The sequence below is a fragment of the Jatropha curcas genome, chromosome 5 (genome assembly GCF_041381405.1).
Source record: "Jatropha curcas cultivar XTBG-Jc1 chromosome 5, XTBG_Jcur_1.0, whole genome shotgun sequence".
NCBI classification, from domain to species: Eukaryota; Viridiplantae; Streptophyta; class Magnoliopsida; order Malpighiales; family Euphorbiaceae; genus Jatropha; species Jatropha curcas.
Window position 1 is genome coordinate 20,334,754 of NC_143155.1, and position 71,490 is coordinate 20,406,243.

Genomic DNA, 71,490 nt, shown 5'->3' on the forward strand with positions numbered 1-71,490 from the left:
TATAGATATAATTAATATTGAAAATGCAATCTATTTCCATTGATGGAATTCTCTATTAATAATTTTAGCTTGTGGTCGAGAATATTGATTTTCAAAAGCCAAAAATAATTATTATAAAAGGGTGAAAATTTAAAAATCATATGCAAAATAAAGAAAAACACGTTGCTGTCCTAATAAATGATATTAGCTAACAAAAGGACAGGTGTATTTAATACAGCAATGAAGTATTATTATAAGATCCAAACGATGCAAAGACAATCGAGTATGAACGCAAACACGCGCTACTTCCCAAGGATAAGAAGACGAGGTGAGCTATACTTGTCATGCCTTGGCACAATAATGTAATAACATGGAGTGCATTATTTAGTCTTTTTTTATTTAAATTTAAATTTATATATATTAATATAGTACTTAAATTTAATATAATTAGATTGTTTAGGGTATATTCGAAAATGTTAACTATTTTATTAGTTGTCAGCCATTAGCTATTAGCTGATAACAATTTATATAATGGTTTAAATTAGAAAAATTTGATAAAAATAACTATTTAATTAGTTATTTAAAATAATAAAACGGACATTAGTTGTTTAATTAGTTGAATTCGGAGAAAAAATAATTAATATAATTATTGAAAAAATTTAATTAATTTCTGTAAAGCACTAAATGTTAGAGTATTTAATGTTTCATAATCAGCTTCCTTAACCTCTAAAAACTAATTGTAAAAATTATATCGTCGAACGAAATAATTAATAGAGATAGAACTTTAATATGATCAAAAAGGCAATTAATTTAGAAGTTGTTACCCAATTTATGATTCACATTCAATTTGTATTATATCTCATGAATGATCAATAAAGTAATTTCTTTGTTCTATAATTTTGTCACATTTAAGAAAATAGTTTGTTCAAAAATACTTGTCACATTTGTAGTTTTAAGGAGTAACAAAAATTTTTTTTCATGTTTACCCTTTGTATATGACCAATATTTATTACTTTAACTTAAATATTTTCTTAGACAATTAGTATTAAATTAATGATAATATAATCAATTTATTCAATAATTTATTATAATTTAGATAAATTTAATGATTTTTTTAAGAGACATAAAATTTCAAATGTTGTAAATATTATAGAACAGAGATAATATATCTTATTAGGATTATTTATTGAAGAAAGACAAGACGTGATAGTGATCGAGTGAAACACCCTTAATTTTTATTTTCGAAACTTTTGAATTTTTATTAAAACAAAAATCTGAATTTTCGACTGTCTGGACTACAAATACTGTTTAATTCTAATTCGAGCCCAAGTTTACGGAGTTGGGCTCAAGCCCAAATCATATTATTAAATATTTGTCGAGTGGAGAACCTTTAGAAATTTTTAAGAGTAACTAAGGAGCATTAATTATTAATTTATTAAAATATATATGTATATGTGTGTAATTACTATATAAATTAATTAATATAAAAATCTATTAGTATTCTTATTATTATTTAGTAAATTGAGGAAATGTTCTAGAACCTAACTAAAAGAATCAAAATAAATCAAATCGGATTAGAAAACCAAGCAAATCGAGCCGAATTATTGAATTAGACCAAACCGGTTCGAATCGAACCGGAATGGTCTAGAAGCTCCACGATTTCTCTTTTTCTTTCTTTTCTTTTCTTTTTCTTTTTTTTTTTTTTCTTTTTCTTTTTCTCCTTTTTCTTCTTCTCCTTCCTGGCGCCAGTACGGGCGTGCGACCCCTCCTCCTCCTTCCCTCCCCATTCCAGCCACCGGAGCCGATCTAGTTAGCCTCCTCAACGCAGCGGATTCCGGCAACCCTTCTCTCCTTTCTTTCGTTTCTGGCGTACGCAGAAGGCGCAGGAGAGCCGCGACATCCTTCGATCGGAAAGTCGCGTTGAGCCTCCTGCTCCTTGATTTTCCGGCGACACCAGCCTCTCTCTTTCGACGACGAAGCTTGGGTCTCCCTTTTTGCTCCCTCCTTTCCCGTTCCGGCTGACACAGCAAGCTAGCGGAGCTGCGATCATGGTTTGCGATCTGGACAAGCGCTATCTGCTTTCCTTTTTGAATTTCCGGCAAGTAGAGTAAGTTATTTTCAACCCTTTCAATACATTTCATGAATTTTGATCCTGAATAGTAGAAGTGATATAAAAATAGAATTTCTTAGCTACTGTTATGATGATTAACTAAGAAATTTTGATAAATAAAAATATAAATGGAAGCTATAAATTGAATTTACATACAAAATAGTTAGATTATTGAATCTATTATGAGTTTTTGTAAGGAAATGATTATTCGTTATTGTAGGTATTATTGGTCGTTGGTTGAATTCTTGGTATGTTATGAAAGAAACCTTGATTGTACCATTTAAGTGGAACTATAAAATGAAATGGCGAAAGAATTGAGAAACCTGAAATTGCAGCATGCCATTTTAATTAATTAGCTTGAACAATTATTGCGGTATAATGCAAAAGGAGTTATATATTAAGTTCTTGGTGGGAAATGGGTTAAGTAGCATATGATGCATGAGAATGACAGCAGTAAGCTTCAATCCAAGCTATTATATATATATATTTTTTTTATATATATATAAATGAAGGACTTAGTTTATAGAACTTGAGGGGTTGAGTAAGAACCTAATTTTTTTATGATAGTCCATTATTAAATGTTCCTATAAATTTTTGTAATGATTTGATGAAAATAAAGTTGCACATTAATTCTATAATAAGGAATGAAGTAAGTAGTGTATAAATCATAAGTGTAAGTGGAAACTTGAAGAGTTCTCATGGTGGCAGCAGCTGTGAACTAATAGTTAGCTAACTTTTCTGTAATAAATAGTAGAATTCTAGAATCGTCTAAATGGTTGCCGAATTATTCAGCTCTCTAAATTGTAATATGCTTAGAGACTATTTAAGATTGTAAGTTGATGTTTAATTTGATGGGAACAAAGATATGATGTCTAGCTAAGGATTTTGATAATATATTAAATTATGAGCTTAAACTTTTCTTAGGTATAGATTTGGCAAATAATGAGTTTAAGTTTTTTTGAAAGTGAGTTGTTGAGCAAAGAGTAACAAATAATAATTGTTAATTATTGGTATTGCTATGTAAAGGAGGATGGGCATTTGATTGATTGATTGCCCGACGGATGGGCTGTGTGCATTGATTGATAATTATATATAATATTGTGATATTTGAGCAGGTAGATAGTCCAATTTTTAGGAGAGGTGCTGCCGAAATTTCGATAGAACTTAGACTAGTTTAAGTAATGACACAATTAATAAGTCTATTTAGACTAATTCTATAACTTAATAAATATTAAATAGAGTGCTCTAACTATTTAATTATTTTCATTATTATTCATCGAATTATTCAATTATTTATTTATTTATTTATTTATTTATTTATTTCATCATTGTTGTTCATTGTTAATTTTTATTTATTTATTAAGATATTTGCATTGAGAATGGATGTCTAATTGTGCATTTCATTTACGATGTTCAACTAATCAATATGTCTGCATTTGATTGCAATGTTTAATTAATTGTGTTGTGGAAATGCTATGCTTTGTTTGTGTGGAATTGGGATGAAGTGGACCACCATGGGTTTGTGAGGACGGTATGTGATATGGATCCTGAGTACGATATGATACTTGACCGTCGGCCGGGAAAATGGGAGATCGGCGCCCCCTTGTGCACCTGATGATATAGATTATATGGAAATTCACAGGATGGCTTCTTGTTGTTGCGCACCTGATAATCTAGATTTGATTGTAGCCCGCAGGGTGGCCTCCTGTTGTGAGCACTTGATGATCTAGATTGGATGGAGACCACCGGGTTGCCTCCTGTTGGTATGGAAAAGAAAAGAGAGAATGGAAAAATAATGAGAGGACTGGTCAGTGAGGATTAGACCAGTTGGCCGTATGGGGGATCGGCTCTCTGGTGCACATGTACGAGAGGGCGAGCCATGTGTGAGGACGGCTCGTTGGGGTTTCAGGTGGTGCCACTGACTAATTTCCACGTGATGTGATTATTTGAAGGTGATATTGTTTGTGAGTGCTGGTGACATGCCATTTGTGTGACTGGCTGCGTGAGCATATAACTAGTCGGATGACTAGATTGATATATATATTTATACATTTGTGTGAATGTGTGTGTTGTGCAATAATAGTTACTCCTTAGAAAGCTCACATATCTTGTTTAATTTTTCAGGAAATAAGTTTCTCTTTAATTCGGTTAAGCTATGTTCTTTCGTCGCAGAGCTAAAAAGAAAATTTTCCTAGACCAATAAATATTTTGCTATGTATCTAGATGTATAAAAATCTATGTATATCTATGAGTTAGTGAATCCGCAGTTGTAGAATTTACTTACATTTAGTCGTGTATTATCGTAGACGAAATGAATTTGTGAGCCCATATTAGAATTGTGGTGTATTGTAAATTGGCCCGAACTGTGGAATTTTGTAGAAGATAGATTTGGGCCGAGATGTAATAAAATCTTAAGGTTTATTTTTTTTGTAATATGGGCTGAATATTTAAAATTTATATTGAGATGGCTAATTTTAGTGTTTCAGGCTTACTACGGGCCTCGGGGGCCTTAAGCTTATCTGGGCCCTGGTGCCGGTCCGGCCCATGGAATCGGGTCGTGACATCGAGGCAATCTTATAGCTAAAGTGCAAGTGCAAATCAATAATAGAAAATTAAGTGCCGTTCCATATAAGGAACTGAAGTTTCTTTGCCTATGCATAAAAGAGAAGACCCCAATAATACCCACTCTCCTTTTGGTTGGGTCAACACATAATTATTATAAATTTGGTTCTTTGTGAGATAAGATAACAAATATATATTTGACTAGAGAGGAAGAGTTTAATGACATGTACTTTGGAAAATTTTGCTCTCACACAAGAAACTTGCTTGCCCAATTTGCAAGACATTATTATTTTGACGATCATTTTCTTGGATGTGCTATTTATTTTTTTTAATTCTTTTTAAGCAAACAACAAAAATTATCAACATAATTTATTTTATTTTATCGATGATCTGATAACAATTTTCCATTGTCAATCGACACCTGTTTTTCAGTTTAAATTCTTAAAAAAAAAAAAAAAAGATTATGATCGATGTACATGCTTTTTGGTGTTATACTATGGGTGTTTTAATCCATTGGACTGAATATAATTTATTAATATCGCATTAAGCCTTTAAGGTAAGGGCGGAGCTATATAGAGTGTAAAATAAAATTTATATTTTTATCATTCAAAATATAAAAAATTATACTTGACTTTCTAAATATTTTGAAAAAATTTCATTTGATTTTCTTAAAATAATCATTATAGCTCTGCCCCTGTTTTAAAGGAAAAGTATTCCTCATAAAAATTTTCTCTATCCATAAAGATTAAATACTCCAAGTCTTATTTAAAATGAATGCATGTACTTAGCTAATTAATTAGTGAAAATGACGTGCTAAATTAAATAATTCATTTAAATTTTTGTTTGAAAGTTTGCCTTTTTCCAACAGCATGCCACTGCATCAACATCAATATGGGCATAACATGAAAAAGGAAAATATACAAATATAAATAAATAAATGTGGAATTGATTATAGAAAATTTTCAAGACATTTAATTAAATTTCATATCAATTTAGGATTAACATTCTGATTTAGGATCAACAGAGCATTGTTCAATATAACTCTTTAAAATCTAAGGCATACCCATGCTAAAATCTTATGAAACAAATCATGATTATGATCATAAATTGGAACTTAAAACTTTAATTTAAGCAGTCCCTAATTAATATTTCCATATAATCATTTGAAATAATAATAATAATATTCAAATAAATTTTTAAATAATATTTAAAAATTGAAGTAAATTAAGGAAATGCGTTGGAGGATTAAAAAAACTAAGCCAAAAAAAATGTTAAAGCCTGTCAGACAACCATGCGTCCAACCCAATCAGCAAGACCATGTACGATCCTCAACAGCCATATTGAACCCGACGGTCCAATCAAGACCGTTAATCACGCTCTGACCGCACGGTTTCCACTCATCAAACGGGTTCGGGTTCCTGTCTCCTTTGTCCCAAGGGATACGGATGAACGATCCTATAGAATTGATCCTTCAAGTAAGGTCGCGACATCAGCTGCTCTTCGTTTCTCTTATAAAAGCACTTTACAATCTTATTTGTTTTTGATATGAGATTTCCTTGCAGGGGCATTTTTGTCTAAGTGGTTAGCTTCTTGTATGGATACGTATTTACCGTCAATTGAAAAGATAGTAATTTGGTTTAATTTTTCTTACGGTTTAATGTTTATATTTACTCTAAATTCATATTATAAAATTTATAATATATTCCTTTTAATAAAGTTTGAAAAATTATAAATTTTGGAATGTGAAAACATAAATTAATATTAATATACGCTATCCGCACCCATTAATCAAATACAAAATAAACACACACGAAGATATAATTTAGTGATAAATGCATATACTATCTGACAATTGATTCATGCTGAAATCCCCTTGCCCAATACTTAAAAAAAAGTACGAAATAAACAAAACAAAATTCTTATCCTTATTATATATATTTGCCAATTTGATAAGTTTGATTATCTTATTTTTATGTTGAAAGAATTTTATTTTGATTCTTTTTAAAAACAATTTAATATGAGTTAATAATAGAGTGATATAGATAATTTAATATTAATTTAAGGATATACTCATTTGTTCATTTTTATGTGCCCTTTTCTATAAGTTGTTTTTTTTTGTTGCTTTGAGAAGGCTAAGGAGCATTAATTTTTTTTTTTTCTTTCAAATTTATCCTTATCTCTATTAAAGAGTAATTATTGATGGGACTGCGCATACCATCCAACCTGAATTGGTATGATATTATCCGCTTTGGACCAAAGCCTCACGGTTTTATTTTTGGACACCTCCCAAAATGCCTCATACTAATGGGTTGGATTTGAACCATTATATTTTGATTTCTCTTCTCCTTTTTATTCGATGTGGGACTTGGGAGGATATTCCAACAATTATCTTTAAGGCTACGGAGCATTAAGTGAAATTATATTAGTATGATAGGATAAAATTTCTCAATTAGTATTTCTAATTTATAGTTGTTTTAATATATTTATAAATATTAAAAATAATATAATCAATTAAAATTAAATTACATTTATTTTCTCAATTAGATACATTTTTAGCAATCTCAATATTTACCTCATCATTTTTACTTTTTCGTAATATATTATAATTATATATATTATAGATTTACAGATATCTATCTTTATAGGCTTAACCAGTAGTTCAAAGGGAGGCTTTAGTTACGATTATTAGCATCTCCATAGTAATAGGAATTTTCTGCTTTCTCTCTCCCTTCTTGGTTAGAATTTTGTTTCCTGTTAATTTTAAACACAAAAACTAAGCATATAAATATAGGGAGGGACTGATTTTTGCATCTCATGACAACCTCTCCCTATTCTTTTTGATTTTGTAGCAATTTTTTTTTTATGTTTTTTGTTAAATAAATTACAGATTTATGTCTATTTGGCATATATCTAAGTTATTTATGTTTTTGCTGTTTTTTTTTTTTTTTTTTTTTTTTTTTTTTTTGTGGTTTATCTCCATCTTATGTGGAGTTTATGATCTCTCCATTTTATATAGAGTCTTTATTTTATTTTTTGCATTTGTTTTGTTTTATTTGGATAGATGTGTAATTTGTGAAGAATTTTTTACATACAGAATGATCTTTGTCTTTTGGAGTATGATAATGTGATATATTTTTTTGATTGGATTTAGTGATTCAAATTCTATATGTTCATCATAAACAACTAGTTAATGAATATTAGACTATGTACGGAAAATCCAAGGAGTTTGTCTGACCTGCCACTTTTAAAATTTGTTAATTTTTTAAAGTTCGCCTTCCAAATTTCATTAGAATTTTTGATTAGATCAGTGAAAAATAATTGTTTTAATGATAATAATTTATTCTAATCTTCGGGAAAGGGTCACGTGTCCTCTGTATATTATTTGTATAGATTTGAAATTTTTAATGAAACCTTAATATATTATATTAAAAAAAAAAGTAACGCTTTAGTTATTTGTTGGATCCTTCCCGACATCCCATTTGGGCCCAGAAAATTGCATTGGGCCACGGGATTCCGCAACAAGACCTCACCACAATGACAAACTCAACTTGGCCCATCAACATAATTTATGTTAAAGAAAAAGTGGTTTGATTTTGGTAGCATACATAATTTCACTTTTAAACTTTATCGCTTTAATTTTATGCATCATCTTCTTTTATTTTGACTCATTAAATATTTTAATATATAATTACAGTTATTAAACATTTTAATTTGAAAAATTTTTTATTAAAAGTTTCAAGTTGTAAAATTATATTAATTAAACACTTGTTAACAAGTTGAAAATGTGAAAATTATTGTTTCAAAAATTATTCTAGCCAGTAACTACACATAAATCAATATTTTACTTATAAAAGCTAAAAACCTTACAACTTATTATTTGTTAGTGTGAAAATATTACATTTTTATATAATGTATTTACATTTTTATAGTATTGAACTTATATTAGTTTGAATTATATAAAACATAATTATTTTCATATAAATACTAGATAGAGTTATTATTTGAATGCTAATTGAATTCCATTCTTTGAATCAATGATATCTCATACTAATCTTTCAATAAATATGTAAATATTTTAAATTTTAGTATAATTAAATAATTAACCATCTTCCAAAAAAATAATTAACTAAATTAAAAGGGTATATATTTCAAGAGAGATTATTGTTATTTGTTAATATCAGTTTTTTTTTTGACGAAACTACCCTCTTCTTTCGTCCAACGAAAAATTACACGCTCTTTGTTTTCAAGTAAAACAAATTTCCAGCAAAGAGCACTCAAGAGTCTGTGTCTCAGAATATATGAAAGAGTAAAACACCAAAAACCCATATCAAGAAGATTTTTTGAGTGATTAATGAGAAACGTGTGCGAGGAGTCCAAGAAAGAACACAAAGAGGTCCTAACGTAACATTTTTTATTATAGCTTAAAAGATACTATCATAGTTTCGTTTACACAGTATTTGAAATAACTCTTCATAAAATTTATGTGTAGAGGAATTTCATATTTCACTCTCTTGCTTGCTCACTTGTTGATTTTGGAGATAATAATGTGGTGTGGCTAGGAAAAAGGAATGACAAATTTACTCTTGCTTCAGCCTACAATAGTGTTAGAGAAAGCAAAGCTTCTTGCCTTTCAAGCAACACTATTTGGGACTCATCTTTCCTGCTAAAGCTTTCCATTTTTACATGGAAACTCCTCAAGGGAGCTTTACTTATCCCGCGACGTCTTCAATTATTCGGGATTTATGGTCCATCCCGGTGCCCATTTTGCTTCAAGTCGGAGACAACTGCTGACCACCTTTTTTATTTTTGTCCCATCATTGCTAAACTTTGGAATTATTTCGGCTCTTTTTTCCTAGATAATTTTGGGCCACAAAATTCTCTGCGGCAAGCGTTGATTTTTTGGTGGCTTTTGACAGACCAGATTCGGCTATGGGTAAGCTTAGGCGCTTGGTACCATAGGTAATTGTATGGTCTGTGTGGAGAATGTATTGTAAGTGTCACTGGGGTAATGAAGCTTGCTTTCCAGACCTACTTTTACAAGATATCAGTAGGTTGTTATTAAACTGGAGCCTTGCCAATTCTGGTAAGAGATTTGCAGCAACTTGGTCGGCAAAAGATGATTGCCACTTCATTTCGACTTCTTTTGGCCAACAAAAATTAAAACCAATGATTATTACTTGGATTCGGCACAGGCAAGATTGTTATAAACTGAATATTGATGTGTCTTTCAACAAATTTTCAGCAGCGGGGGGTGCTATCCTCCGAAACAGCCAGGGTAATTTTGTTGCTGCCGCTTGTTTTCCGATTGATGCCGGGACAGCTTATGATGCAGAACTTAAGGCTTTGATTTGGGGGCTTTATTGATAAAGGTTTTTACCCATTCAGGTGGAAATGGATTGTCTGGATCTAGTTACTCATATTAATCGGGCACAATGGATTAGAGCAGGTTCCTTGGTTTTGCTGCGTGTTGCTGACTTGTTACTTCATCACTCTTCTTCCATTCACCACATATATCGTGAAGGAAATCAAGCTGCACATCTTTTGGCCACTCATCATAGACTTCATCATACTTCTATTTCTTTTACCTCTTTTAATTTTTTGCCTCATTTGATTAAAGGAATTATATTATTGGAGGCTATGGGGACTAAATATTTGAGATATAAATAAAATAAATAAAAAAAATATTTTTTCATAAAAAAAAAAAAAAAAACTACTACTTAGAATCCCATGAAAAAAACATTCAAACTTTCCAATTGTATTCCAAACAGCAGAATACAATGAAGGTTAATGAAATTAACAGACAATAAACTACGACTTAGACAATTAGAAGGCTAATAGCATAGGATTATACGTGAAATCTTCCATGTTATACAAAGACTGAATTGATTTTTCAAAAATTGGACGAACTTTCAGCCTGACCATCCATCTGAAAATAAAGATGACATATACATTTAGTCTATAAATTAACTTTTTGCAGATTAATTAACATTACCTATTTACTCTGATAGGAATCCCATGATTTAATTGTTAGTTCTTCTTCTACTGGTTAATCTGTATGTGAAGATCATGCTCAAGAAAATTCTACAATTATGTGTCTGGAAAATTACAGCTGCAAAGCTTCCTACTAATTACCATTGATGTCAACAATCTTTGTGTATGTTGCTTCTAGGTGGCGCTAATAGTTCTGCTGAACCCAGACCAGGCTTCTGAATTTGTGATGCATTTCTAATGAATTTCTGACCAAAGTTATTCATTCTATTAAGGATGAAGCAAAAAAAAATTTCCAGCATCATCCTCCATTTTAGAACTAAACATAGGATTTAATCTGATGCATAAAAATAGACTGTAAATAGACTATATAGATTAGTATTTACAATGTCTGAGAAGATTCCAAATTGCTAGTAGATAGCAGACAACAAAAAATAACATAAACTAACTTTCAATTAAATAAAGATAAAGCAATATCTACACACCATTTTCCATTATTGTTTCAAAGCTACATTATCTAAAGTAATGAATAAAATAGCAAAAATAGAAAACTTAGTACAGAATAAGCAATGTCAAAAAAAAAAAAAAAAGGATCGATTCCTTACCCAATAAATCAGCATGTAATGTTTCTTTCTTTCTTTAGTACTTTTTTGTGACAGGTTTCTCGTTACCAGCTTTTGGATCCCCAATCTTCATACAAAGAAGTTTTTTTTTTTTTTTTTTTTTTTTTTCCTGAAATTGACTAAAAAACCCTGAACTTTGGTCTTTTTAATAATTTTGGCTAATTTTTTTAACAATTTTACCTTGTAAGTTTACATCAGTAATTTTGACATGTCATGTTGTGGGTTCCACCAACGGCCGCATCTAATATCATTAAGTTGTGGAAATTCATTAGGGGATTCTTCATGTTTTTTTATGCTGCATGCACATAATTCTTAATATGATACATAGTAGAATAAATGAGTACAATCTCGTGATTGAAAAAAAGACGATAGTCCCAAATTATTACGTCTGACAAAAAGATGGCATGATGAATCTGTACGAAGATGGTGCAGAAGCTGGTCCAAATTCTTTGCGGCTAGGAGAATTGGAGATGATGAATTACCTATTGAATTGAAAAAACTTGATAAATTCTCTTGAAGCTAAGAGGTAATAGCAACTTACATTTTGTTTTTGTTATTCAAAACGGAAGTGTTAATATAATTTATTTCCTTTTTTTCTTCATCTAGTATGAAATTGAGAAATGTAGAAAGGCATCCACTATTTTTGAGCCTTCATTACAAAGTTTTAGCAATATATAATCTTGCTTAAGATAAAACACCGATTGATTGCTAGATAATTAATTAAATTTATTTTGACTTGTGGAAAATAAATATATATATTTATAAAAATTGAATCTTAAGTCTCCATATGAAGCGGCGTACAACGTGAAATAAATATAATTGATTTAGCTTTGATTTTATATTTGATTTTGGGTTTGGTTTTATATTAAGTTGATTTTGGAGCAAATAGACTTTTTTTTTTTTTTTTTTTTTTTTTTGAAAATGCAGCAAATAGACTCTTAATTGTTTATCTTCTAATTTGTATAGATTTAATGTTAATGTGGCGTTGATAATTAATTTATAGTATTCTTTTTCAGTTTTCTGATATAATTTAAATTGCTAAACTCAACAAGCACTTATAATGAGCAAATTATGTTAATAATCTAGACCCTAGGATTAAATCAATCAAATTCAATTAATTATGTATTAACATTTGGATTTATAATGGGTTGAGCTTATTTTTAACACAAAAATTATAAAAATTATTAATATGAAAAAAATATAATTCTATTAATAATTATTTTTATCAGATTAATGATGTCCAAATATAATGTAAATGCTAATTGCATACTAACTAATATGAAAAAGCTCCAAAATATAGGTAATAGAATCATTAGCTAATTTCTTTTTTCTCTCTAGTCCTCTAACCCTAATTTTTCGTTTGGGATTGTCTCTGTTTACTGGCGATAGTCTCCTACTTTTTACTCTCTCTTTCGATTTATTTTGCTTAATAAACTCAAATCTGTTTTTTTCCTATAACAGATCTTTTTTTTTTTTTTTTTTTTTTTTGGGTATGTCTCAATTTTTGGAGTTTTTTTTGTTCATTCTTTGTGAGGGTAGTCCCTTCTTTGTGAGGGTTTATGATATTTGATTTTATTTGGTTGGAAACTTTAGATCTTGATTTTCATGTGTGGATCTCCAATCAATGTAGCCTAGTAGTGCGGCTTATTTCTTCATTGATGCTATTGATGTATAGTGGCGAAAACTCATCTGTGTTCGTCATATGTTACAAATTCTTTGAAAAACAATCCAGTTATAGAAGATCTAAAGGAGTTATTATTTTGACATCCAAATTAATTAACGGACTAGGTGCTGTTATGAAGATTTATATCTTTTGTTAAGATCAACTCTAAACAAAGATATCTAATATTATATTTTTTTTTAATTTTTGTTTCATTATTCAAAAGAATATGACTTCTTTTGATTTGTTAAAAGATGAGTAAACTCTATTAGCCACTAATAATAATAGAGTTCTATGTCTGGTCTATATGAATATTTATAATTCTTCATATTATTATTTATGAATTATATTTAAAAAAAGAAAGAATCATTAGCTAATTGAAACTTCTATCACTTATCAAGTGTTGGTAAAATCATTACCAAATATCTACAGTTTATCTGTTGGTTATGAAGATTAAGGGAATGCAAACAGATGATTCAATTTCGAACCTAACTAAAAACTGAAAATGAAATTAGTTTTTTTTTTTTTAACTGAACTGCACCAAAATAAATTAATTGAACTGAACCATTTATCCAAATTGGTTCACTTCGATTTGGTTGATGATTCTATTTTACCCACGAAATAATTATTTTTCAAGAATCGTTCTAAAGATTGGAAAAACAATTTATAGAAAATTAAAAATAGAAGCTGAACCTAAAATCAAATAACCCAACTAAAATTAACTCAGTTTGATTCGATCTTCAATATTTTTTAAAGTTTGCTGACTCCGAATGAAGGTAGGAATATAAATTAGTTGTACCAAACTTGCTCTCAATTCTATAAATGCTATATCAAATTTAGAAAGCAAGCACATCCAGTAAATCTTGATCACAAAAAACATAACATTCCAAATATTACCGATAAAACCTGCATATAGTTGGTGCATGAGACCACCTTGTACCAAGTCAATCAAATAATTATTAATATTTGGTAAAATTTTGATAATGCTTATGTAAAATGGATAATGACAATTAAAAGTATAATTATTTTTATATATCGTGATGTATAATATATATATTTTTATTTTTAGATGAATATATTATTTTTTATTTTAATATGTTATATAAATAGAAAATACTAACTAATTATCTTCAATAAACTATAAATAAAATGGTAAACATTATTAATATGAAAAAAAAATATAATTCTATTAATAATTATTTTTATCAAATTAATAATGTCCAAATAATGTAAATGCTAATTGCATACTAACTAATATAAAAAAGCTCCAAAATATAGGTGTAGAATCATTAGCTAATTTCTTTTTTCTCTCTAGTCTTCTAACCTTGGTTTTTCGTTTGGGACTGTCGCTGTTTACTGGCGGTAGCCCTTATCTCCTATTTTTTACTCTCTCTTTCGATTTGTTTTGCTTAATAAACTCAAATCTGTTTTTCCTATAACAGATCTATGTTTTTTTTTTTTTTTGTTGGTATGTCTCAATTTTTGGAGTTTTTTTGTCCTTTCTTTGTGAGGGTAGTCCCTTCTTTGTGAGAGTTTATTACTAAATAAGATTATGATATATGATTTTATTTGGTTGGAAACTTTAGGTCTTGATTTTCATGTGTGGATCTTCTATCAATAGAGCCTGATAGTGCAGCTTATTTCTCCATTGATGCTATTGATGCATAGTAGCGGAAACTCATCTGTGTTCGTCATATGTTGCAAATTCTTTGAAAAATGATCTAGTTATAGAAGATCTAAAAGAGTTATTATTTTGACATCTAAATCAATTAACGGACTAGGTGCTGCTACAGAGATTTATATCTTTCGGAAACTCATCTGTGTTCGTCATATGTTGCAAATTCTTTGAAAAATGATCTAGTTATATAAGATCTAAAGGAGTTATTATTTTGACATCTAAATCAATTAACGGACTAGGTGCTGCTATAGAGATTTATATCTTTTGTTAATATCAACTCCAAACAGAGATATCTAATATTATATTTTTTAATTTTAGTTTCATTATTCAAAATAATATGAATTCTTTTGGTTTGTTAAAAGATGAGCGAACTCTGTTAGCTACTAATAATAATAGAGTTCTATGTTCGGTCTATACGAGTATTTATAATTCTTCATATTATTATTAATAAATTATATTTCAAAAAAAAAAAAAAAAAAAGAATCGTTAGCTAATTGAAACTTCTATCACTTATCAAGTGTTGGTAAAATCATTACCAAATATCTACAATTTATCTGTTGGTTATGAAGATTAAGGGTATGCAAACAGATGATTAAATTTCGAACCTAACTAAAAACTGAAAATGAAACTAGGTATTTTTTTTTGAACCGAACTGCACCGAAATAAATTAATCGAACTGAACCATTTATCCAAATTGGTTCACTTCGATTTGGTTGATGATTCTATTTTACCCACGAAATAATTATTTTTCAAGAATCGTTCTAAAGATTGGAAAAACAATTTATAGAAAATTAAAAATAGAAGCTGAACCTAAAATCAAATAACCGAACTAAAATTAACTCAGTTTGATTCGATCTTCAATGTTTTTTAAAGTTTGCTGACTCCGAATGAAGATAGGAATGTAAATTAGTTGTACCAAACTTGCTCTCAATTCTATAAATGCTATATCAAATTTCGAAACCAAGCACATCCAATAAATCTTGATCACAAAAAAATAACATTCCAAATATTACGGATAAAACCTGCATATAGTTGGTGCATGAGACCACCTTGTACCAAGTCAATCAAATAATTATTATTTGTTTTATCCATATTTTTTAAATGAATGGTCATGAATGTCTTTGTTTGAGAAAATGATTATTTTTCATTAATTTGATATATGAATGAGACTCATATATTGAGTTTGAATAATTCATTTTTAGATATTATAATAAATGCTGCTTTCAAAATAGCATTTCTAATTTTGGATATGGGTCTTACATTATCTAAGCAACTCAAATTGCATAATAGCATTTCTAATTTTGGATATGTGTCTTACACTATCTAAGCAACTCTAATTGCATTGTGATATGTACAATTCAAATATATATCACTTAAATTACACAGTTACTTTAAAAGGTTCAACGGATATCAACATTTATCAAACACTCTCGGACATAGATCAGACACTTTAAAAAATGCGTCCTATTATAAATCTTATTTAATAATTTTAAACTTGAGACGCTTTGAGCACACACTAGAGACACATTTAAAAATTTTATCATACCTTTAAATTAATTTATTATCAATTTGTTATTTTAATATATATATATATATATATATATTAATTATTAATACTTAAAATACAAAATTAAAAGATATATAAAAAAGAATGAAAACTCTATCTTATAATTTACAATTTATTACATATCCCTATTAATATCAATGCAAGAACTAATTCACAGCGTTGATTTGAAATCATAAAAAAGAATCAGCAATATAATATTGAACAAACTAAAATGTGGAATATCGTTGGGATTATTTTGATCTTTTTTTTTTAAATGTTGAAATTTTTGCAAATTCATCTCTGAATAAATAAGATATGTTATGATTTTCAATCACGATGTTAATTTTCAGAATTTAATTAATTATGCTGAAATAAAAAATTAATTTATTTTATAATTTATTATAAATAATTGTTTATTAAATTATATTTATTTAATGTAATGTGTCGTAAATTTACCGATATTTTATTTTTAAAAAAATTATCGTTGTCTCATTTCCGTACGGTGTTGTATCTGGGGAACCTAAAAAATAAATAATCGATGGAAAAGGTGGCCGAATCAAGATACAACCATACTCCAGAAACCTACCTTCCACAACCTTCAACGGCAGAAATATATGCTAATTGCTTGCCGGAAGACAGATAAAGAAAGAATCCCCATTAAAAAAAACGCAAGCATTGTAGAATCCGTGAGAAATTAATTAATAACAAAAAGGAAACAAGAACCATCCAGATATTAATACGCGTTTTGCATTAAATTAAAGGACTATCTTTCTCTTTCTGACCGTTTCATTGTCTCAGTAATTTCCATTCAATCTGTTAAGAGTTTCTGTTACAATATTAATAATTAACCTCAAGTTGAAGATACAATACAGACACTCTAGGGTCAGTATGGTTAGGTTAGTCAATTCCATTACGTCCGCCAATCAATGAATCAATCAAGCTTTTTTTTTTTTTTTCTACAATCAATATTAATTCTTTCAGTCTAATATATACACACACACACACACACATGTATATATATATATACTCAAACGCTGGTTTTTCCTTTTCTTTCTTTTACATCATATATAATAGAAGAAGAAAGAAAGAAAGAATTGCTTGAATAGAAATCAAGAAATGGCAGAAGGAGGAAGGACCTTGGAATACACTCCAACATGGGTTGTTGCAGTTGTTTGTTGTGTTATCGTTGCTATTTCTCTTGCTGTCGAAAGGATCCTTCACTATCTTGGCAAGGCATGTCTCTTCTCCTTCTGTATATATTATCATTATCATGAGCAATCAAAGGAAATTCTTGTTTAGTAACCATCATTAATGTTTAATGCCATTTGAGTTTTGCAGTTATTGAAGAGAAAACAACAGAAACCTCTCTTTGAAGCCTTACAGAAGATCAAAGAAGGTGTAAATATATGTTAATTTCCGTATACAATATTTTTTTTTATTAACTAGATTGTACTATTTTTTATGGATTTAATGGGAAATCGTGTGTTTGTGATGTTTCAGAGTTGATGCTTTTGGGGTTTATATCACTGTTATTGACAGTGTTTCAAGGTAGTATTAACAAAATCTGCATAACGGAGGAATTGGCTAATAAATGGCTTCCTTGCAAGGAAGAATCTGATACTACTGGCACCACCGCGCACTATCAGACCTCGTTTTCTTTCATTTCCGGTGGTTCCCGCCGTCGCCTTCTGGCTGAGGAATCTAAATCTAGCTGTGCTGAGGTAATTCATTAAATTTTTTGGTCAAAATCCTTTTATTAGGGAATTCCCGATTTAGTAGGGAATTCGAGTATCACCAACACTCAATTGAATGTGAATACGAAATGCACTAATTTTCGTTTTCATCCTTAAATTTTTTATTCCTTTTTTCTATTTAAAATTTTATTTTCGAGAAATTCGAGCTAAAAAAAGTAAGAGTATATATATATATATATATATATATATATATATTACTCTTTGTTTTGACATTCTGTTTTCAGGTATTAAGACACCAAATAATAAATAAATAAATTTAAATGATAAATCTTTCTATTGAGAAATAAAAATCAAATAAAGTTAGTGAGAGTAGAATATTATATTTAGACAGGTCCTATGATTCTTCCTTAGTGGTGTGCAATGAAGATTTTTAAGTTTTAATTTCAATTCAGTTGTCCACCAATCATGGATGTGAAGTCCACCCAACTTTATTTTTTATATCTTTTTTCTTTTTTTTTTTTTTTGGTACATTGAAAATATTTTTAAAAAATGACTTGTATAATTTCTTTTGCACGATAATTAAAATAATGAAAATAATGCCTTCCATGTCTAAATTAATCAGGATTTAATAATATGTTAGGTTGAAAATCTATTAAATATAATGCATGAACATGTCAGGAGTGAAAAAGACCCAGGTAAAAATCATTATTCTGTAAGACTTTCACACCATAGCTCCACTTGCACGCGCTTTGTTTGAAATTGCCTTGCATACACACACGCCTTTCATTGAAATTTCCTTTGAAAAAAATTATTAAGTGAATTGATTGTATTATCCTTAATTTATAATATCTAAATATTAAATTTAATTTTTTTTAGTTATTGTTAGTTATGTATAGAGAGTAAAAAAAAAAAATTATTATTTATTAAATTTACAAATATAACAACTATTTGGAAACACCATACTTTTTAAATGTAACAAATATTTCACAATGTAGGGAGTATTCAAATTTGGTCGCAATTGGACTCGATTTGAATGGTCTTAATTGCTAGATTAAAAAAGTAGAGTTATGTTAGATACCAAAGAGTCCAGTTGACAAGATTCTTTTACTAATTGGGGCTTAATGTTTATCTTAGGGTCTTTTGAGTAAAATTAGCTATTTTAGTAATTATTAGTTGTTTAGTAGTATTTATCTATTAGTTGTTTGAGTAGCATTTTATAAAATGCTAAAACTTAAACGTTACGTGAGTTAATTTTTTTTATAAAATACTACATTAACCTCTAAAAAAATTAAGACAAATATTATTTTATTATAAAAATAGCGTTTGGTCAAAACTAAAATATATTTAACAAGTTATTACCGAACGTATGCTTAAAAGTAAACTCCTCCCGAATTTGATACTTGTCTTCTGTAGTTATTTCTTAATGCTTGAAAGTTTAGTATTATTAGTAGTAATTAATGCTTCCTGCGCGGAAGTTCTTTGCCGAACTGTTAATTATTCACAATAGGACTATTCAAAATCCAAATGGAGTAACTCGATTTGAATTTTGAATATTGCTATTATTATTCTGTCTGTCCACAAATATAAGATATTTCATTTCTCCATATATAAGTTGTTTTGAAAATATCTATCCTGACAGATGAACTATCTTATATTGATAATGTTTTTCTAATTTTATCTTTGTTTATGTTAAATACAGTAATAACTATCTCTATAATTTTGTAAAAGGTAATTAAGTCAAATCAATGAACATTTATTATAATTTAAAAAATTATTTGTTTCCCTAATCACCCTGCAAGAACCTTAAACAATTTACCTTTAGGGATATAAGGAGTATGATATAATAACTAATAAATTGCTGTTTTGGATTAATAAAATAGCTAATAAATTAGAAGATAAAATTGGAGTTTGAACAGTACTAATTAATATACAAGATGTTTTACTTGCTAATCATGTAATTAAGCTTATTCATTATCAAATGGTGAAAATTTGATAATGAATTTAAGAATAAAATAGAATCTAACAGTTCCTTTTTTTCTTTGGCTTGTGAATTTGCAGGGAAAGGTTCCAATTTTATCTACAACTGCATTGCATCATCTTCATATTTTTATCTTTGTGCTAGCTTGTGTCCATGTGGCTTTCTGTGCTCTAACCATTCTTTTTGGAAGTGCAAAGGTATACAATATTTTCCTATATATTTTTGCAGCTTTTGCTTTTCTGATTTCCATTTATTGTGTATAGTTTCTGAAATAACTAATATTTTCTTCTATAAAACTTTTTATTTTACATAAAACATGAACTTTTTTTCATGTTCAGATAAGACAATGGAAGCATTGGGAAGATTCTGAATCTGGGAAGGAAAATGATCCAGAAGAAGGTAATGCTTATTAGCATAGTTAAAACTTATAAATTTATAATTTCATGCACATTTATCTAAGAGCCCAATTGGAGGAACAGTTGGAGCAAGCATTTCGCATTTGAGCTTCCAACCAAGATGTTTGGTAAACTTAGTTCATGTTCGGCAACATCTTTTAAACTAGCTTTTAGCGTCTCAATTAAGTCAAAACTCTATCTTAATTGGAGGGTTCAGTAACATAATAATAGCTTTTAGAGGTTGAAGGAACTTTTTATTAGACGTAGGGTCTGTTCGGCAATACTAGCTGTTTTAGTAGTTGTTAGCGGTTTTACGAGCTGTTAGCTGTTTTAATAGCTGTTAGATATTAGCGGTTAGCTGTTTATGTAACTATTTTAGAGTGAAAGTGTTCGGTAATTGTTAAATTTAAAATGACAAAAAGAGATATTTAAATATTGAGTTAAAATTTTAACTTAATGACTATAGTAGTGAACTCATTATAAAAAAAAAAAATGTTAATTTATAGTGTATAGTCCAATTATATAAATTGAAATCATTATCATTTCTAAAATGATAATACAATTTCCTCACATATTCCTCTATTAATTCATTATTAAATTATTTTGTTTAAATTTTTTGTAAAATAATGTAATTTTTTAACTTAATTGCAGATTTACAGTACCATAGCAAAAGACTTTAAACTAATGTTAAAAGTTAATTAACGATAAGGATAAAGATAATATAAGTTAATTAAGGATATAATTATCAAAAAAATTTAATCAAAAAATGAAAACGCTAAACCTTAGATGGATTAAGGTTTTAATAAATGCTATCTTATCACTTAAGAGCTATTTTATATACTACTTTACTGAATGATATAATTTATAAATATAGTGTTTTGACACAGTCAAAACTTTAAACTCTCTCCCTTAAATGTTGTTGCCGAACAGACCCGTAAAACACTATAACATAATGTTTAGCTTTTTAGCATTTAATTTTTTTCCTCAGAATTCAACTAATTAAACAACTAATGTATTTTTTATCATTTTAAATTAAACAACTAGTTTTACTGAATATTTTTAATTTAAATTTAAACCGTTACATAAACAGCTATCAGCTAAAGGTTAATAATTAATAGCTAATAGTTTTAGTGGCTATTAAAACAACTAATATTGCCGACTAGATACTTAGGCTTGTTTAATTTGGAAAATGAAATAATAGGAAATAGAATTGCTTTTCCACAAATATACTATATACCCATTATTCACTTTTTATAAAACATATGTTAAACCTTGAAATTTCCATCACTTAGCATTTGGTTTAACTATTAACTACTATGTCAACAGCTAACTGCTATCCCTGAACCAAATAGCTAAAATTACAATGAAGAAAAAGCAATTCCATTACCTTTCTTAAACAGTCAAAATCCTTTTTATGTTAATTTTCTTCTTATTCAATTATCATGTATGCAGCAGGAAATGCAAAGCTTACACATGTTCAAGATCATGACTTTATCAAGAAACGGTTTCGGGGTATGGGCAAGGACTCTTATATAATAGGCTGGGTGGTAGGATCACCATTGTTTTCAAGTATCTTTTCTTTATTTTTCAAAATTTTTTTAATAACTTAAATTTATTATTTTTCAATTTAATGGATTATGACTTCTTTTCTTTTTCAGCATTCATTTTTCAAGCAGTTTTATGGTTCTGTTACAAAATCTGATTATATAACATTGAGACTAGGCTTCATTATGGTAAGGTTAATCATCTGCAATTCTATTAATTTGTTCTAACTCTTTATGTAATAGAGTTATGTTTATAAAATATTTCTTCCTGCAGTCTCATTGTAGGGGAAACCCTAAATTTAACTTTCACAAGTACATGATGCGAGCCCTCGAAGCTGACTTCAAGAAAGTTGTAGGAATAAGGTTAATTATGTTACAGTTTTTTACTTGTTTAAACAGTAATTTTTGCTCTTAATTGTGTGTTATCTTGAACTAATTCATGACCTCATCGGTTGCAGTTGGTATCTTTGGTTATTTGTGTTTATTTTCTTGCTGCTGAATATTGCTGGTAAGCAATGAGCTTACTAATTTTCCTTTTTTTTTTTTTTTTTTTTTTTTTTTTTTTTTTTTTCCTTAAAATCTAAAAATGTTAAGACAAAAGTTACCTTCTTCGAAAAAATATTTCACATGTCTCTTTCCAAATGTTGTTTTGCCTTTGGAATCTTAAGTTTACCAGAGTTCATGTCTGATTATGTAGTTTTATGCTATTCTGCAATTTTCAGATTGTTTGTTTGATAAATGTGCTGTGCTTATGATTATGATATGCAGGTTGGCACACATATTTCTGGATCGCGTTCGTTCCCTTCATTGTAAGCTCTCGAAGCATATATTTGTACTATACAATAAGTCTAACAACGAATTTATTAGGAAAATGATTTTTGGTTTTTATTTTAACAGCTTCTACTAGCTGTGGGTACTAAATTAGAGCATGTAATTACACAATTAGCTCATGAGGTTGCAGAGAAACACGTAGCAGTCAAAGGAGACTTGGTTATTCAACCTTCAGATGATCATTTCTGGTTCCACAGGCCTCAAATTGTTATAATTTTGATCCATATCATCCTATTCCAAAATTCTTTTGAACTTGCATTTTTCTTCTGGATATGGGTAAGGAACACACAAAATTTGCAGACAACATTTTCTTTTTTTACTGCTAAAAGTAATGAATGATTTTTACTTCTTTGACTTATATATTTATTGCAGGCTCAATATGGTTTCGACTCCTGTATAATGGGACAAGTTGGTTACATTATCCCAAGACTTATTATAGGGTAAAATAAAGATTCTCCTTTTTTTTTTTTTTTGTTTCAGTAACAGTCTCACATCGATGAATGAAAAATTTATAGCTTCTGTTTATCACATTTAGGGCGTTCGTTCAGTTCGTCTGCAGCTATAGTACATTGCCATTATATGCAATTGTCACACAGGTAAATTCGGACTCTGACCGAAACTTCTAATTTCGTCCTGACAAAGAAGCTGAAAATGATTATTGTGTTGTAATGCAGATGGGAAGTTCATTCAAGAAAGCAATATTTGATGAACATATTCAAGTAGGGCTTGTTGGTTGGGCTAAGCAAGCTAAAAAGAATACAGTTCTTAGAAAGGCAGCTCATGGCTCTAGCCAAGTTGGTCACAAGGAGGATTCTCCACCAGCAGTTCAGTTGGCAAACATCGGAGACAAGGAATCTGCAATGGAAGATATTGTACAGCAAACAGCCTCTGGTAGGCCAAACTGAAAAGCATCATATCTCTGAATGCTCGTGTGTTGAGTTGCCACTGTCGCAAAATACTCCAACATAATATCTTATATTTTGTCCTTTTAGATTTAGTTCCAAGATTTGCTTATGTAATCAAGACTTTGTTCTAGCTCTGGGGCCAAGTAAAGTTTAAAATTTCCCTTTGTTTCTTGTCCCTAAGGACCCAAGTAGTAGTAGTCTCATCTATATGTTTGCATAAACTATAGATTTTTATTAAGTAATGAAATCCGCTTCCTCTGTGTTGCAGATTTAAGAGATGAGAAAAGCTATGAGTTCTTAGTCTTTCTTACATTTATGCTTAGAAGCTTTTTTCCAAATATTTACAGCTCAAAATAACCAACAAATGGTATCAGAGCTCTTTAGTTTTTAAAGGGGCCTGAGATTATCTTTATTACTTGAGAGAGAGAAAAGAAATAGAGAAGTGAGTTATGGCTTCCAATGTTTCAATTCCAACACCACCCATCTTCGGAGGCCAAAATTATAATTTTTTGGTAATCAAGATGAAAGCTTTCTTAAAAGCTAATGATTTGTGGGAGGTAGACGAAAAAATTATGAACCACTACCACAAAGGCCAAATTCTACTCTTGCTCAAATCAAGCAACAAATGCAGGAGGCTCTAAAGCAATTTAAAGCCCTTTCCTTCATTCACTCAGCTGTGGATGAAAGTATTTTTCCAAGAATCATGGGTCTAGACAGCCAAGAAAGCATGGGATTTGTTGAAGGAGGAGTTTCAAGATACCGGAAGAATGAAGCAAGTGAAGATGCAAACTCTTAGAAGAGAATTTGAAGCTTTGAAAATGAAAGATGGTGAAAGTATTAAAGATTATAGTGCTAGAGTGCTGCAAGTAGTGAACCAGCTAAGAATTAATCGAGAAGAAATTTCAGATCAAAGGGTGGTAGAAAAAATTCTCATCACTTTGCCTGACAAGTACGAGTCTAAAGTTGCTGCCATTGAAGAATCTCATGATTTATCCAAATACTCTGTCACAGAACTCACAGGAGCTTTTCAGGTATCCATGGAAGGAGCTTTTCAAGCAAAAATCAAGCTTAGAGAGTCAGATGTTGTGAAGTATCCTCCATGTAGAATTTGTAAGAGAACCAACCATGAAGAGAAAGATTGTTGGCATAAGGGAAAGCCACAATGCTTTAAATGCAAGAGATTTGGGCATGTTCAAAAGAATGGTGTATTTACTAACAGATGAGAAAAGCTATGAGTTCTTAGTCTTTCCTACATTTTTGCTTAGAAGCTTTTCTCCAAATATTTACAGCTCAAAATAACCAACATGGTGTATTTACTGCTTCCAAACCCAGAAGAACAGAGCCTTCGAATTATTACAGAACACTGAAATATAAGTTAAGAAGAGTATATATACATAGTTATTTATTTAAAGGAGGCTAGAAGTAATTGTTAATTATAGCTTATCACTCGTATTAAAAGGCATTGAATACTATTTTTAGCATAGATTTACTTTGATTTCTACCATTTTGCTTTTCCAATTTATTAAATTTCTAGAATGCTCCATATTATAAACTTGATACTGAAATCTGTTTAAAAAGTTCTTCTATCAAATCTCACTACTGGGTTTAAACATTAAAATAGAATTGTTTAAGCTTTCCTTTGTTTCAGCTTTAACCCTGTTTTATATGTATAAATGAAGAGGTGATTAAGGTTGATCAAACGACTCGATCCGTTGGATATCCGGTCTGATCCGATCTGAATAGTGGTGGATCGGATGTGCAGATTAAATATGAAATCAAGACCCCGAAACTTTTTTAGTTCCAGATGATGCAGAGCCAATTATAATTCCGAATCCAATCCCATCTCCTGAGCTATACCTATAACTTCTGAAAATGTAGATTTGCCCGAACTTATTTAATAAGGCGAGATGGAGACCCTGATTTGGACCCTCGTGATCGAGCTTATGATTGTAAAGAACACGAAGCCATAGTCAAACGATCCAAACCAGGTTGAGAGCGTCGAAGCCTGAAGCACTCACTTCTACTCCTGTCTTGCTGTGGAAGCAGTGGCCGGAAGCTTCACAACCGAGATAGAGCCATCCCTGGAACCCAGGTTTAGAACTCCTGAGACTGGCCTACAAGAATCCTGCCCCCGCCTAAGAACTTGAGAGAAAAGGTCCCATCTGGACTAGCTGTCAAAGTTTCTACTTGAAAGAAAGAGAGGAAATTGCTATTGCATTGCCTTTTAGAGAGGGATTTCATTGATGTGGCATTAGTGGTCTTACCTGCTTATCTGCGTCAATCCGAAAGTTTTTTCTTTCTCTTCTAAACGAGATTGATTTTCTTCAATTCAAAATCTGGAACTTACCAGGGGAAACTCTTAATTCAAGAAATTCCATCATAGCTCTTGAATCAAGACTTCCCCGGCAAGGTCTACGGCTACAGAGCCATCTAGCTACCATCTTTCGTGTATAAAGTGTTTTCACTTGTCATAGTTACCTAGTGGGCTAGCTTCACACACTTGATTATGGGCCTCATCGCAATTCGTAGATAAACGCTATTCTTGACTACCTCTTATTATAGGAGCGAAGCGATAAAATGGGAAGACTCGTATTAAGGGGCGAATACGGAGTAGAAGGGTGTGATTCCGAAGCATAGCTGATAGGCGGGCTAGCTAACCAGAAGAAAATAAGAGGTAAAGCACGAGGTTATGAAATAATAATAAGAGTGACGGGTACGGCACGGCTATTCCGAATGCTAGCTTTCCTGTAGTAGAGCGAGGCTCAGAAAGAGTTTCCGATTGAGGTATTTGGTTCTTGTTCCTCTTTCCATACGGTATCGATGGGCCGATCGTTCCCCTTCCTCTGGTAAACTAGCAAATAGCATTTACCTTATAAGTGGCATGTCAAAAAGGAGAAAGAAGAGAAAACAGAAGCGCAAAAGACCTTTCGAGGAAAGGAAGATACCGTAGAAAGACTTGTCCCAAGGAACGGAGGTTTTTAAGCCTAGAGGTGACTATACCCTCAAGAGATAAGCCTATGTTCTTCAAGTTATGCAGCAAGTTTTACAACATTTAAGCAACTGCTAAATTGCTTCTGGACTCCGACTTCGAAGAGGCTATGCCAACTGCATCTTTGGACGAATATCTGGCAACAAGACTTCAATTATTGGATCGAAATCTATGCAGGTAAAGACAAAATGAACTCTTCATAAGGAATTAAGGATAATGAATCTACTTATTCCCAGAATTAATGAATAATTAATACAAATGGCCAGCATCTATGGCTGAAGTATCCTTACATGTGATAAGAATCATCAATCAAACAATCTAAACTAGCAACAGAATCCAACCACTTGATTTCGCTGATCAGTTCTCCCAGTATCTGATACATCTCTTCGTAATTAGGGTGTGATCTATCATCAGCATTGAAAGCATGAACCTCATTCTTAACCTCTATCCAACTCCAACCAGGGACCTTTCTCACCTTCCTCTCCCTCATCAACCTCGTTATGTGCGCTTTCTTATCCCACCTTCTAAGATCTCCATACATGTTAGAGAGTATAACGTAAGTGCAATGCTCTTCAGGCTCTAGCTCTAGTAGATGACTTGCTACTTGAGCAGCTAATTCTATGTCTCCACAAGCCCTGCAGGCAGCTAATAGGGTTTTCCACACCATTGCATCAGGTTTATGTGGCATCGATTCCACCAAGGCTTTTGCCTCATCTAGATGCCCAGCTCGACCAAAAAGATCTATTGCACAAGCATAATGCTCCATCCGAGGTGAAATGCCATACTCTGATGCCATAGATTTTAGAAAATAGCGGCCCTGTTCGACCAATCCAACGTGGCTACATGCAGTCAAAGCTGCGACAAAAGTTATATGATCCACCTTCACCATCCTCTCCCTCATTTGGAAGAAGAGGTTCAATGCAACATCACCCTGTCCATGTTGTGCATAGGCAAACATAATGGAATTCCAAGTAATCGAGCTATTTTTGGTACTCCCGTCAAAAGATTTTCGAGCATCCTCAATGATCCCACATTTAGAATACATGAAAATCAATGAACTAGCTACAAAGTCATTCATCTCAAAGCCTGATTTAACTACCAAGACATGAATTTGTTGGCCTAGTTGGAGTGTTGCTAAATCCGAGCAAGATCTAAGAGCCGCAGAAAATGCATAATCATCAATTTCGACCCCCAAAGATCTCATATGCTCAAAGAATTTCAGCGCATCTTCACTACATCCAGTTTGTGAGAATCCAGTCAAAATGGAATTCCAGGAGACACGATCCTTCGATTCCATGGAATGAAACACATGTAATGCATCTTCCATGGATTTATAATTAGGTTCAAGATACATAGCTATTAATGCATTACATATGGGCACAGATTTTGTTAGCCCCCTCTTGATCACCAAGCAATGCAAAGATTTTCCATGATCTTTATGTGAAGAAGAACTTATAACACTGGTGTAAGTATAAATGTCTGGCTCAAACCCAAACTGTTGCATGTCAAGGAATAGTTTAATGGCAACTTCTTTCCTATCATGTGTTAAGTAAGCTGCTAACATGGAATTCCAAGTAACTACATCTCGGGTGCCAAAAGCACCACCAAAAACTCTTTCTGCATCCTCTAAAGAACCACATTCCGAGTATGAAGTTATTGTGGCATTGCATACGGTGTTATCAAAATCCACACCATATTTTATAATTTTACAATGAAGCTGCATTGTTGACTTGTAAAACCTATCTTCATCAAGCAAGGTAAGAAGTGGAGAAAAAGTTCCATCATCAGGACTAACCGCTTCTATTTCCAGACAATCTAATAACCAAAATGCAGTGTCACGATCGCCTTTTTGTACAAAACCAGCAATAAGTGCATTCCACGAGACAGAATTACGCTGTGGCATGCACTGAAACACAACAAACGCATCATCAAGTCTCTCACACTTCGCATACATGTCCAAAAGAGCACTTCCGGCATAAACATTCTCCTCAAAACCAATCTTAACTATCAAGGAATGCAGTTGCTGTCCAAGATCAAGATTACAACCATGAGCAACTCCTTTAAGTATACTTCCAAAAGTATAGGCATCAGCCTCAAAACCTAATCTTTTCATAGATTTATGCAAATCCCAAGCAGCCCCGAAGTTTCCAGAATTGACATAACCAGCAATCATTGTGTTCCAAGTAACGGTATCTCTTTGGGGCATTTCGTCGAACAGTTTCAAAGCGATAGTTACTCCTCCCCAGCGGCATCTCGTGTATTGACTGAGAATGTTGTTTGCAGTGTAAATATCTGCTATCTCTCCTAATTTGATAGTCTGACAATGGGTTATAAAGATTTTATACAAAGCATGCCTCGAGCTTTCAATTGCTGAGCTCAGTGGCCTCATTCATTCGTGGAATCATGTGTATTCATTCCACAGAAAACAGATAATTACTTTGTTTGCTTTGAAGGATGTGAAATTAAAGACAATTACTTAGTTTGCATGTTAAAGAGGGAGAAATCATTGGAGACACGCGTCAATTTTTCTCCTCTTTTTTTTTTTTTTTTTGAGCCAAAATCTCTCCAATTTTAAACACATGAAATGAAGGATTTACAGAAGCTAAAAAATTGAAGTTAATGTTTTTATATACCTAAATATTTCAAATTGTAATATATTATTATTACTTTTTTTCTGAAGAACATATATTATTTCTAGAGTCGCAACAATGGTTTATAAGATTTTTAATTTTTATATGTAAAATATTTGTTTGATGCACAATTAAGACAATCTTTAAATAATAATTTTCAATTATTCAATAAATATTTAATAAATGCAATTTTACAAATTACAGTATTCAATAAGTTAAAATAAAAATTAAAAATATCATAATTTTTATCGTGAAGAATGAATTTAATAAACTCGTAGAATAAATAGTGTGAATATCGACTTCAAAGAAAACATGAGTTAGATATAAAAAATAGGCCAAATCATTAAAAAATGGTTATTAATCAATTTCATTCAGCACTTTTTAAGTAATTACAATTTCACTGTAAATCGACCTTTGTATATTGGACACCCTAAAGTTATCAATATAATCCTAAAATTTGAAGTTTTTTTAATGGTTTAACATAGAAAGTGTGATTGCAACTTTTATGTTTAATTACTTCAAACAAAGGGTGGTTATTGAAATATTTATAAGCAAAATTTTTGTACCAATATGTGCATTTGGATTTTTCTGAGAATATTAATAAAATATAGGTTTAAATGTACAAGTATCTAGACATATTAAATTATGCAACCTAGGGAAGAGCATATATTTGGATATATCAAAAAATAATGTGGGTCTTTCTGAAGTACAAATCCTGGCATCAAAATACAATTGGAAAATGGAACATCACCTTATTAGAAAAAAATCCTGATGACATCTCGCAAATTTTTTCAGCATACAAATACATGCCTATTTTCTCATTGCAAATTTAACTAGTTTCATATCATAGACCATAAAATCTGTCAAACGGCTATGCACCATGGTGTTGGTATCTGCAATTTTAGGATCACCAAAAACCAAAAGCTTGCGGTTAATGACCTAACATATCCAGGATGATCAATGATACAAATCTTCTAATTTGCTTTCGCCGCAATTTACGTCATCTCGTTGAAGTGAACAAAAACAAATCCTATCCGGAGCTGTAAAATCATACGACAAGCTTCGTCACAGAGTTTGCAATCTGTCTGCTTCTTCTTGTTTTGAAACATCGACCATGGGAGTATTTTACTGAGTGAAATAGTAAAAAATATCTAGTTCAGCCCCTTAAAAGGGTAACCAATAATTGTTGCTTATGATTGTAAAGTTCCCCATGTACATGCGCATACACTTCGAGGAACTCAAGACAACTATCTGTTTATTTTTATCCACGTCAGCATTTGGCATAAATGAATTTAAAGTATATATTTCATTTAAAAATAATAGATTTAATTCAGTTTTATTGAATTCCATAAAATTCATAAAATTGAATTAAAGTGATCGAAATGAATATTTTCATTCATACCAAACAAAAATAAACAAATTTTAAATGAGTCCCCTAAAATTTTATGGAACTCATTTATACCAAACAATGATTAACAATATATTATATGTTCCTATGTATGTTTGCTTATTGCAGAAATAGACGGCTGAAATGGTCAATTAAACTAAGATAATAAACGTTTGGAGTAACAAAGGAGAGGAAGTTGTAATTCCCGGAAAATAAGGAATGTGAGCTTGTTCGGTTGGCACGAAGCACAAAAGTCCCAAGAAGTGAGAAACAAGTGCTACACCAAATCATGGTCAGCCGATGCAATAGAAAATTTTGAGTTAGAGGAGCAAGAACAACAAAGTCTTATGAATCATGTCCCTGCCAATTTTTAATGGCAAGGTAGGTAATGAACAAGAAAAAACAAGTGCTGCATCTCTACATACATTTTCTCCTTATGCTCAAACAACATTCGTTGCACCATCAAACACTGGAAATAAAAGAAGAAAGGCAAATAAAGGGGCCACATATTTTGATGAAGGCAGGCCAAATTCTATGTGGATAATAGATATCATCAATGGATGAAACTAAATATATAATTTAAAATTTTGATTTACCCATGTGAAAAAATGAACAACTTAATGTACCAATTTAGGTATTCCCTTTTGAACATGTGAATTGAATCTTTTGATAGACATCTATCACTTACTATCTATGGTTCATCCCAATTAAGCAAATTTTCTTGTTCATCCTCTCATGTTTTGTCATTTTGATTAATGGTTAGGTAAAATGGTGTAGAAGAAGGGAATGCAATTGCCTTTTTCTAGGGCAGGTGCCCTGTTGAGTCTATTCTTGTTTCTTTTATTTTGTAAGAAAAATGGGCCAATCCCTAAATAGGTAGGATAACTTGTCCTTAAAAAAGTTTCCAAATTGAAAAGGGCACATGCAAGAATAAATGAACAACATATCATGCACCCAATAAGGGAGGGGGTTTCTGCGTAGGACACATGCAATGTCTCTCCCCTCATTAGAAGCAGAATTGACTAAAATTACAAAGGTCAGTACAAAACTCCCTTATCAAATGACCCTTTAATGAAAGGACAATAGCCCTTTATTCTTGGGCACAGCTTGATAAGACTATAATTGGTGCTGTATACTTTCACATTCTTTAAAGATCCATTATCTTCTAACTACCATTTCTTGTCATTCCTTATAAGACTCTTATCTTTATTAATTAATTCCTTATAATTGGTGAAAAATCACTTGGGATATATTTTCCAGCGTTTGATACAGCATTAAAAAATTTTAATTTTTCACCATATAAATAATGCATTTACGCCTATTATATTTCACGTAAATCTAATAAATATATACATATTCATAAGAAAATAAAAACAACTAATTTAATCATAAAAAAACAAATGTTCATATTTCATGTTTGTTTATACATCTAAACCATCAAAATAGGTTAAATATAAGTATTCAAAGCCAGCTAATGATCACCACAATGGATAATTCATTTGTGACATTTGTTGTTTGATAAGTTAAGACATTATCAAAGTGCATATGCTTGCATGCATTTGCTTATTCAAACAGCAAACACTTGCCAGGCATGAATATACCTAACCTCATCTCTGATATGAGCTAATGAAAGAATTAATTATCAGCCTTAACAAGAAAAGAAAGTGCAACAAGAAAATTAATTAAAATTTTAATTATTAATTAATTTATAAAAAAGGAAATAAAAGAAAATATACATTCCGCTTTGATTTTTGGTGAAATCAGGTCCAAACTAGAGGAATTCAATAGTCCCACCAAAAAGTGGCCAACCCATTGTACCAGGAGGCAACCCCTTTCTTGCATATATTATTTCATTCCATTTCAAGGACATAGTAAATAAAATACCCAATCCCATAAAAAGCCCAACACCAAACACCGCCACTAAAACTGCCATTGATGCTCCCAAGAAAAGTAAATCAAAGAACACAAAAAAGCTACTATTATATCTTTCTTTAAAGAGTTCTGTGCTTTACTGCTGCAAAATGGTATGGCTTGCTCAGGTGTATTGTTATAAGGATAGAGACATTGACAGAAAGGAAATGCTGAATAGGCAAGACCACACACCCACTCAGTGGCCTATTATTTTCGCATATATATTATAGGGAAAGACAGGAGTAAATTATAGCAGGCAAAAAATATTTCACTATCTCTAATTCCACTTGAACAATATAGTACTTGTGATGTTTACTAAATAAAAGGCCTAAACTCATTGTTCGGTCTAAACTCGATAAGTATTACTAAACACTTGGTGCCATGATGGAAACAGCGAGCTAAAGGGTCCTGAAAGACAATAGAAGGTCTGCAATATATCTCTGGGCTTATTGTCCAACTTTAACAAAAATTAACAAAAAACCAACAAAATTAATACAAGAAGTTTCCAAAAACTAAGAATAATTCAATAATAACAAGTAGAGTTTTCAAATATCTACAAAAGTAGCAGAAAACCTTGCTTTTTTTAGCTAGATGACTTCGCCGGAGAAGACTAACAATACTGTGTCCGTCGTTGACTTGGAGATGCTATGGGCGATTTTGGTGGCGGAGTTGTAAGATGTTTTCCCGTCTCCTTGGACTTAAATTGAATGAGTATGGGACCTTGACGAAGTGGCAAGTAAGTCGAGGAGTGGAGAATAAGACATTTTTATTATTCATGGCAATGTTCTTAGGCGAGATGGTCTCTGTTTTAGCATAATTTGTCATGTGATGTTATCAATTTTTTGAGTATTGAAAGAGACTGAAACTACTTTAAAGTTTTGAATCCAATTCAACCAAACCTTTAAATAAATTATTTCCTTCTTTTTTTGGTCATTGAAATTTATTATTTTATTCTCTTCTTCAAAAAATTGAATCTTTTTATTCATTTCTTTTTTTTTTTACCATTCGATAGTGCAAAATAAAATTGGTAAATGATATTACTCTTTCTTTTTTTTTTATTTGATGTGCGCCCCCAATGAAAACTTACTGGTAATTTTGTGTGGCTTAATACAAATTATGATAGTTTTGTTTATGATATTTAGTTATTCAGATTTTGATGGGTAATAAATAAATAAATTTGATACGGATAGTATTTTTACTACTCATATTGAATTCGAATAGAATTTTAATGGGTAACGAGTAAACAGATTTAGGACAGATTCGGATAGTATCTTTACATTCCAACTAATTGCAATTTAAAATAAAGTTAATTGGAACGTGAACAAATAAAAGCACAGCTATTAAATTCAAATCATTTTATAATACACTTCAACAGAAACATTAAACCAATCTTGCAATTATAAGACTCTTCTACCTCCACTTCCCAACGAACTCAGTCGAAGCAAAAGAAAATTTAACTTGTATTAATGGCAAGTATCCTACAAATAAGGCAAAACTTTTTCCCAACGTCTGTATTACAAACTTCTCATATGTATTTTAATCTTAATATAAAATAAACCATCCATATGGGTAAAAATCATCCACTATAGTATCTATCATGCTGAGTGGTAGAACCGAATTCAAACCTCTTCACTTTTTTTATTTAGTTATGTATTTTTATAGTTCACCAGTTGCTCAACTGTTTCTGAAGTTTTGAATTATGAGAGGATTTACCACCTTTGTCTTTGTAAGAATTTCTAGAAGCAAGACTCTTCTGTCCCCTTCGGGCAACTGCTATAGCGCGTCTTCTCTGCTTGTTAAGGCGCTTGCTCAGTTCAGCATCATATGTATCTACAGTCTGATTATCTTCTTCCTGAGAATAATAAATATACATTTACCGCTAGGTTATGCCTAGATATGCAACAAATAGCTTTACTTGACTAAAAAACAAGGAGAAAGGAGAGCATATGTTTTTTACTATAAACTACAATGAAACAAATTTTGCAATCGGGCACATTTTATAATTTTCATTACATCTAACCTTGAGAATGAAATGCTGAAGTTAGAAGGAACAAAAGCAAAGTAAAGCAAAAACCTCAGTAAACAGACGTAGTTAAATATCAGCTGATTAGCGTAATCTTAAAAAGTTAATGGTGGATATGTATGTACTTTGAAAGCTGTAGTAGACAGCAATAACCAAATTCATTAACTGTTAGTCCACAAATAATTTACTAACCAGCAGATCACAAGAAAGAAAACATTACACCATGAAACAACTAATTGCATGAAAAGGCCATCAGCAGAAGAAAGATCAGGGTGTAACATACGTTGCTTGCAGATGAGATTTGTAAGAAAGCTTGGGATGTACGATATTTTTTTTTTTTGAGATTGGATCCATTACTCATCATTCATGAGCCAGTAAACACTTGGTCATGTCAGTGTATCCAATCCCTTTGACCAATCAATGTGAAAAAATATTAGTCAAATCAGTACGAGAGATTCAATATTTGGAGCAAATGAATACAACTCGTACCTTGTCACTCACTTCTTGTGTTTCTGACTCATTGTTTTGACTTGCTTCATAGCTTTGTTGATTCTCATCTACTTTGTCATCCTCATAAGCATTTGAAGTGCATTCTTCCTGCATTGTTTTTATTCTTCCAAACTAAAAATCTCAAGCCAAAAAAAAAAAAAAAAAACAATGCAGCACAATATATAATAAACCATAAAAGACATAAATATGGGATATAGGCATACAACTATGTCAACTTTTAATCAATTAGATCTAAACCATAAACTAAGAGACTGCCCTATGAACTAGGCCATCCTTCAGCCTTTCCAGCAGAATCTATTGGAAAACCTATCAGTAAATCCGTTACTTCAGTCATCCGGCTTTACTTATCTACACTGTTCACATACGCCTAGCAAATCTATTAATGAAAATTGGGACAAACGACGGTATGGGTATCTTTTTACAGGGATAAAGAAATGGTAATAATGAGTAATGGAATTTTTGAAAGACAGTCAACTATTGATTATGTGTATGAAGGATACATAGTAATAATAGTGTAACAAGTATTTTTGTTTAAAGTATATTCAACATGAACAATTCGGCCACTATTTTTAAAATCTATCTTAACCATTTCACTCAATTGGATTCAAACAAGACATGGTATAACATATTTCTCATTCTCCAACTTAAATAGGTACTGAAATTCATCAATAATAGAATTGAATCTAAGATGCACAAATTATAGAAAACCACGTGGTAATTTTAGAAGCAAATCAAGTGTTAGTAACCAAAGGAGGTCTGTGTACAGTAGAGAGTAGAAATTTTCCTAGTTCATCATTTTCGTTTCCTTTTTTGTTGATTTCAACTCATAAATCTTCCAGGTTTTGCAACTTTGCCAAATATTCCTCCATTTTCCTAGCAAGAGCTCTTAAAATCTTAGAAAAGAAATTAATACCATACACGATCAATATATTGATAAAAGCTGAGTCTAGAAGTTATCAAGCACAACCTTGCCAAGTGTTAAGCCTATTTTTTTTGACAAATGAACAAAAAAAGTGGCTTCTTATGAGGCCTTCTTATGAGGCCACCGCATATGCTATTTCTCTAAGGTTTAAAAGATTTTTAAATAAGTCATGGATTAATAATTCCTCTCTTTGCCATTTTCTCTCAATTGACAACTCAGCAAAGAAAAAAATTTGGAGGCTTTTCTTGAGTTCTTCTTATTCGCTGCAATCTAGGGTAAATTTTACCTTTTAAATTTTAATTCATTTCTATAAAGAATGATAAGAAACAACAAATAAACAAGACCAAGTCCTAATAATGAAAGTAAGCAGGAACAGAGATGGAAATTGAATTTAAATTCAGAAGTCAAACCTTATGTAAAGCAACTATCAAAATTTCCAAAAATGATTCATAGATGGGAGATCAAATACTTTTAAAGATACCAAAAAAGTCATATCAAAATTTAAAACAAGCCAAACCCTGAAGTAGTGGTATTAAAATTCAGGTTCTTTTGTGTTTAAGCATGTGTCAAACCGAGCTAGATGAGGTTAGAAGTATTAAGAAACTAACCCAACATATCTTATATTGATTTGATACGAATTTATCGGTTTTATGCAGGTTGGATCGGGTGAGATTATGCAGGTTATTCCTTATCTTGTTAACAGTTAATATTGATTCCAAGATAGAAACACAATAGGGAGGAGAGCGAAGAAGTTCTATGACGAAGTCAAAATCACTACCCTTCAAAGCCCGCTAATATTTTTCTTGATTGTCTGATCTGGAGACCTTGACCTTAATTTTCTGGAGAGGTTAATAATTCAATACCTTGTTTTTCTCTCCCTCACTGCTAATACTGTTTCCAAATCTAATTCTTTATTTGATGCGTTCTCAAATACTAAAGCAGTTTTTTTTCCTAGTGATATAACTATTATTGATTCTAATCTAATATTAAAACTCTGATTTCTACTAGAATTACTGTTAATAATTTCTATTTAACCTGCATAAAAGAACAGTGCAAGCTGTATGAGTGTTGATGGAGGAAATTGTTTAGTGCAGAACACAGAAAAACACTCATGCAAGCTGCAAGAGTGATCAAAACAGGGATTGGACAAGAATTCAACTATTTCTATTTGCGATAAATCAATCATCCTTTGGAAAATTTTTTTTTTAAAAAAAAAAAAAAAAAAAAAAAAAAAAAAAAAAAAAGAAAAAGCAATTCAATGAAGACTCCCAATCATAGAAATTAACTAATAAGATATGAAGAGGAAGGAGGAGCTAGGACTCTGAGGGACTCAGATGACACGTGGCAGTGTGAGAGAATATCAGTTCTTCGTACTGTGACGAAAAATGCAACCAATACGAATATAAACATTGCATGTTTCAACACAGTTAACAACCAACTAAATTATGTGTAATTTGAGAAATCCAGGTTGTATTGAGGGTAGACTTGGGTCAATTAAGTTTGACCCAGATTTGAACAGCGCTACTGTGAAGGTGTAAAATTAGTGAAATCAAAATAATATTTTATTATAAAATCCAAATTGACTTCAAAAATTTCTCTTCATTTTCCCAAGAGATGATGCGAAGTAATCTGTACAGCAAGTGTTTCTAATGAAGATTCTTATATGTCAATTATACATGATGGCCCAATAGTGAGGCCTCAGTTTGTAGCAAACTAGTGACTTGCATCACTTGGTTATGATAAAAGCTTTGACAGTACATACCTGATCTGCCAACTGCAAAGAATCTAACTTTTTTATGGTTGTTTCATTTGACTCAGATGCATGTTCTTCGTCTTCAGTTCCTTCAGTGTCAGAGCTTGTATCTTTTTCACTCCCACCTTCAATGAACTGCAGGGGAAAAAACAACACTGCATTGAAAAGCGGTAATACAAATTTGCGCGAGTTACATTCCAAGGCACAAGCTAAACCTAACATAACTAAATTATGATAGAAGGTGGAATGGCAAAATAAGACCCACATAGAAAAAGACATTCCAATTAAATTATTTGCAGTATTGTCAAAATTCCTGAAAGCAATGATTACAGAAACAGGAGACAAAGTGGATTTCAGCGAGTACAAGTTTCAGGTGTGAGGTTGAGAAGAATATGCAACCAGTGGACAAGAAATATAATGCTTTTATATGCTCCTAAATATAATGGCTATTACATTAGTATTTGAAAGTTTGATGGTACCAACCCTGCCCACTCACTCCCCTACCCCCATCCCAACCCCAAAACTCTACTTTTCTCCCCCACAATGGTGCCTACTTCTGCCCCTGGAAAAAAAGCAAAGGTTTTATTCCATAAATTAGAAATGCGCAACCTTCCAACAAGACATGGATGAACTGCAACATTTGAAGAACAAAGTATCCTAGTTAATGAGAATAACACAGAGAAGAAAGCTACTTTGGTTGTATGAGATGAACAGAAATAGCAGAAAATACACTAGAAGTAATTTTACGCATATATAGGGCATAAGATTAAAGGAGGAGGCAATGGCAACAATTCATGTGCAAGAGGACTGCTTTAGTGTAGGCAAGGTTTTTACTGAATGGTGTCAGGTGAATGAAAAAGGTGCTTCAAGAGTATCGGTGATTGGTCCATGCCTACAAGTGTAAGGTATAGAAGGTTCGACAGCCTATAATCACATTCGAATATAAACTGATGAAAAGTTTATGTAGAGGATATTTGGAGCCATCACCATAATTAATAGGAGAAATACTAGAAAACAAATATCAATCAGACTCACTCACATACAATGCAGAAATTAATAAGACATGATTCACCATACTTTCTCAATGTCATTCTGATCTTTCCTTGTAAATCCACTGGCAGCAAGCTCCTTGTCGAGAAAACCGACTGTTTTTGATATAGAAGAAAAAGTAGGTCTGCCGGTTTCATCCGAATCTACATCTGAACCATCAATTTCATCTGTGTGTTCTTGAAAGGACAGATTAAATCTGGAGGAAAAAAGAAAAAGGAAAACATCATGCATAGAAAATATATGTACATTAGGAACTCATGCACAGGAATGTGATAAAGAAAAATCCTAGGAGTGGTTGACCATTGACATCCATATTTGCTACAGACATTAACAGCATATAACTGCATTAAGTTTTTTGCTTTTTATTTTTTTTATTAAGGTGGAATTATTACGAAATTTTGAATCACAGATATAAACAGTCAGATTTCAATACCAACTGAAGTAAGGGAAATTACAAACAGCAGAGATAGAAGGGAGAAAATGAAGAAAAAAAGAAAAAAATATGATGCTTCATTGAGAATAATTATATAGACAATTTTTTTGGAAAAAAAAAAAAAAAAAAAAAAAAAAAAAAAAAAAAAGAAGAAAAAGAAAGAAATATATCCAAATAATCTCTTATTATACCAGCCAAAATGATTGTTAAAATCTTTCACAGTATTGTCTGAGATCCAACAATACTTTGAGCAAAATAGCCAATTACCTCTTGCTAAAAAACTTAAAGATGCATTCTACATCGCGGTCAAAGTACCTGAGCAATGAGAAAAAAATAAGAAAGCATAGAAACAAAAGACTTGCAGTGAATATAGAGGAAATCAAATAACAGGTACTAAGATCTCACACATACATTTGAGCATTCCGATGTGATACAGATACCATCTGAGGGAAATCAATCACAGTGATCTTCTCATCATCATCGATCTACAAAGTAATTGAGCACAAAAATGTAAAGCTTATCAGTTGGCTGAAATTGAAATTTTACGAGATTTTTGGCCATCTAGTAGAATGAACAGTGAACAAATTCAATGGAGAAACTAAACCTAAATGGCATGAAACCATGAATCCCTGTATGCAAAAAATACAGAAAAAAACAAAGTGCAGAAAAGTTGAAATGTATTACAAAGGTGATAAAAAGATGAAGACAAAAAAAAAAAAAAAGCAAAATAACAAACAGCTTTAAAGCCAAGAAATGAATGGCATTATCAAGAGGCTCAAACACATACCATAATATTAAATTCATTGAAATCACAATGAATGAGACCATGTTCTGCAAGACGAATAACAACACCAATTATTGTTTCAAAAACTGTTTCTGGATTTTGCAATTGCTTCACCTGCACACTGAATGCAAATAAATAACTGATAAATCAACTGCTCATGGATATAAAGTCACAGTTTAGCACCATAAATCATGACAATCAGGCAGAAGAAAGAGATTAGAGAAGGTCAGAGTAACCATTAAATATATGCAATGAAAAAAGAACCTCACTTATCATTTTTAGGTCCCATCTAGAGCATAGAATTGGATGTCTTGAAATTGGAATTGGACCCCTTAATTCTAATTCAGCTGTTTGGCACCCATTTAGAAATAGAATTGCATTTCCGCATCCAATTCCTCAGAATTGCAAGATAACTATAATGCTCCTTTACAATTCAGAAGGGCCAATCACTGAATTGGAATTTCAATTCAATTCCAATTCATAGCGCTTAAGATTGCACATTCCAAAAATTAACAATATATATCAATATCAATTACATTGTTGATTAAATGACCATAATTGGTTATAGTATATGTCAGGTTGTCAACAACAAGAAATATCTGATGTTGATGACTAGTGTAACAATAAAAGATAACTATGAAGCAGAAATAATGGAACAGAAATCATACAAAATAACCATAGCCAAGAACTGATGAAAATCAAGAAGGAATAGGGGGGTGAATGCATAGGACAAATTCAGAATTTAGGAACGGAACAAGCATAAAAGTAAATGATGGAGGTCAACTTACAGTGGATAACCTTGGACACGTGACATAACAACACAATGCCTATTACAGTCCACAGCTTGTGGAACAGGAAATCCATGTTCTTCCAAAGCCTGTAAAAAGTACCCAAAAAAATGAGCATCATGTCAACACCAACCAACATAACTAGCAACCAATGGAATACAACTAATGTGAACACAAGAGACAAAACAGAACCTTCATAAAAGCAAATTCTTTTAGTGCAGCTAGACGGGACAAGTAGAGCCAATTGTAATTACGACGATGCCTCAAGTAATCACGCTTAGATTTGACAGCCCTGAAAGAAACTCTGCCAAGCCTATGCAACTTCATTGCCAATATAGTACCATCCTCTGTACAAACCTCAAATATATCTTCAACAAAATGAAAGATATAAAACATCAATGAAATATCAAAACAAAGTAAAACAAAAAATAAAAGCAAAAATAATACTAGAACTAACAATATAAGTTGCAGAAACTTTCTTATGGTTCACAAACATACCAGACTCCTTTCCAACTCCGATTTGACGACCAACAGCTCTAAATACTCCACGATTGAGCAACGTTTTAATGGCAAGGTAATCATATCCAAGGTAAGTGAGCCGAAACCCATCATCTAGGTTCATTAAAAAATATAGCCAAATATATTAGCAGACTCCAATTAGCAGACCTAGACAATACAATGCATTGTTACTCACACTTGGAGGAATCATGGTGCAGCAGCTTATGCTTGAGCAAGCTTTTCAAAACCTTGTATGTCCCTCCATTTCTAAAATAATTGTACATATAGATGTTATTAATAAACTTAAACTCAAATCAAAAGGAAAGGAAAGTTACAAATACAATTCATCAACTATCATTTTAAAATGACTAATTACCCAACATGTTAATTATTAAGCAAGTAAAATTCAAAATCAATGAAGCAACTATAAATCAACATCGAAAAAGGCATACTTGAGAGAAGCTATACGATCAATGAGCACTGTAGGTACAATTTCATGCTGTTATAAAAGTATAAAGAAGAATGATCGTCAATAGCATACTAAATAACATGAAATAACACATCAAAATCAACAAATAAAAATATATTTAAGAAAGAACAAGAGAATGAGTATATACATTCCTCATGCCCATCTCAACAGCAGTGAGAACCCTAAATTCTTCTTTGCTGAGATATCTCAAGACTTCCACATCTAATTTCATCTTCACCTATTCTATACCTACAACAAGAAAAACACAGACAAAGATAAGCAACATCAGAATTAAGGTTAAAATATGAACAATTAAGGCAAAGAATTGAAAGACAAGCAAATAACTTGTATACTGACAACTGGACAGTGTTAAAGGTGAACCACAGAGGTTGGTGCGGTGGTTCTGCAGCCAATGCAAGGGATGGAGAACATAACAAGGAGGAAGTTATTAACAATAAAAAGAGAGCACAGCAGAGTCGGTTTTGTGCATTTGTTTCACGTTGACGTATTTTAATAAATTTAAATATTAAATATAATGTGGAACAAACCAAAAACAATTTGGTTCAGTTCAATTTGGTTTAATAGGTTTTGAAATAGAATTCAGAAATTTATTTTTTTTCCTTTAAAGAGCCAGAAATCTGACAAGATTAAAACAGTACAATCAAAAATAACACAACAAGTTCATACAAAATTCAATAAATGCAAATAAATCTGAAAAAAAAAAACCATGAAAATATCAAATCATTTAATAATACAATATCACATTTCTATAATCTCAAATCATTTCCTCATCAAATATTCATTTAACAACCATGTTGTATACAATGGCCATACTCCTAAATGAGATAAGGAGAAAAAAAAGAAGAATTTGTACAGAATTGTAAATTGGAGACTTCATTGGCACATTTTCAATGGCAATAATGGGAATAGATTAGCAATAAAGCATTCAAGTACAGCATAAAACTGAACAGTACAAGCAAAATTCAAGTTCAACAAAAGATAGTATTGTTCTTGCATATCTAAATCCCGTAAACTGCTTTTCTTTGCGTTATCTGACATTATAAATTATTCCTGTTTGGTTCCTTTGGTACGAGTTGTAAGCTCATCACCAAATTATGATTTGTATAAAACAATAAACCTCAAAACTCATAAAGAAATTCTAATTAGAAACCAAACCCCAAAAAAAAAAAAAAAAAAAAAAAAAAAAAAAAAAAAAAAATCAAGTATCAAATTAGGAAACTGAGAATATATGCACCATTAATTTACGCTGTTCTAGTGAGCATCTTAAAATAAAGAACTAAAAAAGGCAACAGAGAGACAATGCCAACTCTTTGAATTTAAATGGCGAATTAAGGACATTCATGTATTTATTAAAATCAACCCAACCAATTCAAGAGCACAAGAGAAAGTCTATTTTCTATTAGGCAAAAAAAAAAAATTGAAAGAAACAAAACAGAGCTTCAAAACGAAATTATCGGTGATGGCTGATGCTGGCACTAAGCGCAATTTCAACAGAAAAAATAACTAAAATGAAAAATACAGCATATAACAATAGTGTGAAAGAGATAGTGAAAGTGAAACCAAACAATAATCATACGAAATATAGAGAATTGTGCAGAGCGCAAGCAAAGACAAAGAGAGAAGCTTCTTACCTTGAACTTCTTATGATTGATTATTTTTGGGTTTTGATTGTTAGGGTTTCAGCAGGAGATAATAAAAAAAACACAAAATTGTAAGAAGCACTGATGGTAACAGGAGGAGGACTGGAGGTGATGGAGGGCCTCGAGACGTCGAGCGAGCAGCAGTTCGAGACTCAAGAACAGAATGGCTGCGAGAAGAAGCATTCTAGAGAAGTCAGGTCAAGAATTTTGATTCCTTTTGCTAGGAGCAAAAGGCTGCATTTTGAGATTGGCCAAAATGCACCTTTACACTTTGGTTTCTCAATTTTTTGTGAGGGAAAAAAATCGAACTGAAAACTAAATGACAGAATTGATTTGCTGGAAAAAAAAAAAAAAAAAACCAAACCAAATAAACTAAATAGCTCAGTTCATTGCGTTTTTTATGAAAAAGATTTTTAACTTCTAATTTTTTTTTTTTTTTTTTTGACAATCAATACCCATTGTTTTTTTTTCCTTTGAATTTGTTATTTTAAATTAAATAGCTAATGTCTACCAAATTCACAAATCTATCAAATTGAACAGCAAAAAGAATGTGGTTCTGGTTGATGCTTCTAATTCTAAAATTCCCGAATTAATTAACTAATTGTCCAAATCACGCAAGAAGGATTGCAAGGAGGTATTAAGAAGGGAAATTGACTTGCCTGGTCGAATAGGATCACGGCAAAATGGCGTGAGTTGATCAGAGGAGTGAACCGCAATCAGGATCCGATCTTCACAAAAACAACCATGACTTTACCCAAGCTCGTTACGACTTTACCAAATCACTGTAACGAGAGCAAGAGGGAGACACACCAGTCAGACAGAAGCTGTTGGCCGACAATCAAAGGTGAGGATGGAGAGTTACTAAGGTTTGAGGGAGAAACTGTAGTTGCGGGAAGGGGAGAGAGAATTGAATGGCAGCGGGGCGAGTACCCGCTAGAAATAAACTACCCGAATCCATTATCACTTTAAGTACCCGAATCCGATAAAGAATAAACCAATAATACCCGGACCCGTCCCAAATCCATTTAGAATTACCGCATACTACCCGAACCCGTTTAAATACTCGTTTAATCACAAATTTATTCAATCTATAAAACCCAAACGCGGATCCAAACCCGAAGAGCAACAAAAAATGTATAAAAAATGAATTAAATTCAACTTCAAAATAATAAAACTATTTAACCTTTAAAATTGTAAAACAACAGTACATAGTAATATTAAAAAAAAACAAAAGAGTTGAAATTCAATCTATGTAAATAATTAAAACCAACATCTCAATTACACAATTTGACAATCAAACATCTATTAAAGTTCAATAAGAGTAATAACAATAACTGACTACAAATCAATTAAAATATAATAATACTAAACTGTAACAAATTATCATAAAATGAAAACTAAATCTATATAAAACATAATAAAAAGTATCTCAAGAAAAAGAAATTACTGAATTAAAAAGTACATTAAAACAGAACAACCCAACAGCAAAAACACAAGAAATTTTACATAAATATAATATTCTTAATACAAACATAATTCTTGAACTCCACTTATTCAAGAACCAAGATTGCAAAGATTAACAGTCAACATCATCTTCTTCTGCACAAAAAACATTCGACTCCGCACATGAACAAAAATCTGGGAAATAAATAAATAAGAACTTTGATATTATAATAATTTGATAAATTTCCTATCTAAAATTCAATGAGTTTAGTAATTTCCTATCCAAAGGCAACAGTTTACTTGGAGCAAATTAAACTAGCAAACTCAGTTTAGAAAAAGTTTTAAGCAACAGTTTATTTGGAGCGAATTAAACTAGCAAATTCAAAGTATGGCAATATGACAAAAATACTTACATGTTCAAGCTATCCAAGTCACCCCTATATCATTCACAGTATATGACAAGTATATGCAAATAATCTCATTCTCCATATCTCCACACAATCTTAATCATTATTAACAAACTAAAATTTGAATTAACAAACCAAACATGTCAAATTTCACTCATATAGCCACGAATTGGCTTATATTCACCTCCTTTTGTCTTTTAATATATATATTTTCAACAAATAAAACATGCACAAACCCACAAACAAAAAAATAAAACAATAAACATATATCTCTCGGCTGAACCCACAAATTAATTCGACAATATATTCGACTCTGTGTCTGTTTATATGTATTTATATAAAAGAAAAAAAAAAGAAAAAGGAAAAGGGACGAAGCAAACGAAAAAAATAAACTGATAACACAAATTAGTTCAACAATATATTTAACAATTCCTCCTCTTTGTCTGTTTATATGTATTTATATAAAATAAAAAAAAATTAAAAAAAAAAAAAAGGAAAAGGGACGAAGCATAATGAAAAAAAAAAAAAATCAAGAATGAACCTGGCACTTGTACGCTTGAAGAGCACGACTGCTGCGGAGGCGACGGCAAGGTATAAAGAAAGACTCTGATCTGTGGCTGTAGAAGGAGAGAACGAGCGGCGTAGCGAGTCGGGAGAGAAGAGAACGCTTGACTTTGATTTGAAATTTGAGAGGAGTTAGAACCCAACGCTAACCTAAAACGACATAGTTTTGTTTGTGGATTCATTTAAACCTCCTACACCAGAACTACGTCGTTTTGATGGTAAAATAATAATTATTTTATTATTATAGCTAGCTATTAATTAAAACGTTATAATTATATTTCAATAATATAGTAATTGTTATAACAATAATATTAGGTAAAGTATTAATTTTAATATTTTTTATTTTTTTGAAGGTAGTTTAATATTTTTTTATTAAAGAATATACTTAATAAATTATAATTAATTACGGTTGTTGTGATCCTTAATCTATATGCACTAGATTTTTAAACCAATATATATTTTTATCTTTGGGACATCTATGTTTATAGTATAATATTATTGGTTAATTTATCTATAAGGTAAAATTCTAATATAATTAGGAGCTTTGTAATATTCTAATTAAGATATCAATTTATTATTTATTATAATAATATTATATATTTAATTTCATTTTAATTATGAATTTATCTTTTAATATTATTCTAATAAGGAATTTGTCCTATCATATCGTTGTATATATGTTTAATTTTAATTGCTTTTGACTATAAAAAATTTGTTGTTTTTTACTATCAAGAATTATTATATCAAGCTTTTGCTAATGTTGAAATTATTGAGTTTGCAATCATATCTTTTTATTGCGTAAGTATAATCTCATTGTGTGAATTAATACCATAATCTCTACCATTTGGTTTCATAATCTATAAGAAAATTATTATTATCATTACGTCTTTTTGTTCTAACCCAAGAATATCTAATTATTTTATTTTGTATTTATATTATTTTTGTTAACATAGTAATATTTGTAGTTAATAATATTATTTGGATTTCATTTTCAAAAAAAAAATATTATTTTGATTTGCTGATTTAATTTTTATTTTAATATTGAAATCACTTAAAACGTCCTTAATAAGTTTATAGATTAATAAAAATATCATTAACAACTTTAATTTTATTGATTCAAAGATAAAAATAATTTTATTTTAATAGGTTTTATTATATTATTAAGGACTTTAGTTTTATTGGTTAAAAATTAAAGAAAATTTAATTTTGATTGATTTTATTATATTATTAATTTTCTATTTGAATCTAAATTATTTTTTGAACAGTATATTAATTAGTTAGTTATTTCAATTCATTATATTGATTTTGTATTTAACTTTAAATTTGTTGTTTTTAATTGTGCTATTATTGTAATCTATTTCTAATATATCTATATTAATATAACACAAAAGTACAAATGATAAATAAGCATAACTAATATATACTAATATGCATAACTAATACGTAAATGATTTTTCTGCTTCTAATGATTTTTAATTATACAAATGGATTTTTAGTTCACTTCTAATGATCTTAATGTAAATGAAAAAATAAGCACAATATTAGAAATACTATATAAAATTAGCCTATTTATATTACTGTAAGTAAGCAATTAAATTTTCAACTGACTCTACAAAATAATTATGCTAATCAACATGTAAGGCTTAATTTAATATAATTATAAATTGATATTTTATTATATTTATTAATAATACAAAATTATTTAATGAGTATTCACGTGAACGCACGTTGTAAATACTATGTATATTAACTCGTAAAACCAATTAGATGATATATCGAGAATATAAAATATAAATGGGGGTGGGAACATTGAGATCGCCAAAAACATCCCTGTTAAGTTTATATTAAGAATTTTAATTTTATTTATTAAAAATTAATGGTAATTTAATTTTTATTAATTATTAATTTTCTATTTAAGTCTAAATTCTATTAGATAAATTAATAAATTATATTATTGAAATAACCCGATTTTTTATTTTTGAAACTTTTGAATTTTTATTAAATTAAAAATCAGAAATTTTGACTATATGGGCTGCGAATAGAATACAGTCTCGATTCGAGCCCAAATTTGCCAGCTGGGCCCAAGCTCAAAACTATATTATCGGAATCTTTGATTTGAGAACACTTAAAAATTTTTAGGAAATAATATAGAACTCCAGTTACTAATCCATTATAAAATATATTTATATATGTGTAATTATTATATGAATTAATTCTCAAAAATCAAGTATCATTATTATTATTGTTTTTATTGTTATAGAGTAAAATGGAGAACTGTTACGAAATCTAACTAAATTAATCAAAATAAATCGAACCGGATCCGAAATTCAAATTGATTTTTCGAAAACCACACGAATAACCTGAAAACCAAGTGAAAAACCTGCAAACCGAGCAAAATCGAGCCAAATCGTTGAATCAGTCCAAATCGATTTGAATCGAACCGGAATGATCTAGAAACCGACTTAGTTTCTTCTTTTCTTCCTCTCTTCTTCTTCTGCGCGCGCGACAGCCTCCTTCTCCTCCCTTTCCTTCTCATTTTCGACCACCGCTCGACGAGAGCGAGGTGGCGATTGCCTTCCCTGGAGTCTTTGATCCATTTTCCGGCCTCCTTCCCCGCTAGCAGAGCCTCCAGTGGCGCGAACGAGACTATCCCCATCGACAGTTCTCGTTCTTCGATCTCTAGCGATACTAGGCGATTCTGGCAACGTGAAGCTTCAAGGTGAGCTCTGATTGATTCCTCTGTCTTGTGTGAACAATTTCCATCCAAGAAACGACGGTTTTGGTGGAAGGAACTGGAACCACCATGAATGGCGGTAAGGGGCGGCTATCAAGCTTGTTTTGACCAACTAGAGGGTTGATCTCACTAAACCAACGCCGGAAATGGAATCCTTGGTGAATTTCGAGTTGAATGGTATGATCGTGGCGAATTTCTGGACATTATTGATTTTCTGGCCACCGTAAACGGCGGCAGCGACGACGTTCCGGTGACCGGCAGGCGAGACTCCGGCGAGGCACCAAGGACAAAATTTTCCTCTCTTCGCGAGGATCGTGGAATCGTCACCCAAATTTCAATTGGTACGTTTTAAGACCAATTTTCTATTTTTGGTATAAATTCTAAACTTAATAATTATTAGTTGATTAAATTAAATTTAAATGAATAATCAATCAAATATAATTTTTGCTAAGAATCAATTGGTATAATGTAGATGCAAATTAGTTGTGCATATTGTTATATATATTTCATGAACATTAGTTACGACTAGAAGGTTCGGTATTAAGATAAGAATTCCCATCTAATATTTATGTAAGCTAATTTAGGAATTTTAATAAATATTGATAGGGGAGAGTTATAATTTAAGGCTTAGACAAGTAAATAGTTTTAAAGCAATTAATAATATCATTGAATCATGCTTGGAGGTTAATATAGTTTGTTAATTAGTTAATTTGGAACCATTAAGTGTATATATGTGAGTTTGATGGATGATACATGTAGGTTGAAGCGGATGGGTTGGTTGAATTAATTGCCCGATGAATGGGTTGTGTGAATTGATTGATCGAGTAATTGATAAATAAGGTTATGGCGGACGGGATGAATTGATTTGAATTGCCCGACGGATGGGCTTAGATATTATATTGTTGAATTGTGGTTTAGACAAATTTTAGGGGAGGTGCTGCCGAAATTTCAATAGAACCTAGACTAGTTTTAATTAATGACATAATTAATAAGTTTATTTAGATTAATTATATAACTTAATACATAATAAATAGAGTGCTCTGATTATTTATTATCTTTATTATTCATTTAATTATTTAATTATTTTCATTATTATTGTTATTATTGTTATTATTTTATTATTGTTGTTTATTGTTAATACTATTTATTTATTTATTTGCATTGATTTTGGATGTTTAATTATGCATTGCATTACGATGTTTAATTGATTAATATGTCTGCATCTGATTGCAATGTTTGATTATATGTGTTGTGATAATGATATGCTTTGTTTGCGTGGAATTGTGATGAAGTGGGTCACCATGGATTTGTGAGACCATTACCGTTATATGGATCCTGATTACCGTTACCGTTATATACCGTTACCGTTATATGGATCCTAATTATGATTACCGTTAGCCGGGTGAATGGGAGATCGACGCCCCCGTGTGCACCTACCGTTACCGTTAACCATAGGATGGCCGCTTGTTGTTACGCACCTGAAAATCTAGATTTGATCGCAGCCTGCAGGATGGCCTCCTGTTGTGTGCACCTGATGATCTAGATTGGATGGAGACCACTGAGTTGCCTCCTGTTGGTAAATATATAAAAAAAAAAAAAGAAAAGAAAAAAAAAAAGAGAAAGAGGGAATGGAAAAACAATGAGAGGGCTGGTCAAGTGAGGATTAGATCGGTCGGCCAGTATGGGGGATCGGCTCCCTGGTGCACACGTGAGTGGATGAGCCATGTGGGAGGATGGCTCATCGGGGTTTCGGTGACGCCACTGACTGACTTCCACGTGATGTGATTATATGAAGATGTTAATGATTGTGAGTGTTGGTGATTTGCCATTTGTGTGACTGGCTGCGTGAGCATATAACTAGTCGGATGACTAGATTGATATATTTATACATTTGTGTGAGTGCGTGTGTTGTGCAATAAGTATTACTTCTTAGAAGGCTCACATATCTTGTTTAATTTTTCAGGAAGTAAGTTTCTCTTTAATTCGGTTAAGTTATGTTCCTTTGCCGCAGGGCTAGAAGAAAATTTTCCCAGTTTCATAATTATTTTACTATGTAATTATATGTATAAAAAGCTATGTATACCAAATAGTTAGTGACTTCGCAGTTGTAGAATTTGCGTACAATTAGTCGTGTATTAACATAGACGATATAATTATATGAGCCCATATTAAAAATGTGACGTATTGTTAATTGAGCCCGAACTGTGGAATGTTGTAGCTGATAAATTTGGGCCGAGATTTAATAAAATCTTGAGGTTTATTTTCTTATAAATATGGACTGGATGTTTAAAATTATATTGAGATAGTAAATTTTTAGTGTTTCAGGCTTACTACGGGCCTCGGGGGTCTTAAGTTTACCTGGGCTCTAGTGCCGGTCCGACCCATGGAATCGGGTCGTGACAATTATAAACTAAATAAAGTATATAATTATATTAGCAAATCATATAATAATGATAGCAAAATTATAAATGTTACTCTAAAATAATGATTAATATATGGGTAATTTATTATTTAGTCCCTCAGGTTTTACAAAATTAACCAACTAATCTAAGGTTTTGCCAAAATATCTAGTTAGTCCCTCAGGTTTAACTCCGTCTAATTAAAAGGTCCTTCCGTCCGAAAAGTAAGTTTTTTTCCGTTAATTATAGACTAAAAGACTAAAACACCCCTCCCTAGCTGACGTGGACCATAAGGGAAAATTATTATCTAGTCCCTCAGGTTTTATATAATTATCTAACTAATCTCAAGTTTTGCGCAAATATCTAACTAGTCCCTCAGGTTTAATTCCGTCTAATTGAAAGGTCCTTCCGTCCGAAAAATTAATTTTTTTCCATTAATTGAAGACTAAAAGACTAAAACACCTCTCCCTAGCTGACGTGGACCAGTATGAAGCGATAATGATATACCTAGTTTGTTTCCCTTTTATTCCTTCCATGCCATAATGATATACCTAGTTTATCTTTTGCACAGATAACCTTGCATTAAATATTAATATTCATATTCAAAGTTATGAAATTATAATAATATAGGTGGCAATAATAATTACTTTTTTTATCTGTAAATAACTATTATTTTAGAGTCGGTGTTTTCTCCGCAAATATCTTTTTTTTTTTTAGAATATTAATGAGTAATTTTTTTTTTTCAATTTTATCCTTATTTATATTAAATTTAATAATTATTTTTATAATTTTCCAAAATCATATAACATCTCCTCTCTTACTTAAGGTTAGGAAATAAAATTAATTAATATTTTGTTATAATTTATAAGAATAAATTTACTTACTTAATTACCATAAAAACATTAAAAGTATTTATGAATAGATGGAATACTTTGTTTTTTTTTTTTTTAGATTTTATCAATGATAATAGTAATGTTTCTTGATAAAATTTGCATATTAAATATGAATAAAATAGAAAATTATGTTTATTACTTTTTTTCTAAAAAAGAAACTATGATGATAATTTGGGGTAAAAAGAAAAATGAGGTATTTACTTTTTTGAAGAGGTATTTACTTTCATGATTCACTTAAATTTAATAATATTTAATTAGAACATCAAATTAATTTTTTTATCCTTTTTTTAATACTGTCTTTGTTCCATAATACTTGTCAGATTTGAGAAAATAGTTTGTTCTAAAATATTTGTCTAATTTAGTCTAAAATACTTGTTATATTTGCGGTTTTAAGGAGTAATAAATATTTTTTTCATATTTACCCTTTGTGTATGATTAATAATTATTACTTCAATTTAATGATTTTCTTAGAGATTAATATTAAATTAAGAGTAATATTGTCAAAATTTATTCAATAATTTATTATAATTTATACAAATTTAATAATTTTTTTAAAAGACATGAAATTCTAAATGTGACGAATATTATAGAATGAAGATAGTAATATTTTAGAGACATAATTATATTTAATGGTTTTCGATTTACAAATATTCATAATCTAAAACTAAACCGTACATTTAAGAGAGAAAAATGATTATGTCTCCATCGACTTTATATGAAACTCTTCAATTTTCATTTTTAAATTTAGCGAAGCTAATTTTCCTACTCGTGTAATTAAGCTTAATCTATACAATTCTACATGTGCATAAAATTATAGGAAAAATTATTATTTAGTCTTTTAGTTTATACAATTCCCTCCCTTATCGCTTCATACTGGTCCACGTCAGCTAGGGAGAGGTGTTTTACTCTTTTAGTCTTCAATTAACGGAAAAAAACTAACTTTTCGGATGGAAGAACCTTTCAATTAGACGGAGTTAAACCTGAGGGACTAGTTAGATATTTGCGCAAAACTTGGGATTAGTTAGATAATTATGTAAAACTGAGGGACTAGATAATAATTTTCCCTTATGGTCCACGTCAGCTAGGGAGGGGTGTTTTAGTCTTTTAGTCTATAATTAACCGAAAAAAACAGACTTTTCGGACGGAAGAACCTTTTAATTAGACGGAATTAAACCTGAGGGACTAGCTAGATATTTTGACAAAACCTTGGATTAATTGGTTAATTTTGTAAAACCTGAGGGACTAAATAATAAATTTCCCTTAATATATTTATTACTATACTAGCTATCTATCTATAATATATAAATGTAATAAGTTAAGTCAATCAAATCCTCGTTTTAAGAAATTTTATTATTTTATTAGTTTATTATTTCATAAAATATTTTTCTTCTACTTTGTTAAGGTCGTCCAAAATATTATGATTTATAATAAAATTAATATAAAATAGATATAAATTAAATAATATATATATATATATATATATATATTAAATTACATATATACTTGCAACGAGTAAAAGTTATTAAGAAAAACTAATTTTATGAAAAAAAATAAATTCAAATTATTAAGATATTATAATTTAATATACGTAATTGTATTAAAATTTACTTATGAATAAGATTATATTACAATCCAATAATATTTTATTCATTAATCAATATTTAAAATATAAATAACTATAATTATAAGTAATATATAATTTATGTATATTTTTGCCTTAAGGATATTTAGTAACTTGGTGGTAAGATAGCTTAATTGTTACATAGAGGTCGTGGGTTTAATTCTACTAATTATCATAAAAAATTTTACTTTAAATCAAATGGAAAACAGAGTGGGTGCCTATCCGAAACCCATTTACCATCGGGTACCTTTTATCCGACATTTTGAATTCGAATTTGATTCGAACTTGATGTGTGTACTAAAATCACTATTCAACCGCATAAACTTAAATTTGATCCGAACCTAATATGGTACTAAAATTACTATTCGGACCATCCCAAACCCGTTTATTCATTACTCGAATCCACAAAAAACTTACTATCCGGACCGTCCCAAACCCGTTTATACATTACTCGAATCCACAAAAAACGGGTCGAATTAGGTCGGTTAAATTGTCATCCCCAGGAAAAAGAGAACGAAGAGGTGAGCTATTACGTAATTTGGTTCAATGACCCCCTAGTTAATTGATTCTTGGTTCAATTAATAAAAAACTGTGATTCTCTTGGTTTCTCTAAAATTTTCTTTAGTTTGGGCTTGCTTTGAAATAGTTTAGCTAAATTCTAGATTATTCCAACGTCATACTACTACTACTACTATAAAATTATTTAGGCTCTGAAGCAGTGTTTATTGTTTTGAATGAGTTAAAACACTGCTTTAATTAATTGTTGTGTTCGGTAATATTACATCTATCCTAACGCTCAGAGTAATGCCATATCTATTATAATGTTTAGAGTTTGAGGCAGTGTTTCATGAAACGTTATCATCATTAATGTTTCATGAAACGTAATCCTCACTAACGTTTAATGTTTTATAAATTTTTTATCAAAATTATGCCCATCACTTATCTTCGTCTTGTTCTCTATGATCTTATCATTTTTTGTCATTTTATATTAAACAGCTAATCAAACACTTATTTTTATCAAACACTTTTATTTTAAACCGCTATAAAAAATAGCTAACCACTAAAAGCTCATATCTAATTGCTAACAGCTAGTAAAATAACTGATAGCTACTACAACAATTAACTAACTGTTGAAATTGCCGAACAATCACTTAGCTTATTTTAAATTTCTTGTTTCAAAAACATTTGATATTAATCTTAAAAATTCTCGGAATAGTTTTGGAGGTTCTCCTGTTTATAAGACTGTCTTGGACTTGGTCCAATTACCATTTGTGGGCTTAGCTTGCACTGGGTCTCCGTGTAGAGCCCATAACTCTAAAATAGAATTTTTTTTAATAGAAATCAAAAACATTTTAAAAATAAAATCATGGATATTTCAGTTTAATTTTAATTAAAATTTTTTTGATAATTATATTCATTATTTTTTTATAAATAATTACCCAATACTTCTTATTACAAGATTTCATATTTTTACTTACGAGAATAATTTTTTTGAAAATAAAATTACGACATTTTTACTAAATACTTATTATTTAAACTGCTATATAAACACGTGCAAACTAAAAGCTAACTATTAAAAAAGCTAATACCGTCAATGAACCTTAAAAAATTAAAACAAGTTGTCTTATCGTGGGAAAGTATTTATATATTTAAAAATTACTAGAGTAGCTTTTTAGTTTATGCTAGTTTCCATGTTTGGAATTGGGATGTAATCCTAGTTGTTTGAACTCTCTTTCTTTATTTTCTTAATGAAATTTTTTTTCTTAAAAAAAGAAGATGTTTAGACAATAAAAATATCTATTTTTCTTTATTTTCTTTATTATTCCCAAATTTTTTTCTTAATAAAATTAATCTTTAAATAAATATAAGAATCTTGAGTAATAAAAATAGATATTGAAGTATTGTTTACAAACAATACATTTGGGAATAATAAAATCAATTATATTGATTTTCATTCTAATTATAATATTCCATTTTCATCAAGCCATTGAAACTAAATTTGCGTCAGTATATTTTAATTTAATAGACAACTCTATTATTCTGACGATTCTTATAATTTGATGTTCATTTATAATTTTCTCCAATATATCAAATAAATATTTTAAAACCTTACGTATAATCATTTATTTATATATATTAAGTTTCATACAAGTAGTCACTCTATCATTAAATGTATATTATATGGTGTGTAAACTATTACTTCCACATATTCAGTGATAAAAATTTTGTAAATATTAATGATGCATGCATATTTAAATTCTTTAATTCAATAAAAATTTATATTATATGTTGAAGATTATAATAAAAAAGGAATAAATTTTTATTTTTTAATAATTTATTGACTTATTTGATATATTAAATTTTGAGTTAACTTTTTATAAAACATAACCTTAACGTTTTAAAGCTAGTTCAAACGCTATGTACAGTAACTGTTTGGATTTGAACATTTTATGGGTTTCCACCTAACTCTTCAAATAGTACAAACATACTAGCAATATACATGTGTTATGCATGGTTAAAAAAAAGTAAAATAAAATAAAATTGAGAGAATATATATATATAATTTATAGATTCTTGAATGAAATTTATTTTATTATGCTATTAAAAAATATTATAAAGATATATCAATAGTAAAAATATATATATAGCGTGATTTTTTATTATTAAATTTTTGATTATTAAAGTAAAAATTATTAAATAGACATGTGTTCAGGAATATAGATTAAAAATATTGAAATTTATAAAGATAAATAAAAAAACAAAATGAAAGGTGGTAAAATTCATTAATTTAATTTATTTAAAAGTTAATGTAAAAAATAATTAACTCGTGATTTTATTAAAATCCATGAATAAATAATTTATTTTAAATAATTAACAGTTGTATAAATCTTCAACTTATCATATTATTAATATTATAATTAACCAATTATATTTAACATAATTTAATTTAATACAAAAAATTTAATTTTTTAATATAAAATAATAACTGCGCGTATCATTAAAATTTATAAATTATGTAATTTATTTATAACATTAAAAGTTATATAAATTGTTACTTAACACACTATTAATTCTTTAACGTTATATAATTAATTATATTTAAGACGGATTAATTCAATCATAAATTAATTTATTTTGAAATAAATATAAAAACAAACAATCAAGTCATACACATGTCATTTGGAATCCTACGTTCTGTCTGCTTATATATATATCTGCTTATATATATATATATATATATATATAGAGAGAGAGAGAGAGAGAGAGAGAGAGAGAGAGAGAGAGAGAGAGAGAGAGAGAGAGAGAGAGAGAGAGAGAGAGAGAGAGAGAGAGAGAGAGAGAGAGAGAGAGAGAGAGAGAGAGAGAGAGAGAGAGAGAGAACTATTAACCCCATCAGTGGAAATAGTTGAAATTTAGAAAATTCTGAATCAAAAAAAATGAATAATGTATTTAAAAGCAAAGACCAATACACATTTGCCAAGAATACAGAAGTATATATTGATAAAACTTATATATAGTATTTTTAAAACAACTAAAGTGTTTCTTGAATGTAAATAATTTAAATTTAAAAAAAAAATGCATTACTACACATTTAAAAAAACATAAATGGAAAACATTTAGATACGAAACGTTTAAGATACATTAACGATTGTTGGAGGAAACATTTGTTACTTCAGAAATTTGATAGTGAACATTTGTTACAAAACAATATATTAATACATTAATTGAATAATTCATTGTTATTAAACTTTATAATTTTTTAAAAGCTAATAGTTAAATAGTAATTACTTAACGCCATTAGCACATTAAATAACCAAATCAAAAACACTAATTCAAAATAAATTCAAATCAAATTATTACATTAATACATTAAATAATCAAATTAAAAACACTAACTCAAAATAAATCCAAACTAAATACATTAATACATTGAATAATCAAACCAAATTAAAAACACTAATTCAAAATAAATCCAAATCAAATCAAAGCAAGTCAATACATTAATATATTAAATAATCAAATCAAATTATGTCAAGTGGATATGCCACATGTCAACTTTCTAAGAAAAAAATGCTTATATATATAATGTGATGAAATAATATATATTTTTTAATATTGAAATTGTATGCATTATCTTGTACCAAGTGAAAGATTGATCAGTTTAGACAATAGAAAACCAATTGGCTCTATACCAATGTATAGGACTGTGATATCCTAGATTCACTCCATGTAATCCTGTCTTGTAAACCCATCTATTTATTGAAATATCCTTAATCACTTCAGGTTCATTTCCAGTTTTGCTTCTTGCAATTATTTTGACAGGTCCAACAATTCCAGTTCCCGGGCTTCCAAAGGAAGCACCAGAATGCTACACAAAATAAATAAAATGAAATAATAAAAAACTTGTTATTATAAGATGGAAAATACACTGAACAAATTATTTAAAAAAAAAAATTGGAAAATACACTGAACAATTTATTTTTTTAAAAAAATTTATCAATTACTTGCAGGTCATTCAATGGAAATACCGACTCAAACGATGCGATTAATCCTTTTCAAAAAATGAATTTTTGTCTCAAATTGAAAATCAAAATTACCATCCTCTGCAGTTTGAGATCCTGCAAAGTAATTTGATTTTTATATTAGTTATAGAAAAATTAATAATTTGAGAATAATATCTCAAAGAAAATTAATAATTACCAAAGAATTTTGTATTTACAAAAGCATGAATCACAGGCCCAAACGTAAGCACCTGCAGAAGTATATCCTTATTGACCCATTTAGGATGAGAGGAATTATGAGTATAACTGCATAAAAAAATAAAATAAAATAAACAATTTTAAAAAATAAAATAAATAACTCACGGTATCAATAACCACAAGTAACCATTGGTTCTCTAATATGTCTATTCCATAATAGTTGTCATATTTGAAATTTCACGTTCAATAAGAAAATCATTAAATTTATATAAGTTATAATAAATTATCGAGTAAATTAACTATATTGCCCTTAATTTAATATTAATTCTCTAAGAAAATCATTAAATTGAAGTAATAATTATTGATCATACACAAAAGGTAAATATGAAAAAAATATATTTATTACTCTTTGAAACCACAAATGTGATAAGTATTTTGGAACAAACTATTTTCTTAGATGTGACAAGTATCATGGAACGGAGGTAATACCACGAGATGAATTTTAAATAGATTTAAAATTAATGGTTTAAACTAAATAAAAACAAGTACTTGAAAATTGTTTCAAAAGAATGATAAATTATGAATTGTAGCATTGTTAAATTCCCATGCCTCTTATTATGAAGCTTAAGCCTTTTATATTTATTGAGTTATTTATTCATATTTTTATTTATTTATTTTTTGTTTCCATAAGCTATCCACAACTTCATTCTAGTTTGATAAGCACAGTATTGATTAGTTTAAATATAATTAAAGTGAGAATTAATGGTTTAAATTAAAACCTCGAACTATGTTTCGATTTTTAAAATCATGCTTAAAGTATTATTAGTGTGTTACGGAGTTAATTTTGTAGATGTTGTTAACCACATACTACATTTTTTTCCCCTTCATTCAAATCCTTCACCTCTTTTCCATTAAAACTTATGAATCAGATAATATGATGTTAATTAATAAATAATGTAATAACAATTCTATGAAATACTTTTAATATATATATATATATATAGTTCCTAACAAATTAATTATAAAAAAATAAATAAAATAATCAATTACACTTGGAAATTGGAATGGACAAAATTACTTTAGCTCCTGCAATTACTTCTGCTTATCCAAACTTGATTAACGAATAATTAAAAAACTTAATTAAGACAACTATACATTATCATGCATGCATTAATTATCAATCTATTAAAATAAAGTTGATAAAGAATTTATAATTGCATAAAATGAAATAAAGCCTAAAAATTACAGAAATTAATAAGGGAAACAAAAAAGTTAATAACACGAGAGCAACTTTTTTTACCATGGCCAACTTTTGACCTAGAAAAGTGTTAAGGACTAAATTACCCTTAATAATATTTTTAATCAACCATTAAAATTAAAAGTACATAGAGGTATTTCAGGAATCCAATATTCCCCTCGCCCTTTCGTACTCTTACATATCAAGGAGCAAGATGAAATCTGTGTTCTTTGAGTTTTTTGGTGTAATCTGAACCAACTACAATCTTGTTGCTGTAATATTTTGCTAGGCTGAACTATATAGATGCCATCTTTTATATATCTTGTAATATTTTTTTATCTTTGAGGAACATGTGAACAACTCAAAGATTTTAGGTGCAATTTCTTGACTTTGAGAACCTGAATACTCAAATGGTTTTAGCTGAAATGATGGATTTCATTTTCTGATTCTTCAAATCAATGTTTACTTCATTTCTCCTATTCATTCAAACTGTAATTGCTATACAAGTTCGTCATTTTCTTGTCTCATTTGTCCTTCTCCATGTGACCTAACATGTTTAATAATGCATTCAATTGTTAGGCAAAGCTGCAATAACAGTTCAATTACTGTTACCAACCACCACAACTCTAATTTAGAAATTACATTCAATACAAATTGCTTCAAGGTTAAACACTGATAAACAGATACAAAATGTCAGCCCTTCCTATCTAACCCATCTTCCCAACAAAACTACTAATAACCAGTATGAAAATCAACAAAATGCAAATCATACAAGCAGCTACAAGAATCTTAAGATTCTCAATCACAATATTTAGCATGGTTCCGAGAACAGGACTGGTCAGTTTGACTGGTTTAACCGTAAACCGGAATATAGTCTGGTTTAACACAGTAAGATTATCGTTTAAATGGTAAAAATTCTTTGAATCATCATAAATAAAAATGGGTTTTGGAAGATTTAGGGATTTTCTTTTGGAGTGGTTTAGAGAATAAATTGGAACCTATGCCTGCCACCTGAGAATAAACAGGCATGTCTTGTTCTAACTCTTTGTTGTCGAAATGCAAGGAGTATTGGTCTTCTAAAAAGATATAGAGGCGATGGAGAAGGAACTGTAAGCGTTGTGATTAGCCGAGAAAAAAAATAGTAGAGGTTCTTTAATTTTGTTCTGCGGCTAGGGTTTTTTTTATTAAAAAGCAGGACAACTGCTACTGCTGGGAGATTCCTGTTAGATTTAAACGTCATAGTTTTTTTTCTTTATTTTTTCTTTTTCTTTTAAATAGCATAAATTTATTTAATTTATTTAAGATTTAATTCATAAAAATTTAATTTATCAATAAAATTTCCTTTCAAAAAAAAAAAAATATAAATAAAATTGTTCATTTCTTTTTGAAAAATGAATTAAATAATCTTATAATTTTTAAATAACAAAATGGTAAAAAATAATATTTTATTTTATAGCAATTAATTGATTTTTTTTAATTTAGAAAAATTATTAGAATCTTATATGTTCAACAGTATTTAAAAATATTATATATAATAATCTGGTTGAATCGCATTGAATCCGGTTGAACCTTTTAGTTCATTAAACCCTTGCTTTCGTAAGTTCAACGACCGATTCGGTTCACAAAATATTGAACCTTCCCAACAAGTCTCTTTACTTCACTCTTTAAAATTAATGTTTCATATCTAAACCCTTTAATATCTTGCTCGTAATCCCTTTGATGTCTTTTCGAGTCGATGAAATCAAAAGCGTTGGCTAGTTGGATACAATCAATAGGTGTGCACCAACCAAGGAACGATCCACGACCATTATTTTGCCAAAAATAGTAGTTGATTTCTGTTCCTCGTCGTCTCATAAATGCGAAATTCAACATTCTTTTCACACCTACAGTTCATGTTAACATACCTTCCGTTCAATCCACTATCAGTGGCACCAATTGAAGAAGATGATATTGTCGACATCTCTGAGATGAAAACCCTAACTTCTTTCTCCTTAAACGCGATTCTGGTTTCTTTTTTCTAAGTTTGAGATACTAACCTATTTTAAAAAGTCATATATGTTAATTTGGTTAGGGTGTTTTAGGGATTTATTTTATTCTCTCTCATTGGACTAAATTCAAGTGTAAAGACTAATGGAAAAAAGAAATCTGGTGGACAAAAAGACCATATCGTTAACAAAATACAAATTTAGAGACCTAGTAATTGTTTCTTGAAAAGTGAGATTCTCATGTATTAATTATGCTAAAACTTATAGACTCGTTATTTTTTTCCAAGATAATATCATACATAAAAATACCTAAGACTGAGATTTTAACAGTTCGCTAATAAACGATAATTTCTTCAAATATTTGGTACTGATCGTTGTTAACATGTAAAATAACCATTAATGATATAAACTTTTTTACATATATGATTCATAATGTATTTTTTTAATGTTTACATTGAATATTTTATGTAAAAAAATATTTATTAAAAATTATTGTTTTTAAATAACTATAAATAAATGATTATAAAAAATATTAATTTTAAAAAATTAATTTTATTAGTAATTAATTTTATAAAATTAATTAAGTGCAAATATAGTACATATACAAATGAGTTAGCAGTTGATATAAAAAAACTCCAAACGTCGCTGATGGAGTCCGCAGCTAATTAAAACTTCTATCATCAAACAAAACAATAGTTGTTGGGTAAGAGCACCATCTCTGACTTGCATAAATTGATCGAACCACACACCAACCATCGGGAATTCGGCTATCTAATAATAATAATTAGTAATTAATAAAAATAATAATATTGAACAACAATGATATTGGGCTGACCTGAACCTCAAACTTTTTTGGGCTTTGAGATGGGCCATAAGGCTGATGGGCCCAGACCCAAAGAAGAGTAACAGGAAAGGGTTATTTGATGACACGTAGTAAAATATATTTGGTGGACATAAGCGTTGAGTATTTGAATCTGCCCCATTTGGCAAAAGAAGAAAGGTAGGGTGCCCCCATCACAAAAATAAAATAATAATAATAATAATAATAAATGAAAAGTGGCAATCAAAGAAACAAAAATGACAAAACAAGACAGGAGAGAGAAGAGAGAGAATATGCAAAATGTGTAATGATTGTACTGGGAGGTGTTGCAAACATGGGACCCACCAATGTTCTCTCTCTCCTTTCCTTTTGTGGTTTTCTGGTGACTCTCATTTTCATGATTCTGTCACTCCCTTACACTTCCCTTTATTTTTTTATTATTTACTTTAAATCTTACTATCTTTTTATATTATTATTATTTTAATATTTTAATATTAAGTTAAAAATTTTCATATACATAAAAGTTTATTTCATTTTATTTGCAAAAGACATTCACACATGTATATATATTTTACTGATTACTGCGTTTTACATTTTATTTTTATAATTTATAAGTGTCAAATTGTGCCAATTTAATTATTTTAATTGAAAATTTATTTTACATTCATGATAATTTGATGAGAAATGAATTTAAAAAGTTCATGCTATGTTAACTTAATACATTCTATGTTATGAGTGCAATTCGTTTAAAATAATTTTAAATTTAAAGAGAAAAAAAACTATAATTATATTTATATAATTGAAATTGAAAATTTTCAATTTTTACATTCTAGACAAATCAAATCATATTTAATTAATAATTATATTTATATACATCAACTACTGTTTATTAATATTGAAATTAAATGTTTATACGTTATTAAAATAGTAAAAGATTTTTAAAATTCTTATAAAATTTAAATTCTTCAAAAAAAAAAAGACTGATATATTTATTTTTTTAATTTTCTTATAAATAAAATAATTTTATAAGAAAATGATTAAAAGGGAAAGAGTACAGTGGAGACAAAGCTATTTTTATTTTTTTATTCTTTTTTTTTTGTGTTATCTTAAAAAAAAACAAATAAAATTCTCTCAAATACTGAACACCAGAGGCAGAGGGTTTTTCTCTCCCCTTTTCTCTCTCTCCATCTCTCAATTTACAGTTCAGGTTAGCTATCTCAATCTCTCTTTTATTTCTTATTGCTATTTTCTGCTTTCTAATTTTCCATGCTTTTGCTCATCTCTTTCCTTTATTTTCTCAATTTCCAATTAACCTCTGTTTAGTTAGTTGTTGCTGGAATATTTGTGGGTTTTTTTTGGTTTCTTTTTTAAATTACAAGTTACGTGTTTATTGCTATACTTGCATATTGATGGAAAATGGGTTGGTTTTGTGTTTTAGGGTTTGGTCCTGGATCCTGGCTTCGGTTGATGAAGAAGGGGTTTCTGCTTTTTAGGGTTCCCTACTGATGGAACTGTGTAGCCATTTCCTGGTGATCAGATGGTTTGCTTCTTTTCTTTTGATCGCATTTGTGTCTGTTTAGAGTGAATTCATATCATTTGAGCAGTGCCAAATATAATTTGGCCCCAGAAATTAGATTAGGCTTATTGGGTTTTGATTTGGAGGTTAAATCTTGGAAGTTTATTTCTATTCTTCTTCACCAAGTGGATTTTCGCTTCTTCTTTTTGATTGGCTGGAATCTTTTGGAGCTCTCAATTGTCTGAAAGAAACAAGGGAAAAGGAAATTGGGATTTCAGTTTTAGATGATAGCCGTTTATTTCGTGGAGCTGGAAATCTGGAGGATGATAAATTTTCTGAATTTTCTAATTGAAGGTTGTTCAGTGTAGTAGTTTTACAGGATGTTGCCTTGTGTTATTAGGGATAATTAACCTCTTCTTTGTTCAAGGTTATTTGATTGTTTATTTTCTGCTGGTGTGCTTGTTGTGAGAAAAGAAATGGAAAAGGAGCTAGTCTATGTTGAAGGAACTAATATGTATGTGGGTGATGATGTTAACCCTGAAGAGTCCTTTTGTGCTGAAATGGAAATTGAAGAAAACGAAATTGGGAGTCCAAAGAATGAAATTCAAAGGTTGACACCAGAGAAGGGTGAGGGAAGCAATGTAGTTTTCTCGAGAGAAGGACCCCTTATAAGTAAAGAGTCAAAAAGGTGTGGTGTGTATCGTTGTGGGGCAAAGAAACTCAAGTCGCATGCAGTTGTAACTGAATCTGAGATAGGAAAGAAAGAGAATTCTGGCCATGACAAGAAACTCACTAAACAAGACAGGATTGAGTTAGGTCGGTTGTTTCAGGGTGCAGTAAGTTCCCATGATTGGGAGCTTGCTGAAAGTTTGATTCTGTTGGCGGATCCGCAGACTCTTAATGATGCCTTGTGCATCACCCTGGACTCAATCTGGTTTTTGAGCACACAGCTAGAGCTTCATGGGATAACTGGATTGATTAAGAAGATAATTGCTAATGGTGCTTATGACTTCACAAGAGCTGCTCTTAGGACTTCATTTCTGGCTTCATGTGTTTCTGCCTGCCAAAGCCGAACAATGAGTCTTGCAGATACAGTTAATGTGATGGCTCAAAGGTATGTTTAGCCAAAATGTAAAAGGAATAAACAATTCGACTTCATAGGGGATGGAAATTAGGTGTTTAGTTTTCCAATGATATGGGTTAATTTGGAAAATCTTGATAAGTCCTAGTACTCGATGAATCTGCATGCAGTCCGCATATCTATACACACTTGTGTAAAAACTTGTCTTATTGCTATATGCTTATCTGCTTTGGAAAATTTTCCTTTATTTTTATTTTCTGTACATGCATGTTCAAACACTTTGGTGGACTATTTTTGCAATATGTTCCTTTTACTGTGGTGAGGAGAGGAATGATACTTCTCATAAAGCTTGTTGTAGTTGATGCCACTTCAGCTGTTTGTCTTCCTGGAGTACTTGTTTGCAAATGTCTCGAGCTTATGAATATAATATTGACTTTTTGTCTATACAAATATTATTTGCTTGTTCTCTGATTGAAGTTCTGTTGAATATTTTATTGCTACATAACCAACTAAATTCTGAAAAGGCTAAACAGTTTCTGGGCCCTCGAATCCTTTTTCACTATTGCTTCAAACTATATCCTAGGTATGAAGTTCTGTTGCATATCTGTTGCTATACAACCAACTAAATTTTAATTCAAAAGGCTACACAGTTTTCGGGCTCTCAAATTCTGTATCACTATAGTTCCAACGTGTGTCCCAGATGTATGCCTCGCATGTTTCTTTCTGAAGTTTCAATAAGCTCAAACCTTTCGTACTTGTGCTTTGCTGGTCTATGATGCATGATCCTGAATTATCTCAATCTCCTTTCTCTGAACTTTTCTATAGAGCTGCTTTCACTTTCTTACATATGAATTCATTTTGTAACCAATCTGTCCTTCTATGTTATCACAAATGTAAATCAATTATTTCAATCCTATATCTACCTCACTAATACTGTTTACATGTTTTTGACTTTTACTACCAAGACTTGCCTTGCCATCTATCATAGTTGGTTCAATCATATTCCTGTAAAACCTCCCCTTCAAATTAGCTGGTTTTTTGCTGCCGTTTACGATTTGTCTTGCACTTTGCTGCTTACCTATGCTGTTTTAATGTATGATTGGCATTTTGGTTTAATTACACAATATTATTTCATGCAGGCGTGCAATTAGCTTTGCAAGTATGAAATAAGCTGCTCTTTCTGTTCTTCTGTCCTGAAGTGTTTTCCTTTCTTTTTAATTTGTTCATCTCATAATATCTATCCTTCTTTAGAAGTTTATTCTATGTTCTTTTTATTCTCCAATGCCAATAATATCAACAATAAAAATTTCTTTCCTTGCATATTTTCAAAATTAAAGATGGAAGGTTAATGCTGTTAAGGAAATGGTAAATACAAATTATTGTACCTGAATATTTGTTTTATTCAGTAATATGAGTCAACGATTTCACATTTGCATTTGTTTTACAAAACTAAAGCCAAAAAAAGAGAAATGAGAAACTTGTTTTCTATTTGTGTATATTTTGTGAGCATGTGGTTATCTGCAACTTTGTTTGACCAACATTCTAGGAAGGTGCACTTGTGGTGTATCCTACATCTACTTCCGTGGTTTTATAGTTAATGGAACCATTATTTACTTTTCAACTACATGCATGGATATGCTCAAATAGGATTAGAAAGACTCCAACAAAAGGTCCTATTTTGGTGAAGAGTGAACTAACACTATTTTCTGGAAGTACTTAAAGAGTTTATGGTTTAATTTATCAATTTTTTAATGATTCATTCTTTAAGAAATGAATTTGAGTTTCGTTGGTGCTAATTGCATGTTTCTTTAGTGCTCCATGAACTAGAGACAATGTCTTTATTTTAGTTTTCTTTTAAATAATTTTTTTGGCAATTATAAGAAGTATTTTAACAATTTAATTATTATTGGAATAATTGTACATTTTATGTCAGTGAGCAATTTCATATTTTATGCATAAAATATATCCATGTCAGCCCATGGTGGTGCTTTGAGCATACAACTCCTTTAGGTGGTCATAATTGATATCAATGTTTAGTCAGATATATATGAGTGATGTGGAAGAAAGAATTCTCCATAATTGATACTTGATTCAAAGTTTTGTATTTGGTTCATTAAGCCAAGTAAAAACTAAGATTGCATTGACTATTTGTAGACAGTATGTATGCTGAATGTAACTTTGAATCTTAGCATGTATTGATGTGCTTATTCTTTTTTCCTCTGAATTTTTTCATCAGGTTGCATGAGCGTCTCCAGGAATGCAATGGGGATGAGGTCTTGAAAGCAGAAGCTGGTGCCAAGGTTCAAAAGTTTACTGAATGGGCTTTAAAATGTATAGGGTTTCACTCTCGTTGCCAGGGGAATAGGGATAGAGTGAGTCATAACTCAGCTATTGAGATTCAACTCCAATTATCTGCATTCAAGACTTTTTTAGACCTCGCTGGTAATCAACTCACGGGAAAGGATTTCACGGAGGCCTTCGATGCAGCTTGTTTTCCTCTTACTTTGTTCTCTAGCTCATTTGATCCTGGTTGGGCATCTGGGATATCAGCTACTGCAATACAAGGATTGTTGGGTATGCTGGTTGAAGGTGGTGCAGACAATGTCAACCAATGTTTTCTTGAAGCCTCTCGTTTTGGAAGTACAGAACTTGTGCGCATCTTATTGCAGGTAACATGTTTCTTTTTCGTTCTTTACTGTTGATGTTTCTTAAGGGAACAACTGATAGTTTTATTTTGGGGGAAAAATGATTCCTACTACTTTGGTCAAAGAGCCAACACTATATGGTTTGTGTATTGTTCATGCTCAATTCTGAATCATTATGCTTTACTAAGCGATATACTTTGGCCTTTGGGAGTGTTTTGGCGATTTGAAATTCCTTCTTTTTTAAATAGTTGCATTTGGAACAGAGTTTAAAGGTGCATATGAATTTTATACAGTTAGTAAGGAAAAATTTAAGGGGGAAAAAAAATGAAGACTGTAAGTAAAGCTAGGATTTTGCATTTTTTGCTTTCTTTGCCATGTGAAATTTTAACAAATGGGCAGACTGCGAAGGATATATGTACTCAACTAAAGTAGCCTTTAGACCTAAATGCTAGAGGTTTTGGAGCATGAATTAACTAGATGGGTGAATATCCTTGTTCATCTTATCCAAGTCATTTCTTGCGTTTTTTATATGGTCTTGTGCATTCACCTGCTATCCATTTTTATATGTTTTTTCTATGTTGTATTTGTTTATTTCCATGGATAGAGAGAGGGAGACAGAGAAAGAGAGATTATTTGAGACGTTAAATGCTTTCTAAATTTGTATTTGTTTCTCATATTTTTTGCTTGTTAACATGGAATTTCTGTTCAGATTGCCCAGAGGAACAGCTTGGATGTTGATGTTGATCTGGCCCTTGGGTTTGCTTCTCATTACTGCAAAATAGGTACAATGGAATGTCTAGTGGAAGAAGGCAATGCTATAGCATTTTTAGGTCCTTTGATGAGAGCAGCTGAAAGGGGCTGTATGCTAGTTGTACAGTGGTTTGTGAACAGAGGTTGCCGTGACATGGAACTATGTCTTGCCCTTACAGCTGCCACTTCCAGTAGCCAAGTTGATGTTGCTGCATATCTTCTCCCTCATGTACCTCAGCATGTTCTTGCAGCCCTCAGCATTGAAATTCTCAAGGCTGCTGGTGAGCGAAGTGGTGGGTCACTTGATGGTGTGGCGTTTCTCCTCCGTTCTGATTTCCTAGGCGACCCTGTTGCTACTTATGCTGTTGCAGACAGCATTGCTAGGTCCGATGATGAGGCTGTTGCCCCTGAGCTAAGGGCTTTTCTTCGGGAGCACTGGTCGGAGGCAGCTTTCTTGGATGGATTAAAGCAAGGGCAAGAACATTATATGAATCTAATGATGATTTTGAATTGGGGTAGCTCTCCGATGTGCATAAGAGATCTGCCTGGCCCTCTCAGGGTGGCAATTGCTTATCTTCCACTCTATCGGGAGTGTGTTGCAGCAGGTGGTTGTTTATTTTCACAAAGGTTAAGGGGACAGCTTGTTGAAGCTGTGAGACGGCTGGGAGGTGGGTCCTTAGAAGGGGTTAGTCAGGGCAGAGAGCTCTTGGCTATTTTGGAGCATTACCTTCCTCCATTTTTGGTTCACGCCCAAAGTATTGGCTAGAAGATTTTGCCATGCAGATTTTCACTACAGTTTTCCCCTTTGTACCTCACATATGCTATAGACAATAAAAAAAGAAAAAAAAAGAATATATCTCAGCAGTAAGGCTACGAAGCTTTTAAGGTTTGCCAATTTTCTTTTCATGATGTGATTGGCTAAATCCTACCTAGTTTTCTCTGCAAAATCTCTATAGCATATACATCATATATATATTTATATATCATCTGTTAATGGATGCGAATGATGATCTGTAATATATATGACACAGAGCAACTGTTGTCACAAAGGGTTGATATATGGTGCGAATGTATATTAGCCGAGTATAAATCTTTTCTTTTTCTTTTTCTCATCTTTCTTTTGCATTTTTCATTATTTTGTTCTATTATCCTGTCATTTATTTTTTTCATCTTCCCTCTTTATTCTTCACGCTTTCCTTCTATCTCCATCAGACTAGTAATAGTAATTTTAACGGTCGAATATCGGTCTCTTTTTTCCTTCTCTTCTTTTTGAACTGTAAGAATTCATGATGAGCTAATGGAGATGGCGGCTTTTAGCCATGTCAAGAAATGGTAAAGGAAATTCCGTAAGTATATCCAACCGGGTGCTATTTAGCCGTGTAGTAATATTTGTTGCTTGAATTGTCACCTTTGGAAAAAGGAGGATACTTTTGGCCATGTCAAAAATGTTGGTCGTCATAAATTCAACCGTGTGGGGCGGTTCTAATATGGCCGCCGGCGGCAGGGTTGAAAAAGATTTGAAATTGGGTTTGCAAATATGGGTTCAGAATTCCAAATGTTGTTTCACATGACAATTTGACTCTTAGCTTTTGGATATAAATTGTTATCTTATTGGATTGATGGGTAAGACATTGGCTTAGGAGGCTGCTACGAATCCTCTGTCGCTATGATTATTAGTTATTACTATTATATTAATAATTGTCTTTTGGGGTCCGATCTTTCTAATTTCTATAGTGGTAAGATCTCCAAAGTAGTATGCACGGTTTTAAAATAACGAAAGATTAAGACTCCCTCTGTTGTTTGGTACATTTACGAAAATAAATCAACGGAAAATATTTTTTTATCAAAGAAAAATTAAATTAATAAATCAAAGGAAAATAATTTCTCTTTTTCATGAGTAGATTTTTACAAATTTATTATAATTTTTTTAATTTATTAATCATTAGTAGGTACTATCATTATTCACTATTCACAACGGACCACCATCGGTTACCAGCAACTTTTATAATTTACCATTTTTTACATTATTCTCATATTTAACAATAAAATTTTTAAAATACAAAATTTATATTATTATTATTGTCTTATGAGTTAAAAATTTTAATACATTTAATCAATTTTCAATATTGCAACGGAAAATAAATCGCTTGCAAAATATTTTTCAAGAAAATAAATCGCTTGCAATTTCTTGAAAAGGTAAATTATTTTGAAAACAAATTGAATTAATAAATTATGCTATGAACTAAATGATTCCCAATCAATTAGTATTGCTTGTTTTTTAATCCCAAATGTTGTTTTTTACTTGGAATAATATTTTCATTTTTAGTCCCATATTTTTAAGTGAAATACTTAACTTTTAGTTAGTTGAAAGGTGAGGCATGGGATTATTACCTTATTCTTATTGCTTGAAGTGTTCATTTTGTTTAACTGACAAGTCCTTTCACCTAAATAATAATATTTATTTTGAAATCTAAAATTAATATAAATGAAAAAGTAAATGATGTTTTGGATGGATGAAATTCTGTTATTTATTTATTTTTTTAAAAAGTTACAATAAATTTCATCATTTTGGGATTAATAAGAAAGATCCAACCAATCTATGAATTTTTTTTTTTTTTTTTTGAGAATAAACATAGAATCCAAACTACAACTAAAAAATTAACAACTAAAAAGTTATTTTAATTTAAAATTTGCTTAATCTCCTAATATTTAATAAATTACCCAAAATATATTGACAGCGTTTGAGGTTAGATGAATGCAAAGTTCCTAATTTATGGTCAAACAATGCAAAATTGACCAAATCATAGCACATGTCGTGATCCAATTAAATTAAGTTTCTAGTATAATGCTAACACATCATGTCTCTTTCTAATTTCTTGGTTCAAGAAAAGAATTGTTCCTTTTTATAACTCTTTATTTTCCCAACTTCAATTCTACGGTTTTGGTCTTCTTCCTTATGTACAGAAACAATGAGCCTATGGTTTTCTATTTCTATTTTCTTTGAATTGTCAACACAAATATTTTGCAGCCAAAGATTTAATTAATTAATTAATTTTTAATTACACAACTCATTAATTCTATAACCATAACTCACGGCAGCTTTTTAAGTATTTTTTAGTATTTTAACTACTTAAAATGGTAAATACTATATTTTATAATATTCGATAATATATTGTTTGAACTGATTTTTAAAAATTAAAAATAGCTTTTTATGAAAGACTAACTTGTAACGTTTAGTTTCAAGTTGCTCAAGCAGCTAATTTATCGAACAAACCCTTTATATTATACATAAACCACAACTAAACCCACAACTAAACTTTACTTTTAAACTAATTAATTCAGTAATATGATTTTTTTGTTTTCATTCTACTTTGCTTATAATTATATAATTACA

At 30.4% G+C, this 71,490-nt stretch overlaps 4 protein-coding genes and 1 non-coding gene across 8 annotated transcripts; 2 read left to right on the forward strand and 3 right to left on the reverse strand.

Annotated features, from left to right (window-relative positions):
* Positions 1 to 5,926: 5,926 nt before the first annotated feature.
* On the reverse strand, positions 5,927 to 6,136 carry LOC119370698 (small nucleolar RNA U3). The gene has a single exon (XR_005178268.1). It is a non-coding gene; the product is annotated as a small nucleolar RNA U3 (small nucleolar RNA).
* An 11,042-nt stretch (positions 6,137 to 17,178) lies between these two features.
* Positions 17,179 to 24,994, forward strand: LOC105641899 (MLO-like protein 1). 2 transcript variants are annotated; one of them, XM_012226548.4, is made up of 14 exons: positions 17,179 to 17,379; positions 17,485 to 17,542; positions 17,647 to 17,867; positions 19,899 to 20,015; positions 20,157 to 20,217; positions 21,666 to 21,760; positions 21,872 to 21,946; positions 22,032 to 22,120; positions 22,216 to 22,265; positions 22,526 to 22,566; positions 22,655 to 22,864; positions 22,961 to 23,028; positions 23,124 to 23,184; positions 23,263 to 24,994. In XM_012226548.4, exons 1-14 carry the CDS (start codon positions 17,263 to 17,265, stop codon positions 23,491 to 23,493), a joined length of 1,494 nt encoding a protein of 497 aa, XP_012081938.1. In that variant the 5' UTR covers positions 17,179 to 17,262; the 3' UTR covers positions 23,494 to 24,994. The 2 variants fall into 2 exon arrangements, with proteins under 2 accessions (XP_012081938.1, XP_020538057.1); XM_020682398.3 differs by having other exon boundaries at positions 21,669 to 21,760.
* Positions 24,995 to 26,689: 1,695 nt separating this feature from the next.
* Positions 26,690 to 29,068, reverse strand: LOC105641867 (Pentatricopeptide repeat (PPR) superfamily protein). The gene has a single exon (XM_012226511.4). It carries the CDS (start codon positions 28,869 to 28,871, stop codon positions 26,769 to 26,771), a length of 2,103 nt encoding a protein of 700 aa, XP_012081901.1. The 5' UTR covers positions 28,872 to 29,068; the 3' UTR covers positions 26,690 to 26,768.
* Positions 29,069 to 33,846: 4,778 nt separating this feature from the next.
* Positions 33,847 to 45,848, reverse strand: LOC105641868 (serine/threonine-protein kinase rio2). 3 transcript variants are annotated; one of them, XM_089721639.1, is made up of 16 exons: positions 45,693 to 45,848; positions 43,961 to 44,083; positions 43,293 to 43,468; positions 41,789 to 41,889; positions 41,624 to 41,670; positions 41,368 to 41,438; positions 41,172 to 41,285; positions 40,866 to 41,041; positions 40,674 to 40,762; positions 39,889 to 40,006; positions 39,513 to 39,586; positions 39,369 to 39,416; positions 38,696 to 38,864; positions 37,628 to 37,753; positions 34,935 to 35,030; positions 33,847 to 34,262 (listed from the first exon to the last, which is right to left on the reverse strand). In XM_089721639.1, the coding sequence occupies exons 4-16, from the start codon at positions 41,870 to 41,872 to the stop codon at positions 34,074 to 34,076; spliced, it is 1,401 nt and encodes a 466-aa protein (XP_089577765.1). In that variant the 5' UTR covers positions 41,873 to 41,889; positions 43,293 to 43,468; positions 43,961 to 44,083; positions 45,693 to 45,848; the 3' UTR covers positions 33,847 to 34,073. The 3 variants fall into 3 exon arrangements, with proteins under 3 accessions (XP_089577765.1, XP_089577763.1, XP_089577764.1); XM_089721637.1 differs by having other exon boundaries at positions 34,923 to 35,030; XM_089721638.1 differs by lacking the exons at positions 43,293 to 43,468; positions 43,961 to 44,083 and having other exon boundaries at positions 34,923 to 35,030.
* A 17,336-nt stretch (positions 45,849 to 63,184) lies between these two features.
* Positions 63,185 to 69,208, forward strand: LOC105641869 (ankyrin repeat protein SKIP35). The gene is made up of 4 exons (XM_012226515.3): positions 63,185 to 63,311; positions 63,543 to 64,734; positions 66,938 to 67,370; positions 68,056 to 69,208. The coding sequence occupies exons 2-4, from the start codon at positions 64,097 to 64,099 to the stop codon at positions 68,860 to 68,862; spliced, it is 1,878 nt and encodes a 625-aa protein (XP_012081905.1). The 5' UTR covers positions 63,185 to 63,311; positions 63,543 to 64,096; the 3' UTR covers positions 68,863 to 69,208.
* Positions 69,209 to 71,490: the final 2,282 nt, after the last annotated feature.

What these genes read in the sequence shown, in the direction of transcription:
- LOC105641899 (XM_012226548.4), top strand. Translation starts at nt 17,263, where the DNA reads ATGGCAGAAGGAGGAAGGACCTTGGAATACACTCCAACATGGGTTGTT. An exon ending in TGAGACTAGGCTTCATTATG is followed by an intron (nt 21,947 to 22,031) that starts GTAAGGTTAATC and finishes TTCTTCCTGCAG; the next exon opens with TCTCATTGTAGGGGAAACCC. An exon ending in TCGCGTTCGTTCCCTTCATT is followed by an intron (nt 22,567 to 22,654) that starts GTAAGCTCTCGA and finishes TTATTTTAACAG; the next exon opens with CTTCTACTAGCTGTGGGTAC.
- LOC105641868 (XM_089721638.1), bottom strand. Translation starts at nt 41,872, where the DNA reads ATGAAATTAGATGTGGAAGTCTTGAGATATCTCAGCAAAGAAGAATTT. An exon ending in ATCAGAATGACATTGAGAAA is followed by an intron (nt 37,754 to 38,695) that starts GTATGGTGAATC and finishes TTTCCCCTGCAG; the next exon opens with TTCATTGAAGGTGGGAGTGA. An exon ending in CACAAGAAGTGAGTGACAAG is followed by an intron (nt 34,263 to 34,922) that starts GTACGAGTTGTA and finishes TATTATTCTCAG; the next exon opens with GAAGAAGATAATCAGACTGT.
- LOC105641867 (XM_012226511.4), bottom strand. Translation starts at nt 28,871, where the DNA reads ATGAGGCCACTGAGCTCAGCAATTGAAAGCTCGAGGCATGCTTTGTAT.
- LOC105641869 (XM_012226515.3), top strand. Translation starts at nt 64,097, where the DNA reads ATGGAAAAGGAGCTAGTCTATGTTGAAGGAACTAATATGTATGTGGGT. An exon ending in GTTAATGTGATGGCTCAAAG is followed by an intron (nt 64,735 to 66,937) that starts GTATGTTTAGCC and finishes TTTTTTCATCAG; the next exon opens with GTTGCATGAGCGTCTCCAGG. An exon ending in TTGTGCGCATCTTATTGCAG is followed by an intron (nt 67,371 to 68,055) that starts GTAACATGTTTC and finishes ATTTCTGTTCAG; the next exon opens with ATTGCCCAGAGGAACAGCTT.